The sequence below is a fragment of the Pseudonaja textilis genome, chromosome 11, assembly GCF_049901715.1.
Source record: "Pseudonaja textilis isolate UNSWEBS1 chromosome 11, rPseTex1.2, whole genome shotgun sequence".
Lineage (NCBI taxonomy): Eukaryota > Metazoa > Chordata > Lepidosauria > Squamata > Elapidae > Pseudonaja > Pseudonaja textilis.
In genome coordinates this window covers 17,583,912-17,655,265 of record NC_142000.1, presented here as the reverse complement: position 1 = coordinate 17,655,265, position 71,354 = coordinate 17,583,912, and the positions used below count along the sequence as shown (strand labels likewise).

Below are 71,354 nucleotides of genomic sequence, written 5' to 3'. Positions count from 1 at the left end.
AATGAGAATGCCTTTTTTCCTTTGTTGCCATTACAAAGCAAAAAAAGGGGGGGAGGAGGGGAAGTTTATTATCTTTATGGGGTTACGGTTTCACGGTGCTTTGTTAATAAATAGCCAAAGTTGTTTGGAGTTTCGAATGTCTCCAGATAGAGTAGGAAGCACTATTAATAAACAGCGTTCAGCCAAGGCAATCGATTAACAGTTTTGGATCTGGCAGGCGTATTATTAATGTGGCGAGCAGGTTGCTGAGTTTTGTTTTATTGTTGCTTTTTCTCCCTGCCAGAAATCAAGCTCGTTGAACACAACGTGGCCTGAGAGCAACTTTTGCCTTCTCTCTTCTTCAGGGAACCTGCAATTTAAAACCAAAAAATAATAATACCAAGGAGAGGAGAGCAACCGTCTTAGCCTTTTCTCTGATAAAATGCTTGTAAGTGCTATTGCTATAAGTCGTCAAACTCACTTAACAAATGGCTCGCTTAGCATCGGAAATGTTGGATATCCGTTATGGTCACAAGTTGAGACCTACCCATATAGGAATTGTTAAACCCAGCTGATTCAGAAGTCTCTCATTCGGGGGAAATTGACGTAGTAAATGTAGCAAGAAAGTCGATATTCCATAAAATATTCCAAATCTGAAGCAGATCTCACCTATTTTGGTCCAAAATGTTCCTCCTCTATATTTCTGAAGTGGAAAAACATTACATTGGATAAGGCCGCCCAATGTTCATGATTCTCGTCCATTAATCAGCAGGATCCTAAGTTTTATTAATAATAAATCTCTTTGGGATCCTGATTTATGAGCCAAGTAAATATACTATTTAATATAGGATAAAGCAGAGTTGTAATTTTTTAAAAGTCCCACTGTCTAGATTATTGGACTGTGGTGTGTGTGTGTGTGTGTGTGTGTGTTTAAAAAAAACCTACCTAAAACTGGCAGAGTAGAAAAACAGTTTAATTATATTGTCCCCAGCACCACACACGCTGATTTTATTACATTGTCTTTTCAAGATTTTTAGGAGCCATCTTACTTTTATTTCAATAAATTCAAAACAGAACAGAATAACAGAGTTGGAAGGGACCTTGAAGGCCTTCTAGTCCAACCCCCTGTTTAGGCAGGAAACTCTACTCCACTTCAGACAAATGGTTATCCAATCTCTCCTTAAAAACTTTCAGACAATTATCCATACTCCTGGTCCTCTTTTACTAGCTTCTATCTTGGTTTGTTCTGCCTTCTAGTGTTTTGAAGAATAGCTTGATTCCCTCTTCTTTTGGCATCTCCTGAGATATTGGAACACTGCTATCATGTCACCCCCAGTCCTTCTTTTCATTAAACGAGACATACCCAGTTCCATCTCTCTTTCTCCTTCCCACCTCAGCAAATCAAAATAAAAATGCAGCCCTCATTTAAACTAAAATAACTGCCTTTACAGTGAGAAAGTTGGCAGTTATTTCCATGTTTCTCAGGCCTATTGTTCCTATTCTGGAATGTTTATAGCTTCTATCGCCTACAGCTAACATCTGAGCTTTAGTGAGGTGATATAATAATTTCATTAGGTACTTTCAGTTTGTCTCTGACAAGTACCAATTTCCGAACAGTGTTAAGTATTCAGTAACAATACCAACAATAATAACCTTTCCCCACTGTCGCTTAGTTTCCAAAAAGGATTGATTTCACCTCTCAGAAATGTTGTTGTGTTTTCAATTACCACTCCCTACCTTTTCATCAGAAAAAAAGCTGGCATAGATTATGAAGGACAGTCATAAAAAATTTAGTTTGCTAACACAGAGATCTAGAAGATGCTCAAATATTCCAAAAGAGGAATTTACAGAAGGCAAGTAAAGAAATATGAACTGTTTCTATACGATTTCTCCCAAGAGTTCAAGAGTACCAATAGAAGAGAATATTTGAAGCTCAGGCTTGAATTGTGGAGTTCTGGTAGATTTCTGAGCTTGGCTGTTTTCTTGAAGCCATTTCATTATCCAACTATTTCAGCAGCTGATGATGTTATACAGTTGATAATAATGAAACATCTGCAAGAAAGCCACCAAGCTCAGAGAGCACCAAGGATCCTACAGTTGAACAGTAATTGGTATTAAATGGTTTGGATTTCAAGTGCAGAGTTGGAAAACCCCCAAACCTCCAGAAGTTGATGAATGAAAAATCTGAGTATCCCCCTATAGTGACAATTGAACAGGCAGATGAAATATTAGGTATACTATTATGATCACAACTGTCCATATCTGCTTATTTCAACTTTCCATTCTTTGATTTCATCCGGTGTTGTGGCAAAAATGTTTTCCTTCCTTCCTTCTTTCGTTCCCTCCTTCCTTTTTTCTTTTCTCCTCCTGGTTATGACGATGATGATGATGATGGAGACAAATCAATGTCTTTGTTCGCTTCATAAAGTAGAAAAACAGAGCTCTCTTTTTCGAAAGAAGAAAATGTCCAGGAAAATAGATTCTCCCCCCCCCCCCATTCTTCTTCTCCATTCTTCTCCCTCCATAAACAATGTCTTTCTCAGAATGACATTTCCTTTTGTTTTGAAAAACTTGCAAGAACCCAAAGCCACATTTTTGAAAACTCCTTTCTTTGTCTTTCTTTCTTTTTCTCTTTGTTTTCCTCTGGAACCTGCCCTATGTTTATTGTCTAACCAAATGCGACATTGTGTGCCTGTATAACTGGGGAAGGGGAGGAGGTGTGTGTGTGTGTATGTGTGTGTGTGTGTGAAATGATCAATTGAAAGCCCAATCAAGGTTTAACAGATAGGCCAGCAGTCACCCCCTGTTTGATATCAAAGGTGTTTTATTTCTGGTCCCTTTTTTGTGTCACTGAAAGAATGCTTCCTACGTGTGGATTAATTAAAGTGTAAACATTAAATATTGATTGATGCATTATCAGCCAGCAGCAGTTGCCTCCGCTCGGATTGATTTCCACAGTGATTTATTGTCATATTTGTGAAGTCATTTTACTTGATAACAAAGAGAATTAGGCTACTACCTTTGCCGTTCTCTCGTGTTCATAGATTCCTCTCTGGGGCTCTTTTCTCACCCTTCCATTACTGGACTTGAAAAATGTCTTTATTGAAACGAAGAAGCACTTTCATAATGCTGTTAGGTCTTTTGACTAAGCTCATCTGAAATCAAGGTGGAATAAATTCACTTGCAGTCTTATGAATGAAGGAAAACAAGGAGAGATCATTGCTTGATTATTTCAGCAGATTGTCCAAATATAACATCCTACCAAGGAGGTGCGTGCCAAGAGGACTTAACTTTTAAGAGAATAAATAAGGGAATGAAATGAAAGTCCATTGGAATATGGTATATCTTGGGTCTAAAATCAGTGAATTTCTCCTTTACCATAGTTACATTAAGGCAAATTCCTAATTTCTTGGCATTCTAACTTCTAATAAAAAAGAGAAGGAAGAAAGAAGAAAGAAAATTTCACATTCATCATTTTTCCAAAGGTTTGCATAGTCCAATGCCAGTTGATGGTGCCAACAATAAGTTGAAACATAGGGAAGGGAAGGGAAAAATCCTGAAAGCTCAAGTTCCATTCCAGTCCTTTGAATTCCCAACTATATTTCCAAGCAAGTGTTCAGTACTCATCTTCAACGAGGTGTCTGACATTTTCCTGAACTGGTTTCCCACTGAAATTTACACCTGCACCATTATTTCAAGCAGAACTGCCCTATTGCCTATTTTCATTCAAAGCTTTCCTACAGAGGGGGAAGAAGTAGAATCAATTTTTTCCCACACCATGTGCAAGGAGTTTAATTTTGAGGAAACATCACTCAGAGGCCCAATTCCACAGGTAAAGTCCTAGAGGACATAGTTGTAGGATGTTGCTGTTGAGATCAGATGTTCTGGAAAAATCTTGTAGTAAATTCAAAGCAAATTTAGGAGCAGTTTTGAACTGTGAACCACTGTGGATATTGAATTTATGGTTGAATTAAAGTAAAATCGGCAAGATCCGAAGAGAAACCACAAATTGTGAGGTAGATATTATTCATGCAAAAGCCAATTCTTTTCCCCTGACGTCTCTACTTACAGATTTTTTGTCTCCTCATTCCTGCACCAATAACTTGGCTTGTAAAATGTGAATCTTTTTATCACCAACATCTGGGCTTGCTCTAAAGATTATGGACGCCACACAGCCCCAAAAAGTCAAGTAAGATGTGATCCTTAAGTCATCCAGGGATGGTTACTTGATCACTTATTGATTTTGGAAAAGGCATTGAGAGCCAAGGTAGTGAGTGAGCAGCTGGCCACAATAAAAGCTCAGTGACCTCAATGGTGAGAAATGAAATGTATTCATGAAATGGCCTTGTTACACATTAACAAAATTGTGAGTGTGAGTGTGTGTGTGTGTATCTTGCATTTACAACATTTTTTGCCGTGATTTAACATTGGAAGAAGGAATGCTAGTCAAAAGCCATTGGAATGAATCATGGGCAAAGCTCTCTCTCTCTCTCTCTCTCTCTCTCTCTCTCTCTCTCTCTCTCTCCCTCCCTCTCTCCCCTCCTCCCCCCTTCTCTCTCTCTTTCTCTCTCTCACACACACAAACCCAAAAACAGTAATAGGAAACTGGTGTTCTGACCAAGTAGTAAAACATTAACCTTAAACCAGCACAGCAGTGGCTAAACAACAAGCTTGAAGTTTGGGGGGCAGGGTTGGGAATTGAAAGATCTACTCTGAGTTTTGAGGATCTAATTCCAATTGAAGAGGTCTAAGATGATCCCTGTGGAGTGCCAACTGTCCCTTTCTGGAATAAGTCATTCAGTTGTTTGTGCCTCTTTCAAATATTCCCAAATTGTCCCCAGGATTGTTAAAAGGGAAGGACTGAAATGGGTGATTTCCCACTGAATAGAAGATATGGAACTGTGATTGATTGCCAAAGAAAACCCTGCTGAGACTAGACTTCAACTACGGGTATCTACTTTGTTTTAAATTTAGTTTTAAATTAGATACTAGACCAAGGACCTTCAAACTTGGCGAGTTTAAGACTTGTGGACTTCAACTCCCAGAATTCCTGAGCTAACATGACTGGAGGTGGAATTCTGGGAGTTGAAGTCCACCAGTCTTAAAGCTGTCAAGTTTGAAGACCCCTGTACTAGACTGTCAATCAGGGGTGATGTCATTGAGGGACCGGAGGCGAAAACATATGAAGAAAGGTTGCAGGAATGGGGTATGTCTAGTTTATTGAAAAGAAAGACTAGGGGTGACACAAGAGCAGTGTTCAACCAACCTAGCACTAAGGAGAAATTTCATGACAGAACCATTCATGAGTAGAACAACTTGCCTCCAGAAGTTGTGGATGCGCCAACGCTGGAGGTTTTTAAGAAGAGATTGGACAGCCATTTGTCTGAAATGGTACAGGATTTCCTGACTGAGCAGAGTTGGACTAGGACCTTCAAGGTCCCTTCCAATTCTGTTATTCTGTTATTCAGTCTTCCAGGGCTTGAGGGGCTGTTGATAGAGGAGAGAGGGTTGACCAATTTTCCAAAGCACCTGAAGATAGGGCAAGAAGAAACGGGTGGAAGGTTCTTTTCTCTTCTGTTTTATTCCTTGACTGAATTTCAGCAGAGCCCAAATCTGAATTCTGAATTCCTTGAGCAAATCTCAATCTTCTCTTCAGAGGTTCATTCAAACCGGTCCATCCTCTTCAGCACCTTTATCGCCACCACAGTTCCTTCTATATCTCCATCCAGGTAGTGCTTCCTGAAAGAAAGGGGACCTGCCTTTAAAATGGCAGCAGGGAAATTCCATGCACTGAAGGGAAGGTGACAAGGAACTGCTCTGTCACCAGAATGTTCCTTGTTCTGATCTTGATCCTCTCCAAAAGAACAATGCTCGTACTTTGCATGCTAAATCCAACTTATAGGCATTCAAGAGAACAGCATCCCTTGGGATTTTACAGAGATGAATTAGCTGTCTTTAATCTTAATTCAAAGCAAAGCTGACTGCATTCTTTCAGCTATGAGAACGTAAGGATTGAAGGAAAAGAAAAAGAACATTTACGTTCCCTCAGAATATAAATAAAGAATATATTATTTCTTCTTCTTCCTCCTCCTCTTTGTCCTCTTCTTCCTCTTCTTCTTCCTCCTCCTCCTTGTCCTCTTCTTCCTTTTCTTCCTCTTCCTCCTCCTCCTTTTCTTTCCATCTATCAGTTGGCTGGGAAGATGTCAAGTGAAGAGAAGCTATCAGAAATTGGTACATTCATTCTCCAGCCCTCCTCCTCCTCCTCCTCCTCCTCCTCCTCCTCCTCCTCCTCCTCCTCTTTTTCTTCTTCTTCTTCTTCTTCTTCTTCTTCTTCTTCTTCTTCTTCTTCTTCTTCTTCTTCTTCTTCTTCTTCTTCTTCTTCTTCTTCTTCTTCTTCTTCTTCTTCTTCTTCTTCTTCTTCTTCTTCTTCTTCTTCTTCTTCCTCTTCTTCTTCTTCTTCTTCTTCTTTCTCCTCCTCCCAATTATAAGTTGCCTGACTGCCTTTGGTATATTATTTCCTGAAATTGTATATAATTGGTTTTGAAAAGACTGGAACATAGTTTTGAAGTTGGCTAAAAGCATGCCTTCTTGATCACTGCTTACATCATGTTATTTTGCACTTCCTGAAAATGGATTATCTTTGATAATAAATGCAAATTAGGGGGCAATAAATTACAAGTCAACCCATGTCTGATTATATGGAATATAATTAACTCCAGATTCTTTTACATAGTATTTATCTTAATAATCATCTCCTGTACAGTAAAAGAGCCTAAACTTGCTTCTTCTCATTTTTTTCTTCATTATTATATACCATTTAAAAAAATATAGTACAGAATTTAATTCCAAACTGGAGTGACAACTTTTGAAAGAAAGATTTGAAACAAATGAAAAGTAAACCGTGTTTAATTTTGTTTGAGTTATTGAGTCCTTAAGATTTCTTTTGCTGATCTTTCCCCTAAATTGTTTCTAAAATCATTTATTTGTGTGTATGTGTGGATTCTATATTTATCTTCTTATATATTTATCTCATTTATATTTTGGATTTATTTTATTTTGTTTTGTTTTGAAAGCGAGCAAGAAATTAACGAGCAAGAATTGCCAGGAATTTAGATAAATTTAGATAAAGAGATGGCCATGTAGTGCATTTTATGGTAACTATATATTCTTCACCTATGATACTCTGGTTCGGTTAACAAATACACTTAATATATTATATGAATATATTCTCTGCCCAGTAAGAGCTTTGTGTGTTTGAAACAAATATTTTATGGGCTGAGAGTCATCAACAAGAGAGGCCTGAGGGGGGAAAATGTCCCTTGGGAAAAATATTCTCAGCAAACAGAGAGCAGTTATGGTTTAACTTCATACACAATAAACAATAATGCATTAATATTTATATTAACTTCTCCTGTGCTGCTATTTCAAGAATCTTCCTGGGAAAGAAGATATTCACAGATTTTGGATTCGATCTTCCCAACATGGCAGCTGGCTCTTCTAGACTAGAAAAATAATTAAAGGTTTCTTACTAAGTTTGGCATATTTTGACTTAAGTTGTCCATTTATTTCTTAAGTCCCATTCCTGATTTGCTTTTCTGATTCAGGACCAGATTTCTTCACCCATTCTCACAAGGTCATTCATATTATTATACCTACAGAGGGTGTGATGGCTCAGGTGAGCTTGTCAGCTGGAAAGCTGGGTTTGAGACCTGGGCACCGCATCATAGGATGAGCTCCTCTTCGTGGCTTCAGCTCCTTCCCACCTAGCAGTTCAAAAGCATGCAAGTAGATAAATAAGTACCACTTCGGTGGGAAGGTAACAGTGTGTGCCAAAAGAGAACAGACCAGAAATAATTTGCAACGTAAGAATCTTCAAACACAAACTCAGGATACTGGAATGTCCACGAGGCTGGAGTTTCAAAATGTCTTTGCCTTCTGCAAAGAACGTCCAATTCACAGCTGGCTCTTATCTTCTTGGAGGAGGGGCCATTACCTTGCAGCCTTACTCCCGAGTTGCTCCATGCAGCTGCAGCTGCTCTTTCCTATGAGCAATCCTGCGTGCACGCGCACTTAGCACAGGCTCCTTGGGAACCTCCTCATCACTGCTGCCAGCCCCCACAATCTCTGAAGGCAGCAATCCACTCCCTAATGGTCCCGGCCCCTCATCTGAGTCCTCGCTCCCCTCAGCCGTCCGCACCTGCTGCTGGCTAACCACAACACAGTGCTCCATGACATCATGCTGGCCACATGACCACGGAAATATCTTCAGATGGTGCTGGCTCAATGGCCTTAAACTACAGCGCCCCCTACAGTTGGCAACAACTAGCTTAGTAAAATCTGCAGGGACTCACATTATTATCCTTCTACCCCCCCCAAAATAAAGGAAGTTTTGATAGACTTTCTTAAGAGAGTTTCTGATTGGAATGAGATACCCCTGTGGGTGGCTTTTGATCTTTGCTATTCTTGCTAAGGTTTTGTGGTTTCCCATCATTCTTCCAAAGGGACCGAAGAAAGATAAACAGCATTTTGTTGAATTGCAGCCTTTTCCATGGCTTGTGCTAAAGAGATCCATTAGTACAACACAATAGAAAACGCTGATAAATGATGGGAGATTAAACTTTGGGCAATGCATTACAAGAAAAACCATAAACCACATTATTACTCAGACATAAACCATTTCCTACTTGGATGACAAGCATATTTCTTCTCCATGTGGGGGGGACTACATCTCACCCTGATTTTCATTATTCACCACCAATATCTCTGCAGCAGCCACAGAAAGTCCTCATTTCCTATCTTTTCTTTTAAGTATCGTAAGAGGTCCCTTGGTGTGGTTGGGTTTCTCTGAAATCTATAAAGAATTCTAATTCAAGCTGGACCACGTCCAGGTATAATTCCATCGGTGGAACATTGCAGGTGAAACCAAAGAAGCTACCAATCTTCTTTCCTTTCTAGAATATTTCGCTGTTGTAGAAGGATAACGGAATAACAGAGTTGGAAGGGACCTTGGAGGTCTTCTAGTCCAATCTTTTGCTCAAGAAGGAGACCCTATACCATTCTGGACAATCAGTTGTCCAGTCTCTTCTTAAAAAACCTTCAGGGTTGGAGCATTCTATTGTGGTTGCTCCCACAACTTCCGGAGGCAAGTGGTTCCACTGATTAATTGTTCTGAAGGTCAGGAAATTTCTTTTTAGTTCTAGGTTGGTTCTCTCCTTGATTAGTTTATTATCCTGACTTCAGTTGCTTTGGAGAATAGGTTGACCCCAGGGGTGAGATCTGACTGGTGTAACTACCGGTTTGGTGGCTACGTGTCATGCACGCACGCATGGTTTGTGTGCATGCATGTCTGATGCGTGCTCTGCGCACACGCAATTAACAAACTGCTGAGCTGCCCAGACAGCTGAGCAGCGCTGTGCGCGGATGCGCAGTGTTTGAAAAAGCACTTCTTTCCTGGTTTTTCAAATGCAGCCGTGCCGTGCAAAGCAGCTGAGGTTGAAAAAGCAGAAAATAAAGGACAGGTAAGAGCCCGGGCAGGCAGGTGGGCCAAAACAGAAGCAGACACAGAACCAGTTCAATGTCTGCTGCTCTTCGGAGCCGGACAGAACCGGTAGAATCCCATCCCTGGTTGACCATCCCTTCTTTGTGGCAGCCCCTCAAATATTGGAAAAATTGCTACCATGTCTCCCCTAGTCCTTCTCTTGGTTAGGCTAAACAAACCAACTTCCTGCAACCGTTCTTCATATGTTTTAGCCTCCAGTCCCCTAATCATTGTTGTTGCTCTTCTCTGCCCTCTTTCTAGTATTTTAGGATGCAGAACCTTCCACAATTGATTGGATAAGGGGGAAACAACTGACCATGTTGGATGAAGCTGAACATGAAACCCAAAATGTTGCTTTCCTTCTGTCCGTGACAGAATATCAGAGTCGGAAGGGAACTTGGAATTCTTCTTGTCCATCTCTATGAGTTCCTCCCTTCCGTTCTTTAAGAGAAATATTGAGACTTATATCAGGCAGCTTGTTATACTGTAACGAGTGAAAATATTAAAGGTTGATTGAATATTACCAAGGATGTCACAGTTATAGCTACCATTTTTCAGTTTTGATTGAGCAGGTGGATCATAACTCTTCTTCTCCTTCCACCATTCTGCCTGTACTTTACAGTCCTGCAAAGGTCAAAAATGGGAGGATTGGCCACCGTTCATCACCTTCATACGATGCTAAAGGAGACAGTCACTCAGTGAGGACTATCCTATAGAAATGAATGAAGTCAGGGTGATCTTTTCAGTGTGCAACAACAGGCCGTTAGGTTAAAAAAAACTGTTTCTTTCCCTTGCCCTAAAAGAATCTTCTCTTGACCTCATTCTTCCCAGATTTGTTGAACTACAAATCCCACCATCCCTTGCCCACACAGGAACTGCAGTTCATCAACTTGGAAGGTACTGAGTCAGCAGAGACAACGTTGGACTTGTGCAAAAGTTCGTTGTCACAATCATTCCTGAACAAAACATGAAGATCTTATGAACGGCAAGATCCCATGGTTTAATTAGAGTTAGTCACACGTTGCGTAAATTGCAGCTTTGGTTTATGAGAAGATTCTATAAATCATAACAGTTTGGCAACATTTCCTAAAATATTTACTTAAGTCCTCGTACTTCTCAGTTTTCAACTTGGAAAAGCTGCATAGATTCCGGGTGAGTAATAGCGATGCTCTTTTTAAAAAAAAGCAAAACAAAACTTTTCATTCAAAGGCTACTTTTAAGTTTTCATAAAAAGGGAAATGAACAGTTGAATGGAGTAAGAAGAGTTGCGAAATTAGCATAAGAGACATTAAAACCCTTCCTATAATCCAATTTACATGTCTCGTTAGATGTAACTGCTATTTCTGTACTTCTTGTCATGTGGCTAACGTAGAAGAAAAAGCAAGCAAATTCAAATTTTAGCCAATAATATTTATTCTGCTCCAACCTTGGGTTCATTCAAGCAAACTCAGAGCAGGTTCAAAATTCCATGCCCTTTAAAAAAAAAACTACTCAGATGAATCAGTGTAAGTAACAGAGAGGTGTTAAATCATATAGGTAGTGCTTGACTTATGACCACAATAGAGCCCCACATTTCTGTTGCTAAGTGAAACATTTGTTCAGTGAATTTTTGCCCCATTTTATAACCTTTCTTGCTGCTGTTATTAAAAGAATCACTGCAGTTAGTAACGTGATTGTTAAATGAATCTGGTTTCTCCATTGACTTTAAACAGATAACAGATAATCAGGGATGGAAGGAACCTCGTGGGTCATCTAGTCCAACCCCTCACCCAAGCAGGAGACCCTACATCATTTCTGACAGATGGCAGTCCAATCTCTTCTTGAAAGTCTCAAGTGATGATGCTCCCACAACTTCTGAGGGCAACGTCTGTTCCACTGGTTGATTATTCTCACTGTCAGAAGTTTCTCCTTATTTCCAGGTTAAATCTCTTCTTGTTCAGTTTCCATCCATTATTCCTTGTCTGGCCTACAGGCGCTTTAGAAAATAGCTTGACCCCTTCCTCCTGTCTGTGGCAGCCCCTCAAATATTGGAAGATGTTATCACGTTTCCCCTGGTCCTTCTCTTCCCTAGACTAGCCAGGCCCAATTCCTGTAACCGTTCTTCATATGTTTTAGAATCTCTTCGTATGTAGAATCTGTCATCCAGGTCATGGTTGTCCCAAAAATGCTCTTTCAAGAGGCAACTGGACTTTCTTTTCCCTTGAAGATGTTTCATTTCTGAACTGAAGAAGCTTCTTGGATGAGAAGCAAAATGTCTTTAAGGGAAAAAAAACAATGAACATTCAGTTGCCTCTTGACAAAGGACCTTTGGCACAGCCATGACCTCGTTGACTGAGAATGTCCACAGATGTTCATCAGTGCTAGTTACTGCTTCATCACTAGCACCTATGAAGTTACCTAATTTGGGTAATGAAACATCTGCAACCAACCAACCAAGCTCAACCAAGCTCAGAAAACAACCAAGGTCAGAGACCACCAAGGGCCACCCATATCAACCCTGAGCTACAACTGTTCTCCTTTACTGATACCTACATGCGTTCCTTAGTTCTTTGCCTAGATAAGGATCAAAGCTGAGACCTGCAGATTACTTAAGTGACTTATGACCATTTTTTCACACTTACAACCATTGTAGCATCCCCATGGCCATGCGACCCAAAGGGAACATCTGCAAGAAAACAACCAAGCTCAGAGAACACCAATGTAGCTATCAATAGACATCTCCGGTGATCCATGAAAGACACCCAATATCATTGGACGGAGTCAACCTTCTCCCTAAACTATTGAGGTCAAATCTGCTCTTTCAAGCGCTTTCAAAGATCTTCTCCTCCAGTCGAATCAGAAAGAGGCTTTCCACGGTTTCCCAGCCACTTCTTATGAATTAGTTACATTCTAACAGTAAGCATTTTCTTTTCTTTTGGCTTAAAATGAGGGGGAAAGGACCCTGTAAAAAAACCCCACAATGGATGTCCTTACTACATTTCCAAACATCAAATTCTGAATTATACAAGGGTTAGACAGCCTGGTGGGTAACGACACTGGCCTTTCATGTCTCATTATGTTGTTAATTAGCTAATGTTTGTAAAGCACTTTGAAGATGAAAGACATCCATATACATTCCAAGTATTATTATCTCTGGAGAACTGAGTTCAGCTAAGAGGTGCCTAATTACACATGCAATAAATTAGATTTAATGAATCTCGGAATCCTGGTTTTGTGTGTGTGTGTCTGTGGGGGGGGGGAGAGAGAGGGAGAGGGAGAGGGAGAAGGAGAGGGAGAGGGAGAAGGAGAGGGAGAAGGAGAGGGAGAGGGAGAGGGAGAGGGAGAGAGAAGCTTCAATCAAGCATTGCAATACACGGAAAGAGATTTTGCTGACGATGCAGTTGTACATGAAAATCAACAAGGGGGAAATAAATTGTCCAGCGATTGGGAAAAAGGACAGCTTTGAAAGTTGGGGGCCACCTTTCTTGTAAATTTAAAACTGCTCTGCACCATCTCCAGAAATCAGGTTTTGCATGAATGAATCAGCTACATGCATACAGCCTTCAACTTACAAACAGAACTGGGACCAGGATTACTGTTGCTAAGCAAGAAGTGAAGTTGCCCTCAATTTCACTGCCTTTTGGCCACTGTTGTTAAGTGGATCAAGCAGTTGTTAAATGTATTGCATGATTACTTGGGTAAAGAGCTGGAAAGTAAAGGCAGACAGGCTGATCAAACAGTTCTATGATAAATACCCTCAAAAACCAAAGGGACTTCCAGGGGAGGAGGTTAATTTGAGCATTGATTCACCTCTCTGTGGTTTCTTTTCTTTTCCAGGAGCTTCTCATCAGTTAAGGGGGTCCGACTGTCAACCCTGAAGCAAACCTGGCTGAGACCATCTTCGAGGCTTCAGGGTTGCCTCAAGGAAGAAGAAGGGAGGGGGGAGATAGATAGCTGGGGGTTTCTAGTCAAAACACAAAGTTTTCCTGTGGGAACAAGGTCATTCCAACAGATGGTTGGGAGAGGGCAAGCGAAGTAACCAAGCAACTGGCCAGTCCCTTGACTGGACCATATGACTGATGATTTCGGGGAAGGGGAAAACGTTCACTTTTTAATCTGGTGGAAACCGCGGAAACTTTCAGAGTCAGTTTTTATCAGTCGTGCCAATATGATGGATCCAATAAATCATTCCTTGAGGAATTTACCTGCCTCAGAGCTCTGCTTTCCATGGGTACTTTACTTGGAATGCTGAGAGCAATTTGGTTGTTAAACGAATCTGGCTTCCCCTATTGCCTTTATGTCTCCGACGCCAACTGAAAAGTTTCATATGGCGATCATATTGCAACCGTCATAAATACTTACCGGTGGCCAAGCAGCTGAATTTTGACCTTGTGGCTGCTGGGATGCTCCAGGAACCGTAAGTATGTTCTGGCCCAAACCTTGGTCCAAGGAAACAAACACAAAACAGAGGTAACAGCAAAACCTTTTAATGATTCTTTACGAATTCCATTCCTTCCCGGTTAAAAGGCAGTTTCAAACTAATTGTCTCTGATAAGAAAGAGCCTTGCCAAAGTTGTGCAAGTCTGCCAAGAACACTAAATAAAGTGACTAAAAAATATTTCAAACACAAAGAGTCTCCAAATACCAACCAAGATATTCTGAATGTCCCCAAGGCTTGAATGCAAAAACTTCTTTGCTTCCTGCAAAGAACTCCGGTTTCTCAGCTGGCTTTTATCTCATCAGGAAGGGGCCATTACTTTGCAGCCTTACTCCCGAGTCTCCCGTGCTGCTGCAGCTGCTCTATCCTTCGAGCAACCCTGCACGCACACGCACAGGGCACAGGCTCCTCGGGCCTCTCTTCATCACTGCTTCCAGCCTCCACAATCTCCAAAGGCAGCATTCCACTCCTTGATGGTCCTGGACCCATCCCTGTTTCACACGCAGGCCCCTCATCTATGTCTCTCTGAGACCTCAGCTGTCCGTACTTGCTGCCAGTGAACCACAACAAAGTATGAAGACCGGTTGCAAGCAGGAATTCTACCGGTTCAGCCCGGTTTGAGCAAACGGGTAATTGAGGCAATGATTTGGCCTTGCCCACCTGCCCCTGTTCTTTTCTGTCCTTTATTTCCAGGGTTATCAGCTCCATGGATTACTGCGGCTCAGAAGATTTATCCACAGGGGCTGCAGTACAAGGTAAGTATTGGATCTGAAAATGGGCATTTTAAAATGCTGCCGGTTGTTACACTGGTAGAATCCCACCCTTTGTTGCAAGTGACTTCTTTCCATGCCGTTGTAACTTCAGAAGGTTGTTAAAACAAACAGTTATAATTTGAGGATGGCCTGTCTAGATGCCCTTGAGAAAGGGGGAGAAAAAAAACTAGCCAATATGATGTAACCAAATTAGATTCTTGCCTATAAGAATGAGTTATTTTGGGAACTCCTTGGAATGAGCCAGTTTCGCTCTTTGCTGTCTGGATCAAACGTCTGCAGGAAACCAAATGCAGAAGCGCAAATTTCCACATCTGAATCAGAGGCCATGAACTTGTAGCATGAAAGACCTGTCCCATTCTGATTTCACTTTTAAAGAAGAAAGTCGGCACTGTTTTCTAATGGCTTGAAGATTAGATAGCCATTTGCCCAGAATAGGGTCTCCTGTTTGTGTAGAGGGTTCGGCTAGAAGACCTCCGAGATCCCTGCCGACTCTGTTATTGTGTTTTAAAAAAACTCAGTTAGGCTAAATTATGAAATACTAAACAAAGTTAAAATTAACCAACCTTTGCACATCATGTGAATGCAGCTGCTAGGGCATTAGTTGACCTGGTGACACTGGAGATCCGATCCAATACCAGCATTTAAAAGTTGCCAGAGCCGACGTTTAAAGTAGAATTTGGTTTCTTCCAAGTTCAATGAACATCCTGGAAATTTCAAGGGTTACTTTCAGCCAACTCACCACACACACACACACACACACACACACACACACCCAGAAACACACACACAGACACACACAGAAACACAGACAGACAGACAGACACACACACAAAGTCTACTTCTCCTTCTAGCTATTTATAAACCTATAAACTGGCCTTCCAATTTTTAGACCGTAAGCATGAATTGCTTCCAAAATTAGAGAGAATGTGTATTACTCTCCATTTTCATTTAGGTTTTGAAGGAGATATAAAATTATTAGGATCTTAGCTTCAGGTATTCAGACCAACATAGGAAGTTCAGAGACAGCTTCTCCTCTCTTCTAACTGTCCAATAGATATGAATAAGGAGATGGTCATTTCACACATCTTCCAAGCAAGGCAAAAGATCTTCCAAGGAAGACAAAATTTGCCTTCAGCAAACCAAGAGAGACTGTGATCCCATCAACAGTTCTTTGGAGAGGTACCTGATCAAGCTATCTGACCACAGTTTTCCAATAATACTAATACTACTATTACTACTACTACTACTACTACTACTACTACTACTACTAATAATAATAATAATAATAATAATAATAATAATGATGATGATGATGATGTAGAATAGAGTACAGTACAGTATAGTACAGTACAATAGAGTAGTGTAGTATAAAATAGAACAGAATAGAATAGAATAGAATAGAATAGAATAGAATAGAATAGAATAGAATAGAATAGAATGTAGTATGCAGTATTCCAAGTGTGGTTTTCTAATTTAGGTATAGCTTGGCTCCCCAATTTGCTATCCAACATAGATATTTCTTTCATCATAAAACTTTGCTTCTCTCTGTCTTCCTATCTTTGGTAACAGCATACCTCTCCTTTTGCGGCTTCATTTCTGAAAAATAAACTGTTAGCTTGGTATCTCATCTTCCAAAACAAAACCAAAATCCAAACTAATTGCAGTTTGAAAATTTATATTTTTCTTCCAGACAGGCAATCCAATAAAAAGTAACTTTAGATATAACGTCTGCTGTACCCTCGGGCTACGATTAAACATTTTTAAAGTGCTGCAAACTTCTCAACTATTTTTTATTTAGTTACTTGTTTACCATGAAGCAAGATTTGATCCTCAGGGTTTGTGATTTCAGGCTTTTTACAAGAAAACTCAGAGAATTATCAACCCATCTGAAGGGCCACCCTGCCCATTTTGTTCCATCATTAATTATAGTAAAGCTTGTTTTTGAAAGTCATTTCATATCGTGTCTGCAGTTGTGGAACATGAGAGAAATGGAGTCACAGCCTTTTGTCTGAAGATTTGTTTGTGGGTAAGTTCTTCGTTTCTGCAATCAAAAGAGATAAGATCAGAAGCAGTCAGGGAAACCATTGTGTTGGCTAGATTTTGCACAGACTATTTTGGGGCATCTACATGAGCTTTCAACTCATCTGAAAGAGTGATGATCACCAGCGGAGCTGGTTGACAAAAGCTCTCCTGAACTTTGGTTGCCCCAAAGGTGTTTTTTCAAGAGGCAACTGGACTTTCTGGTTTTTCTTTGACGACATTTCGCTTCTCATTCAAGAAGCTTATTCAGCTCTGACTGAATGGAGGAGAATGGAAGGATTTATACTCCTTGCAAACAGTTGGTCATTTGGAGACAGCTGGTCATCTCTAAAACAATGTGAACCTGAGGACACAGGTAAACCTCCAAGTGGCCTCAATGGCTCTCTAAAAGGTTGCAAATGACCAGCTGTCTGCAAGGAATATAAATCCTCCCATTCCCCATCTATCCAGTCAGAGCTGGTAACATGCTTTAGTTTGGCAAGATTCTGTCTATACATGAGGAACAGTAAAGAAATTTGCCTAGAGTAATCTTAATGTGTTTTTCCTGATTTGTTTAGAGCCTGGTATCATGAAAGGAGTTCCTTTTTGAAGAGCCGTAGTGGCATAGTGGTTAGAATCAGTATTGCTGGCTAATTCTGTCAACAGCCAGCAGTTCGATCATGACTGGCTCAAGGTTGACTCAGCCTTCTATCCTTCCGATGTCGGTAAAATGAGGACCCAGATTGTTGGGGACAATAGGCTGAAATTTCCTGACAGTGAGAACTATTAATCAGTGGAACAACTTGCTTCCAGAAGTTGTGGGTACTTCAACATTGGAGACTTTTAAGAAGTGACTGGCCAACCATTTGTCTGAAATGATATAGGATTAGCTGGCTGAGCAGTGGGTTGGACTAGAAGATCTCCGAGATCCCTTCCAACTCTGTTATTCTGTCAGATCATTACGGCATTTGGTACCACACCGGCCATCTAGCTTAGTACTGTATGAATATTTACCTCAGGCATTTTACCACAGTTAATTTGGACCCGTCTCGATTCGAAGCATTCCATGCTTGAATCCTGCACTCAGAAACTTCCCTTTATGGAGAAAGCGCTATGCTTTGGCTGAAATTATATCTATGAAAAAAAATATATTCTCCAGCATCTTTATAAAATCCCCCGTGCTCAAATACTCCTGATCACAGAATATGTTTCAAAGCTGCCTATTTAGGAGCCGACAAATGTAATGGTAAACACACTTAAAAGGTGAGGCAGAGTTTTGACAAGAGACTGTTTCCTCATGGATACGGTAGGTTTTTAAGGAAGGGAAAAAGAGGCGTAGCCCGGCTTCAATTTGGCAAATGAGACCTTTGCTTTCTCTCGCAAGTCATCGAGGCCCACCGGGATTTGCATAGATATGATATCTGTTATACCAATTATATCTATTTGCGCAGGTAAAAGCGGGCGTACCCCTGAGCCACAGCACCTATTAACCGATCAGGAGAGGCTCTGTGCAGCTGTGTTTTGATCGCTGGGAAAGGCTCCCTGGCATCCGAGCACTGAAATCACCTCCCTCAAGTTGACAAATGCATCCCAGCTCCTCGCAAGCAAAAATCAACAGTTTTTTTAGGTGGGGAAGGAAGAGGCAGAGCACAGCCACGAAGGATGAAATAGGGAAATAAGCTTCCATCCTCACAGCCCTGCACGGTTATGCCCAATTTTTCTTCCAAGTGTTGGTTTATCCTCTTCCCCACTTCTGTGCATTCCTGGCTTGTAAACTCAAAGGTCATGTTGTTTTGGGGTGGCTGGAAACATCTCTCTCTCTCTCCCTTAGTATTTTTAATTTTGTGGCTAGCTTTCACAGACCCGAAAATCTCTGTGTGGTGGCCTGGCTTGGTGGGCTGATGGGGGTGAGGGGGGGTACTTCCTTGTGAGTGGCAGGTGGGCTTGGGCATGCGTGCATGAGTGGCAGGCGGATGCTTCACATGCATGCATTTGCCCACCATTTGTGCCCAGTTCTGAACAGGCCACGGCCCAGAGTTGGGAGCCCCTGATCTATGGTGACCGTATTTTCTCAGAAAAAATAAAATAAAATAAAGGAGCAGCTTCCATTAGAGGCAAAGCTGAAAGTGGTTCCAAGGGACGGAAAGATAGATAGATAGATAGATAGATAGATAGATAGATAGATAGATAGATAGATAGATAGATAGATAGATAGATAGATATAGATATAGATATAGATATAGATAGATAGATAGATAGATAGATAGATAGATAGATAGATAGATAGATAGATAGATAGATATAGATATAGATATAGATATAGATATAGATAGATAGATAGATAGATAGATAGATAGATATAGATATAGATATAGATATAGATATAGATAGATAGATAGATAGATAGATAGATAGATAGATAGATAGATAATCATTGTTTATGTTTATAACTTTTCTCTGTCAAAGAAAATTCAGCAGCCTGTCTGAGGGACATAGGCGGTGACAGCTTAGAAATAGAAAATAATAAATATAATAAATAAATAAGAGAAAAAGCAAGAAAAGCTCAAATAGGGCAGAGGCTAGTAAGAAATGATGGGTTTATTTAATTTATTCAAGGGCCGTCTATTGCTAAACATATTTAAAATCTAACCTAAGATGTACCTATCATCATACTGAGGCATTCATTTGTACAGATAGTCTTCGACTTACAGCAGTTCATTTAGTGACCAAAGTTACAAAGGGACTTTGGGTGGTTTTTCACACTTGTGACCATAGCAGCATCCTTACTGTCACGTGATCAAAATTCAGACGCTTGGCAATGGGCTCATAGTTACGACGGCTGCAGTGACCTGGCCCTCCTTTTGTGAAAAGAAAAGCCAGTCCAAAAGCCACATAACAACCGTGTTTCTCACTTAACTACGGTGATTTGCTTAATAACTCTGACAAGATAGGTGGTAAAATGAGGCAAAATTCACTTAACCACCATCTCATTTAGCAACGGAAATTTAATTATACTCTGAAGTCGAGGTTTGCCTGTATTATATTTAACCATCACACAAGCCTGCATTGCTGTCCGGTTCCTTATCGCATTTTATCTTTAGCCTGACTAAGCATCCTATCACATTCCCGCCCCCACCCCATGAATTTTCCCTTCTTTCCACACCCGTCACCCCCTCCCCCCTTCTTCCTTCCTTTCACCAGGCGATTCCGCCCCGCTATCAGTAATCTTCCCGATTTCAGGAAAGACGTTGTTGAAGTTATTCGCCTTCTAAACTTGGTTTCCTGAGTTCACTAGCATTAGTCATCGCACTTGGCTGTAAGGTTTCTTTGTGGTGATGAGACATTCCAGGCCCTTCTTTCCATTTTCCGTTTTTTTCCAAGCCTGTCTCTACCAGCTGTGGCTGGAATAAATTTCCAAAACTCCGGGCAGTTGTATAATGAATTTAAAGAGGATGGATTCTGGCCTGTTGGTTCGAGCTGTGAGCTCAGCCATTTGGTTCATTCATCCCCATTCGAGGAGACGTTGGGAGTGAGTTTCAAAAACGCTCTGATGACAATATCTGAACCATAAATCATGGTTTTGTATCATGTGTAAGCCAGGCCATTGTGGCTTGCTCAGTAAACCACGCTTGAGCAAACCCTCCTTGGTTTTAATTAAACGATGATTAATTAAAGCATTGTTAATTAAACAATGAACCAGTGGAATGGCTGGCCTCCGGAAGTTGAGGGCGCTCCAACACTGGGGGTTGTTAAGAAGAGATTGGACAGCCATTTTGTCTGGAACGGGATAAGGTTTCCTGCTTAAGTAGGGGGTTGGACTAGAAGGCCTCCAAGGGCCCTTCGGACCTTGTTATTCTCTTCCGTTCTGTTTGATACATTTTATTGCATCCGTCAACCATCAGGCCATCTCCAAGCTCTTTCATCTGGCATGCTCCTGCCATCTCCACCTGCTTTTTGGAAGAAGTTTCACTCGATGACTTAAGGAAATACCTGGCATATGGGGAGGCGTCAAAAGATTCTCTCTCCACAATGAACTGGCAGCCCCTCTAGAACTTTTCCATTTGCTGTTTGTCTTCTTGACACGCAGGCATTTATGTATCCCCTCAAGCTCTCTCTACACAGCTGAGAATATTTGTTTCTCTGAATATGATTGATTAGATGGGTTGTTTCTTTGAGGGAGTGTCAGCCTCTCTCCAGGTGAATTTCTTCAGCATTCAAACTGCTCTCCTCAATGTCAGGATTTCTTTCCCTTCCTTCCTTCCTTCCTCCCTCCTCCCTTCATCTCTCTTTCTCCTTCCCCCTCCCTCTTTTATTTTCTTTGTTTTCTTTCTATTCCTCCTTCCTTCCTCTTTCTTTCTTTCTCTCTCTCTCTCTTTCTTTCTTCCTTCCTTCCTTCCTTCCTTCCTTCCTTCCTTCCTTCCTCCTTTCCTTCCTCATATCCATCTATATCTAATGGCTAATCTATATATCCATATATCTAAATATATATAATCATCTATATCTATATCTATATCTATATGGCTAATATCTATATCCATATATCTAAATATCTATATCTATATCTATATCTATCTAGCTATCTAGCTATCTAGCTATCTAGCTATCTAATATATTGGTATCTATTTATATCTATAATCTATCTATCATGTCTATAGATGTATTTAAGTGTCAATCATCCATCTATCTGTCTGTCTGTCTGTCTGTCTGTCTGTCTGTCTTTCTATCTATCTTCTGTATGTCTATCTATACATCCACTTTATCTATCCATTCATCCATCCATCTATCCATCTATCTAATCTATGTCATCTATCTATCTATCTATCTATCTATCTATCTATCTATCTATCTATCTATCTATCTATCTATCTATCTATCTATCTATCTATCTATCTATCTATCTATCTATCTAATATATCGGTATCTATTTATATCTATAATCTATCTATCATGTCTATAGATGTATTTAACTGTCAATCATCTATCTATCTATCTATCTATCTATCTATCTATCTATCTATCTATCTGTCTGTCTGTCTGTCTGTCTGTCTGTCTGTCTATCTATCTATTTCTACATCTATATTTATATCTTTATCTCTACATGCTTACATACATATATACAATACATGTTGTTATTTTAAAATTTACATGTTCTTATTATAATACATATTTTAAAAATGTGTACCTTCTGTTTTTATAGACAGGTTAAATGGTAGAACGTAGGTACAAAACAATCCCATTTTCATCTCTCTTCTTACATGTTATTTTACATGTTGCTTCGCCCGGCTTGGCTGTTCTTTCTCTGATAGGCTTTCAAGATGCCTTCACTGATATCCAGCGTAATGTGTAATCTTTTGAACCTCTAATTAAACTAAAGAGAGAAACTGGGGGATAAAAAAACATAGGAAAGTATTCTAGAAATAGCAAATCTGATGACACTCAGTGTGGTTATTATCGTCCATTTCTTGTTTTACATAAGGGACACCCCCTGTGCTTTGCAAACAAGAAATAATCGGATCTGACATTTACAATTTATATATATATATATATACACACACACACACACACACACACACACACACACACATTCCATATTCCCAAGCCAAGGGTAATCATGAGGCGATGGCCACTTTTTTTAAAGGAATATGGACATGGTACTGCTATTCTCTACTTTATCTTATTCTTTTTTTTTTTCTAGTGGACAATTTTTTTACAACAGGCTCCATCAATATCCTTAGGGTTGAAAGATAACTTAGTTGAACCCAATCCCCGTTGATATGAAATCCACCAATGTCCATTTATTACAGAAGGAGCAAAGACTTAATTGAGATCCAAACCCAAAGGCTGGTTCACCCATTTTTCTAAACCTTAATATATTTGGTTTTGGCTTAGAAAGCTGTGTGAACCCAGACATCTTAGTTTATAAATTATGGTTTGTGGCATAAATGTAATATGGGAGGCCAACCAGTTTTGGCTCATTCAAACAATGGTTTAGGAACTTGGCTTAGTATATGAATCAGATCAGGATTCAAAGGATTATCAGTAACAAGTGAGATTAAGATAGCTTGAAGACTAACACATCATTTTGAAATAATTTATCTGTACTCAACAATATTTTTATATTAATGCTAGGTCTCATTTATTTTTCATGCTTTTTTTAAAGCTACCAGGGCATTTTTAGATCATGGAAAGGACATTTTTTTCATTTCATGTCCAATTTTTGAAGGAAAAAAAAAGAAAGAAAGAAAAATGATATTTTTAAAAAAATCATTTCGCAGGAAGAAAATTACAAATAGAGCACAAAGCAGCTGAAAAGACCTCCAATGTTGTTAATGAGTCCCTTCCGAAGCCTAATTCTTTCCAGATACAAATTTTGCAATTATTTAGCAGGTTTTAATCAGTTGCCCCCTTCATAAATGATGCCCCGTTTTTAACATTAACAGAAAATGATTTATATGTGGCCAGGAATGATTGCAACTGCCAAGACCCACATTGGTTCCATGCAGGCAAAGGATGATTTGCAAACCAGCTTATCAATGAAAAGAAACTGTTTCCTAATTCAACTTTTCAAAATGACCCATTAGTTGATTAACAGCTCCAATCCCCCCATTAAATCTCATTTGTGGTGATTGACCATTGATAGCAACGAGGTTCGCCTTTTTTAAAAAAATACTTCTTAGGGTCACCCGGAGATCCAAAGAACAAAACGTGGAGACCACTTCTGAACTTTCTGCTTGAGGTGGAAAAGAATGAAACTTAGATTTTGGGTTTAACCGATTCGCTTGATGGATCCTTATAGAAATGGCTAGTTTATATTACTATGATAAAGCAAAAAGTTGAGATTTCAGGTTAATGCTTTATTTTTCTGCAACAGAGGGAGTTGGAAATTAACATTTTTCCCCCCATCCTTTCCTCACTTCTCTTTCCCCCCTTCCCTCTGCTGCTTTCCTATTTACTTTTGTTGTTTTGTATCTTATCTTATGACTTAATAAAATGTAAAAACATGGAAAGAACAAAATGGACATCTTCTAAGTAGGAAGAGCTACTTTTTTTCCAACTTTCCCTTTTTCTGTTTCTTTTTTGGGGGGTTGTTTATTTTGTTTTGGTTCACCTGGCCATTTCTGTTATTTTTTTTCTTTTTAGAATAGAATACCAGAGTTGGAAGGGACCTTGGAGGTCTTCTAGTCCAACCCCCTGCCTAGGCAAGAAAACCTACACCTCTTCAGACAAATGGTTACGCAACATCTTTTTTTAAAAAAAAAAAAACTTCCAGTGCTGGAGCATCCACAACTTTTGGAGGCAAGTTGTTCCATTGATTAATTGTTCTTACTGTCAGGAAGCTTCCTAATAAATGATAGCCGTCCATTTACTTGGAGCCAAGCCGCACTAAAAGCCTCCAATACAGGAACACAATGTTGCCAGCCAACCAAGACAAAAAAAGTCACAAAACAGACAGAAGATATTAGAAACACCAATCAAGCAGAACACAGCAAACTTCAAGACCAATAAACACAGACTAAGACTCCCAACCAATCAGGATGAAGAAAAAAACCATTCTGGCACAGCAGTAGGCTAGCACCAAATTTAAAATTGAAACGGCTGTGAAAGTCTGACTCACAGACAAACACAATACAGAAGCCTGATGATGGCAGACGAGATTCTGCCGAAACGTTGCTACAATTTTAAAAGCACAGCAAAAATGACGTAGAAAAATACCTGAACAAAGCTGAATATCATAGATAGATAGATAGATAGATAGATAGATAGATAGATAGATAGATAGATAGATACATACATACATACATATACATATATACATTTTACAGCATATATTGAGCAATGGTTAAAAAAAAATTTCTTTATCTTTATTATTGACGTGATCTGCCTTGTTACAATAACTCCTTCGTTCTTTTAATGTTTTAATTTCTCTACATAGTTTATGATTAAATGCACGTATTCTGTCATTTCCATAACTTATCCAAATATCAAATATTACCTTTTCTTTAACCACTCTTACCAAATGATCCATATTTCATAATAGTCACTATCTTGTTTATTTTTTAACAATTCGGTTAGGCTATCCATCTCAGCACATCGTTCTTCATATGTTTTTATCTCCCGGCCTTTAATCATCTTAGTTGCTCTTTTCTGCGCTTCTTCTAAAGTCTCAACATCTTTTTTTAATGTTGTGACCAAAACTGGCTGCAGTTATTCCAAGTGCGGAAAATAGCTTGACTCCCTCTTCTTTTGGGCAGCCCCTCAAATATTGGAAAACTGCTATCATGTCATCCTCCCCCCTAGTCTTTCTGTTCATTAAACTAGACACAATCAATTCCAGCAACCGTTCTTTATATGTTTCAACCCACAGTCCCCTAATCATCTTTGTTGCTCTTCTCTGCACTCTTTTGACTGTATTATCTCTAGCTCATCTTATGCAATTGGTCTTGAAATACGACCCGCTCCACTACCTATAACTATTTTCCCTGTGATTTTTCTCTCTCTTTCTCTCCCAGAAACAAAACCACTGCGCCAGATACACATCTGACATGCCTATGGGCAGCGTTTATTTCATTTTCATTCCTATCTGCCATGGGAAAACTCCAGCTTGGTGTTCTTCTGAGTTTTTTCCTTTTGTTTCCAAGGGGCAGAAGAGCCATCGCCCCTCTGAGAAATATTTGAAAAATGCAGGTTTATAGTTATGGTAGGGTCAGTGCTACCACTAGTTAAAAGGAGATGATAGTGAGTGACTTTGACAGCCATGGGTCCCCTTGTTTGTCTCTGCATGAAGGTTTATGTGACTCCATTTTGATTCTGGGTATGTTATTACTCTAGGTAATGAAATCTGGAAAATAGCCTTTCTGTCTAATAATGAGTTGTAGCTCTGGGGTCTTGAACTGCAAGCTGTCTCAAATTCCCATTAATCGTTCAATTCTAGTCTAAGGCAGAGGCTTTGCAGCTTGGTTCCTCCAGCCCCAATGAAGAATGGAGACATTTTTTTACTACCAATTCTGTGGGCATGGATTGGCTTGGTGGACGTGGCTTGGTGGGTGTGGTAGGGGAAGGAGACTGCAAAATCCCCATTCCCTTCCCACCCCACTAACCTGCTTTCCAGCTCCGTTCTCCTGTGCAAGGCAACAAAAGAAGACCTAGCCAATCAGCTGGGACTCGGGAGGTGGAGAATAGATGGGGGCGGGGCCAATCAGAGGTGGTATTTGCCAGTTCTCTCAACTACTCAAAATGTCAGCTACCGGTTCTCCAGAACTGGTCAGAACCTGCTGAGTACCACCTCTGGGGGACAGGGGTGAGCTTCAAAAATGTTAGCAATGGGTTCTTTGTTTGGTTGCTGGATGGGCGTGGCCTAGTCAGCCTCCTGCACCCTGGCTGTGTGTGTGGGGGGGTGCCTTTTTGCCCTCTTCAGACACCGGAGGTTTTCCTCAAGCTTCTGGGAGGGCAAAAACGGCCTCCTCGGGCTCCAGAGGCTCTCTGAAAGCTGGAAAGGGGACCATTTTTGGCTTTTGCAAACTTCCCAAAGGCCTGTTTCTTGGCCTCCCCGAGCCTCCGTGAGCGCCCTGCATTTACCTGCATCCAAAATGGGCCCTGTAGGGACTCCTGGGAGGGGTGGGGCAGAGTGGGCGGGGCCACCAGGAGTGGGATTTGGGGGTTCTCCGAACTGCCCAGAATCTTAGCTAGAGGGTGTCCTGAACACCTGCGAACCCCCAGCAGCCCAGGGGTGGGATTCTACCAGTTTGCACCTATTCGCTAGAACCGGTTGTTAACATTCTAAGCAGTTCGGAGAACCGGTTGTTAGAAGAAATTACTGGCCTAATCCTGTAAGGAAGGCAGGAAGGAAACATTCTGGTGTTGCTTACAGAACCTGCCTCTCCGTTAACCCTTATAACATTCTTGGCAGGACTGGACTTCCTGTCTCTGGACCTTCTCTGGAGTTTTTTTCCCCTCCTTTTCTGGTACTTTGCTTGTGTGGAGTGACCATTCAAAGTTACAGTGGCTCTGAGAAAAGTGACTTATGACCATTTTTCACACTCACGACTGTTGCAGCATCCCCACAGTCATGAGAGGACAGGCAAGGAGATGCGTGCCTCGATGTGAGTGATATTGAGTTGGCCACACCCAGCCAGTCACATGACCACTAAGCCATGTCCACCCGGTCACATGACCACCAAGCCATGCCCACCACCTAAGCTACACCCACAGAACCAGTTGTTAAAAAAATTGAATCCCACCACTGCAGCAGCCCTTCCCTAAATGGGGGGCATCTAGAGTGGTTGGGATTTGTTTAACGCAGGGGCGTCCAACCATGTCAACTTTAAGACTTGCGGGCTTCAACTCCCAGAATTCCCCGGCCAGCACAGTTTGGGAATTCTGGGAGTTGAAGTCCACAAGTCTTAAAGTTGACATGGTTGGACGCCCCTGCTTTAAAGCAAGCCCTTCCATCTGCTCAGCTGTCTATTATTTCCTTCCATTGCCTTGACCAGAAGGACAATGGCAGCTAAGGAAAGGTTCAGCTTTCCTCTTCTGCTTTTCCCTCCTCCCAGCTTGGAATCCGATCTGTTATCCAATCCCCCATAAGGAGAAGATGTAGTGGGAGATGTCACCCTATCACTGGTGGGGCTGCCATGGATTAGATATCTTCTCCACCTCGCCAACAAAGCACAGATCGAGGGAAAAGATTGTGAACAAAACCCTCAAGGAATTAAAACATGGACCAATTACACTGAGAGGAACACCTTGAAACAGAATGCAGATGATGTCCTCTCAGCTGTGGCCTGACTGGTTCCAAGACTGGGGTGATTTTAGACCTTCGCTCATTCTTTCTTACATTGTCTACTTGATCCTACTTCCTTCTCAATCTGTTTTGGCATGAGAGACGGGGAGGGAGGGAGAGGGGGAGAAGGGGAAAGAGGGAGGGAGAGATTGAGAGGGAGAGGGAAGGAAAGGAAGATGAGGGAGATGATGAGGATGGGGACAGAGAATGAGAGGGATTGAGAGAAAGAGGGGAAGGAAGGAAAAATGAGGAGTGGGAGAGAAAGATTGAGAAGGAGAGGGGGTGAGAGAGGAAGAGGGAAGGAGAGGAAAATGAGGGAGTTGGGGAGAGAGAGAGGAAGACAGAAGGAGAGGGAGGGAGGGAGACAGAGTGAGGAGAGGGAGGGAGAGAGGGAGAGGAAAGGAGGGGAAATGGAGAGGGAGATGAAAGAGAGGGAGATTGAGAGGGTAATAGAGGGAGATGAGGGAGGGAAAGGGAGAGAGGGGAAAAAGAAAGAGGGAGAGAGGGGAGAGGGAGAGGGAAGGAGAGAGAGGGAGATGAAGAAGAGGCAGAAAGGACAAGGGAGAGGGGAGAAGGAGAAAGAAAGCAAACTGTGTCCCAGCTGCTTGCTGGATTCTTCTGGAGAAGGTTCACATGACTAAATCCACCTCTCAGATCTAATCCTAGATCTTTATTTGGAAGCAAAGAGGATAGGAAACGGGTGTGTGACATTTAACTTTGGAGGAAACATGCATAGGCTGACTTGGTAATACATCTCATTAGTGGAAATCAATACACCTCATTTGGATGAATTTGCAGCTGATTTCCCCTCCCCTCCCTCCCAGCTTGAAGGTCTACTCCTGAGTAAAATGAAAAGCCCTACCACCTTGCACTCCTCCTACTTCAGTTGAGACCTCACCGTTGCAATCCGGGGACCCTGATTGTTGCTAATTACAGATAGGACAGGAGTGACCACGGGGGTTTTTTCCTTTCATTTGGCGAGCTCCGCTAGAGGAAAGTCATCAACCTCAGAACAATGTCATAAGTTGCTCTGGAAGCTGGTTCTCAGCGCTGACTTCTGGCTCTCCAAGAGAGTTGTCTAAAACTTTGATGTGTTTCTTTCCTCCAAATTTCATTTGGGGTGAAAGATACAGCCCAGGAAAGCCAAGATGTAGAGCCCGAGTTTGGTCCGGGGGTCAAGGTACCAAGCTGGAAACCGGGAGACTGACCCACTTTAGTTAGCCGTGAAAGTCAGTTGGGTGACTTTGGGCTAATCACCAGGAGTCTGGGAGTTCTAGTCCTGCTTTATGCATGAAAGGCGATTGAGTGAACTTTGGGCTAATCACCAGGAGTCTGGGAGTTCTAGTCCTGCTTGATGAATGAAAGGCGGTTGAGTGACTTTGGGCTAATCACCAGGAGTCTGGGAGTTCTAGTCCTGCTATATGAATAAAAGGCGGTTGAGTGACTTTGGGCTAATCACCAGGAGACTGAGAATTCTAGTCCTGGTTTATGCATGAAAGGCGGTTGAGTGACTTCAAGCTAATCACTAGGAGACTGGGAGTTCTAGTCCCACCTTTGCATTGAAAGCCAACTGGGAGACCTTGGGCCGATCACTCTTTCTCAGACCAACCAAACCTCACAGAATTGTTGTGAGAAAAATAGGAGGAGGAGGAAGAAGTTATGTTCCATATGTTCACTGCCTTATTTGCAAATAATAATAATGGTGGAATATAAATAAATAAACAAAACAAAATAGAGATATGACTTCCAACTGGAGTTTCATCTCTAGCTCTGGGAATGCAGAACAGAAAGCCCAAAGGTTGCTGTCGCATCAAACATTACATCTATTGTGTTCTGGATGAAACTTCCCAGAGTTCTTTTATTTTTATTTATTTACTGCACTGAATTTATTTGCCACCCGTCTCATAGTCAACAGATCCTGAAACAATACTGGAAGAGCCAGACAAAGAATAAAAATTGCAACATAATGAGCCAACTGTTGTAGAATCAGATCGGAAAGGGCAAATAGTCAGGAAACGTTAAATGCATTGATTTTATTCCTTTACAAGGTTTGTTTTTATAAAGTTTCAATATTGCATGTTCTTAATTCCAATGGGGTTTCTCCTTATTGAATCGTGGCCTTTGATTAAAGGCACGGATTTCAATTCGTGTACTTACAACTTCAGTCTGAATCGTAAAGGCCCCATGACTTTTACGATGCTAAAGATGTTTTCTTGTCCAGATTATTCAACACACGGTCAATATGTTCTACTTCTATTATCTTTTTCCTAAAATCTATTTTTTATTTCAAATACTTGAGCACGAGTGGGCAAATAGATAAATTAAGGGCAAACTTTTAATCCTACTTACTTGAGGGATTAAAAAAAACCCCAAACAATCCAGAAAGTATAATTTCCTTCAAAGTAACTGTTTGTTATCCTTTTGTAAAATTACAATTGTACAGATAAAAGCTAATGCACACTACCCACAAAAAAATCAAGGGATAGGAAGCAAATAAATAAATAAAAGATTTTTTTTTGTTTTTATCGAGTAAAACTTGTTCTTCTTCTCTAATATAATTCTCATCTATGATGGCAGACATTCTTAAAATTAATTCATGAGTCCATTGTGCCTATATTTCCTTCAATCTATGTTAATAAGTCAAATAGATGTTATCTTTGGTTCTTATACTGTGTTTCATTCATCACAGATTTTTAAACACATTTTTTTTTTAAAAAAAATAACATATTAACCTGGAGATACCTATAAACCAATTTCATTCCGATACTGAAAGTCTCGGAGTAAATAATGAATGCCATATTTGGAGGATGTGTTTTAAATTCTCCTTTTTTTTCCTCTCGCCCGTCCATTAGCAAATAAGTTTTGTCCTTTGTGTGGTTAGGAGAAATCCACCTTTATTAAATATCCTGGGTTAACTCTCCTAGCTGGCAAAAAGAAAAGGATAGAATTTCATAGATGAATGGATTGATCCATTGGTTAAAAGCTGGGGACAATCAATGGACAATAAAACTTTTTAATCAGCGGATGGGCCTGTTGAGTCAGAATATCAGTTTCCACCTGATCAATATTACAAAGTAATAATCTTGCTGCTCAAATTAATAAACAGGGGTGATGGGGAGAGAGATAAGAAAACAAGATCTGTAACAAGCACATGCATTTCGGCCATTGATAGAAAAGTAGGCTGCATTGAATGTAGGCATGGGGAATATTTGATGATCCAGATGTTGTTGAATTGCAGTTCCCAGCAGCTGGCAATAGTGAGGAATGCTGGGTTCAGCTACATCTAAAGGGAGGCTGTGAGTTCTAGTTTGGATGGATCCTTGGTGCCCTCTGAGCTTGGTTGTTTTCTTGCAGATGTTTCATTACGCAACTAGGTAACATCATCAGTGCTAAAAGGGAGTGAGTTTTGCAGAGGAGGAGGAGGAGGAGGAGGAGGAGGAGAGGGGGAGGAAGATTGTTGTGTCCTTGGTGGTCTCAAGGTTGGTGGTTTTCTTGCAGACGTTTCATTACCCAACTAGGTAACATCATCAGTGCTAAATGGGAGTGAGTTTTGCAGAGGAGGAAGAGGAGGAGGAGGAGGAGGAGGAGGAGGAGGAGGAGGATTGTTGTGTCCTTGGTGGTCTCAAGATTGGTGGTTTTCTTGCAGACATTTCATGACCCAGCTAGGTAACAGCATCAGCGCTAGAAGGAACTCCTTTCTGACACCGAAGTTGGGTCATGAAATATCTGCAAGCTCGGAGAGCACAAAGGGACCCCTCTTTTCAACCTTGCCCTATAAATATTCCTCCTTTATTAGTTCTAGTTTTCACCCTAGGCACAAAGCCAGCTGGGTGGCCTTGGGCCAGTCCTCCCCGCTCAGCCCTGAAAAGAAGACAATGGCCAACCTCTTCTGAAGCACCTTGCCAAGAAAACTGCAGTTGCCAGGACTGTCTCCAAGGCATTAATCATTCTCATCTTCAGCAACAACAGTTTCCATTCTGTGCATAGAAGTATTAAGGGGCTGGATGTCCTTTTCTGCTCTCCCGAATTATGCCCAAATATCTCTAGTAGCTAGAGATGTAAGGTGGTATATATCCCAAATCACTTGTATCCTTATGGTTTTTATTGGCTGTTTCCTGGTATGATTTGATTGCTTAAGTGTTGTACCATATGATTCTTAATTCTTAACTAATGTAACTTTTCTTTTTTGTATACTGAGAGTATTTGCACCAAGACAAATTCCTTGTGTGTCCAGTCACACTTGGCCAATAAAAGAATTCTATTCTGTTCTGTTCTATTCTATATCCTTCTCTTCTCTTCTCTTCTCTTCTCTTCTCTTCTCTTCTCTTCTCTTCTCTTCTCTCTAAATGTGAACTTGAATCTCAACATTGAGCAGGTGGCACATGTGCAGAATAGAGAAACCTTGGCAGCAGAATCAAAAGAGGGTGAGAAAAAGGAGGACAAAATGACTCCTGCAAACTGACATTTCCCACCTCTCCTTTAAGTTGCAGCCTTCCCAAATTAAGATGCAGTTTTTCCTCTCTGGTTCTGTTTCCAGCAGCAGCTGGCCAGATGCCACCAGAGCAGCGAAAGCCACAATTCTGGCACTCTCGAGAAATGGAAGCCCACAAGCAGAGACATCAAATCAGGCTTCCAACGCCAGTTGGCCCACCTTGCGCCAATCAAGTCCATCAAGAGATGTGACCAAACTCCTTCCCATTAGAAGAGAATATTTGGAGCTCAGGGTTGGGCCCTTGCTACTCTCTGAGCTTAGGGGTGGGTGGGCGTTTGCATGCAGAAGTTTCGTGACCCAACTGGAGAACCTCACCAGAACTTTGCAACCAAGCAGAGAGAGAGAGCGAAGCACCAAGGACTCCACAGAAATACCTTCTGTCACAGGGAAGACTTCGGAGCAAACAGCCCATCAAAATGATGACAATGTATTGCTCTTGGGAATTATTTATTGATAATGGGCTGCTAGACGAGTCAACAATCAAAAAGGTGACAGGAGTTGGGAAGGAAGGAAGGAAAGAAGGAAGGAAGGAAGGAAGGAAGGAAGGAAGGAAGGAAGGAAGGAAGGGTTTTCAAAGATACATATCAACATTTGTGATTGAAGGAGGGGAGAAATGGGTTTTTGCAAATAGAAAGGGGGGGCTGGTAATTGCAAAATAGTATCTATCTATCTATCTATCTATCTATCTATCTATCTATCTATCTATCTATCTATCTATCTATCATCAGCTCTATCTACCTCCCTCCCTCTCTCTATCTCTATCTGTCTATCTATGCTCCCATCCTCCCTCCCATCCTCCCTCTGCTCCCATCCTCCCTCCCATCAAAGAGACATACCCAAATGGACTTTTTTATTATTATGAAACACGCTGTGATCAAGGGCTGGCTGATCCAAACATTTGCTTAAAGCATGCAGAACTATAGCACCCTTTGGCTGAGTCCCAAAGCCATCATTCAACCCATCCTTGGACACACACTCTCTCTCTCTCTCTCTCTCTCTCTCTCACACACACACACACACACACACACACCCTCCACTGATAAAAGTGCTAGAAGTGACCTCCAAACTAGCTCTTCAGTGATCTAAACCAGGCAGGATGTGTGCACTGGATTGCAAGGTGAAACCACCTTGGAAAAGCAGAGAATGGATTGAGTAGTGGTGGCTGGAAAGATGTGACTCATATTTAAGGCAACTTAAATCCGACGAATGGATGCAGCCAAGATGCCACCTTAAGGTCCCAACCTTACAGGTTTCACAGCCCCCAGGGACTTTTAACTCATTCCTTTGTAAGGGATCCTTCCTCCCTCCCTCCCTTCCTCTCTTTCCTTCTTTCATTTGTTCCTTCCTTCCTTTTCCTTCTCATTCCCTTTCTTCCTTCTTCTTGCTTCATCTCTCTCTCTTTTTCTTCGTTCCTTCCTTCCTTTCTCACGTGCTTCCTCTGTCCTTCCTTCTTTCATTCTTTCCACCCCTCCTTCTCTTTTCCTTCCTTCCTCTCTCTCACATGCTTCATCTCTCTTTCTCCTTCCTTCATTTGTTCCTTCTTTCATTCCTTCCTCCTCACCCCATCCCATTTGTTTTTTTTTTGTTTTTTTACTATCTCTCATTCCTTCTGGCTCAGTTGTCATACAGTTCTTAAGCTAAAAACGAAATATGGTTGTCACGAATAACAGTTAGCCAAGGCAGCAGCATCTTCAGAAATAAAAAAGAAGGGAGGGGCGATATGGGGCCCTCGGGGCAAAAGGGGAATGACCCGTTTGAAATGGTGCAGAAGTGGCTTCCGGCCTTCCCATCCCCCCCCCTTCTTTAAAAAAAAGAAAGAAAGAAACCGGAGGGATTGAAATGAACTGAATCGCTTGATCGCAGATCCTTGGAACGGGAGGAAGGGAGAACATTTAAGTGATGAGGGAAGGGCGGAAAGGGCGGCCCAAGGTAATTTAGAAATGGGAATTGGTTCTTTGGAAGCAACAGAAGATCAACCCTGTTTCTGGGGCTTCGTTGGGGAGTTTTTGAATTTAACATCTACGACCCCAGAGGGTGGAAGAAGTCCGTTTAATGTCGGGATTTTTGTTGGAGGAATTCAAAATCGGCGACGGACGCTTTCGAAAAAGATAAGGGGTTGAGAAAAATAATAATAATTAAAAAAAAAAAACTCTAGGAAAAATGGATTTGGAGACTTGGAAACTTAATTCGGAGATAATCAGGCCAAGCCAGGGAGCAGGCATTTTTAATTGAATAAAAAGCGGGCTATTAAAATAAAAAGATTAAAATTGTTGTTTTTTTTAAGATTATTAAAATTGGTAAATTAGATATTCTGCCTCATTCCCTCTTTCGACCTTCTCGGAGGACAATGCAATATATATATATATATATATATATATATATTATATAATAAATATATATATTATATATATTAACTATATTAGCTATATTTATATTTATATATGCAATATATATATTAACTATATTTTATATATATATATATATATATCTTTTAAAAAAAAGGCTCCAACTGACAGTTTCCGACCCCAAATCTCTCTTTTACGAATTACTTCCGAATTTGGGAATTGCAGGGAAGAGACGTTGTGTTCCTCGATTTTTAATAATTTCTGTGCTGCGACGGCCTGACTACCGATTGTTTTACGCAGACGGTTTCAAAGGGTTTGCTGCCAATTGGCTGCTGCGTGGGGAGGAAACTTACACGCGCGGGAGTGTGTGTGTGTGTGTGTATATATATAACAAGCATGGGAAAGTTTAGCCAACCCCTCCAGGCAGGAAATGCGTGTATACATTTAGCTGCGTATAATCCACGAGCATTTATAGAAACGTGTGCGGGTGTGTTGGTGCGCAAGATGTGAAGCTACCCTTCCTCTCCCCCACCCCATTCCCCCCAAATCCAGAGAAATCGGAAGACATTAACTGTGGGACCCCACAGTTTCCTCCCCCCAAAGTTGCCTTTTTTGGGGGGGTGGGGGGTGGGGAACCACATTTGGGACAACTATGCCCTGAATGACTGAGAATCTCCATAGGGATTTATCTATGAAATGTTTGCTTGGCGCTCGGTTAGAGTGTGTGCAATTTTCTCCGGAGTGGGTGAGTGAATAAAATGCACCGCCCCGCGAATGTCGTATTCTCCTTTCCCCGATCCATCCAGCCACCCTGCCCAAGTTTGGTATTACATAAATGTGGCCAGTTTTGACCAGAGGAGGGGTGGGGTGGGGGGTGTAATTTGATTTTTCAAGGTAAGGGGAAATGAAATAAATGGATGAAGAAGGGAAGGGAAAGATAGGAAAGGAAAAGAAAGGGAAGAGGAAAGGACAGGACAGGAAAGGAAAGAAAGGAAAAGAAAGGAAGGAGAAAGGAAGGAGGGAAAGGAAAGGAAAGGAAAGGAAAGGAAAGGAAAAGAAAGGAAGGAGAAAGGAAAGAGGGGAAAGGAAAAGAAAGGCAGAAGAAAAAAGGAAAGGAAAGGAAAGGAAAGGAAAGGAAAGGAAAGGAACAGCTGTGGCACTCGCGAGCGCCGAGGCTGGATCTTCCCGCCTTTCCTTCCCCCCCCCCCTCTGGAAGTGCGAAGTTGCCCCCCCGCCGCCCCCCGCCAGCTTCCCAAGTCTTCCCCTTCTCCTTCCCGTACGATCCACTCCCACTTCAAGCCTCCCCCCGCCGAGCGCTTGTCTCCTCCGAGGTTTGATTCGCATGGCAGAGCGTCACCCACCCCTCCAGAGACCCTGTGTGTGTGTGTGTGTGTGTGTTTTAAAGGGGGAGCCAAACGTACCCCAAGCGAGGCAGGGAATCTACAGTGGGAAAAGCGAATGCCTCTTGCATGTTGCTCTCCTCCCCCCCTCCCCCTCTCGGGGAAGGGGCGTTGAGAGACCTGCAAGGCGGGCGGGGGTAGTGGGGGGGAGAGTTGGGGTGGACAGGGTGCCAGGATCTTCTCCTCGCGGAAAAAAACAAAAAAAACCAGCTCCGAAGTTCCCTTCCAGGCTGTGACGTTGAGTGGAAGGGCCGCTAGGAACCGGGGATGAGCGAAAGTGTGTGTGTGTGTGTGTGTCGGTTCGTAGGAAAGCGGCACCCCCCCCTCCCCCCCGCAAATCCCCTCCATCTGGGTGGGCCGAACAGCAGGAAAGAAACCAACCCACCCGAGCCAAACCCGCCCACGCTTGGCGGAGGCTACTCGGAAGTAAACCGCGCGGAACTTTTAAAACAAGGGGCTTTTCTCCCAAGGAGGAGGGAGGGTGGAAATACTGGGCGCCACGCTTTAGTGGCAAGCGCCCCACACCGCCGTTGCCTTCGTCCCTCCTTCCCCCACAAATCGAGGAGCTAAGAGGCGCCGCTTGACTTTACCCCTCCCCACCTCTTCTCCCCCCCTCGCACCGGGCGGCGGCCGAGCGACCTCCGAGGATTCCATCCCGGGTCGTTGTCGGTTCCTTTTTTTTTTAGTCGCTTTTAGGGAGCGATCCCTAAGCAACGGCGATCCTACGGAAGGTTTTTAAACGCGCAGCAGGTGGGGAGGGGGCGTGAGGAAGAGGCTGGAGAGAGGAGAAACAAGTGGGGGGGGGGGGAAGAGAGCCAAAGCCTGCCCCTTTCCCCCATACATGCACACACACACACACACACACACACACACACACACACACAAACGCACCAGCCCCGGGGGCGACAAGCGCTTGGAAAGCCAAAGGCGCAGGGGACGCCTTTCCAGCGGAGGTGGCCGCGTTATAAAGTGGATCGCGCGCAAGATCCCAACTAAAAAGAGGAGGAAACGGATCGGGGGATGTAGGAGCGAGTTCTGCGCCCTTTGGCGCACCGATCGCCCACGGTGGTCATTCAAAAAAAAAATAATAATAACCCGCGTAAAGTTCCCGAGCAAGAGGAACCATAAGGCGGGGGAAAAGGTTGGCGGCCAACAGCCCCTTCCCACGATCCATCTCTGCCGAAGGGCGTCTTTAAATATTCAGAGCGCAAATAATAGCATCGGGAATTCGGGGTTATTGTCGTCATTTTTCAAACCTCTGCCCGAAAAGCGGGCTCCGTTTCGCCTTTGGGTCGAAACTCGCTCCCTTATCCAAAGACGCAACGGGGGCGGGCGGGCGAGGGTGAGAGGCGGGGAAGCGCGTAGGGACCGCGGGCGCGCTTGCGTGTCTGTCCTCCAGTGTGAATGCTTAACCGGGGCACCCGCTACCCACCTCTGTCCGAAGAGTTTAATGGGTTTGCCCCGCTTTTCGCTGCCTTTGCAAAAGCACGCAAAATGTAGACGCGTGTTGGGTCAATGTGCGCCCGTGCGGACACTTGTGACCTCCGTTGGAAGAAGCTACAGCAAAGCAACTACACAAAACTTGGGAGAGTGGGTTTCGCCTGTTTCGCAAGCGTTAGAGGTGGCGCAGATATTCTGAGACGAAGTTTCGCCTTTGGCCCGTTCCGGTTCAGTACCGCTGGCTTTAGTTTGTGTGTGTGTACAAACCCGTGTACGTTTATCCATCTATTTTGTGTTTAGGGCAACACGGAAACCTCACAAAAAGACCTTTCAGTGCGAGGTTCGCTTTTCCCCCCATTTCGCAGATTTTTCCCATTTCGCGCCAGGGTGAAATCACACCCGTGTGGCTCTCTAGGTTTCTTCCCTGAGTTATAGGGGAAAAAAAAAACCCCACAATCTTGCGTAAATATTTTTTTTTTAACATGAGGGTTCAGCCTCTAACCCACCTTGGCAGAATTTCGCAAATTCGCGACTTGTAACGAACAACAACAACACACACACAAAAAAAGGTGGAGAAAACGGGCTAGAATTTCGCAGCTGGCTGTTTGTTGTGTCTCTTTTGTGCCGGATCATTTGAAATGGAAATGAATCGGTCCCTATACTTGTAACAGAAACAATGTACAAACGGACACCCGGGGGAAACCAGCCGCTAAGCTCAGAAAGAGAAGGACGGTTGGGCAAGGCTCCGCCGACTTTGTTTAAACCTGGTTTCCCCTCGGTCGCGACGCACGTGTGAACGCCGCGTCGGGCGCCTGTATTGTCAATCCGTTTGTTTGTTTGACTGGTCGGCGCAATATCTCTCGGGGTGGTTGGTTATGGAACCGACCCCAGTTTTGGACTTCGGCCTAACCCCCTGAATCAAAGAACTAAGCAAAACGGCCCCTGTTCCCACAACCTAATCAAGGCCACACCAAAAACACTGTTTTCCTAAAGCGGATTATAAAACTCAAGTTTAAACCCGCGCGTTTTGCTAACGCGGCGCTGCCTTTTGGACCGACCTGCTAAAGCAACTCGGGCCGACGACTTCACAAGGGCGAATACACGCGTGAATAACATAGACCCGCACATTTCGGGTGTGGGGGGTTTGGAGAGCTAGGCCCTCTTACAAAGCCAGGAGTTGTGGAAAATGTTCCTCCGATTTGCGCGTCTGCGCTCCTTTTGTCCTCTAGCCAGTTTTTAACAGTTCCCACGTTAAAAAAATAGGAGTTTTATGTGCGTGCGTGCGTGCGTGTGTGTGTGTGTGTGTGTATGCAAACCCACCAGCTCTTATTATCCGGACGGAGGTTTCTCTCAAATCCACCCCCGAGGCGAGCATAAAAGTTTGGCCCTTTTGCAGTGACGGTTGGGAAGGCTAATAAGGGCCACCGTTCTCCGCCCCAATGCGCCAAGTCGGCTCCTTGGGGCGGGCAGGCGCCTATCCTTGCGAACCCACCCCTCAAAAAAAAAAAAATTCCTTCCGTCTCCATTTCTCTAGAAAAAGGTCCCCGCTGCGCTTCCCACTAGGCGTCCAGGCCCGCAGGTTCTGAAGACGCTGGGCTTGGCTTTTGGCGGATCCGGAGGCTCTGAGTTTGGGAAACCACGCGCTCCCTCCCCGCCAGAATAGAAGCACCCCAAAATATCATGGAGACCCCCCGTTCTTCCGCGGGCCATTCTGTCAAACAGGGGAAGGAAGGAAGGAAGGAAGGAAGGAAGGAAGGAAGGAAAGGAAGGAAGGAAGGAAGGAAGGAAGGTGTTTCGGATTAAGCCCTCGGCGGATCGCCAAGCAGCGGTCCTGGCTGTAACTCATAATCACAGGGGCCCTTTCCCGGGGATGGGCTCCCTTCCAGAAGTGCCACCCGAATTTTAGGGGGAAAGAGGTGGAGGGGGACAGAAATGACAAATCAGCTTTCAGCAGAGTGGGTCGCGGTCGCCGGAGGGGGCGGGGGGAGGGATGGGGAACAGAGGTGCAAAGAATGGGCGGGGCTCTGGGCTTCTCCAGACGGGACACCATCTGACCCTCCCCCACCCCAACGGCAGAGGGGACGAAGGCGGCAAACGCACGTCCCGTCCCCCGTCCCCCCCGCCTCGCGTTCATTGGGACCTGGAGATAAAAGGCCAAGCCCGGAGGACAAAATGAAAACGAGCCTGGAGAGAGGAAGAAGGAAAGATGCGGAGGAAAAGTTAGAAGGGAGGAGGAAAACGAGGCTTGGTGCATGGGCTGGAGCGGGAAACTTTCTCGGTTGGGGAGAAATGAAGAGGAAATTCGGGGAGAAAGGGAGGGAGGGAAAGAAAGGAAGGAAGGAAGGAAGGAAGGAAGGAAGGAAGGAAGGAAGGAAGGAAGAAGGAAGGAAGGAAGGAAAGAAAGAGATGGGAGGGAAGGAAAGAGGAAAGAAGGAAGGAAAGAAGAAAGGAAGGAAGGAAAAAAGGGAGGAAAGAGGAAAGAAGGAAGGGAAGAAGGGACAGTGGAAGGAAGAAGGAAGGCAGGGAAGAGATAGGAGGGAAGGAAAGAGGAAGGAAAGAAAGAAGGGAGAGGGGAAGGATGGAAGGAAGAGAAAAGGAGAGAGGTAGAAAGGAAGAAGACAAGGACGATAGAAAAAAGGCTGGAAGGAAGGAAGGAGAAAGAAAAAAAAGAAACGCATAGCCAAAGAAAGCGCGTGAAAGTAAAAAGTGAAAGGAAGAGTGGAAAAGAGCCAAAGGAAGGACCACGCAGGGACCACAAGGCCCTGAATGAAAAGTGTCGCCTTAAGGCGGCTGTCGCCTCTCCCTCCAAACCCCGCCCACAGGCCCCAGGCCCCGCCTCCCCTGTCCCCAGGATTCGGCCCAGGAGACCAGCTCGCTCGCTTCCGCCACCCCACCCACCCACCCCCCTCCTCCCGCCGCCTTCTCCCAGAGACTGATTCCCCCACAGCCAACCGGAGCGGCCTCTGTCTGGGAGAAAGCCCGCCCACTCCCCGGCTCGCTCAGGGGCTAGGAAGGTGGTGAACAAGAAAAAAAAAAGGAAAGACAGAAGGAAAGAAAGAGAAAGAAAGACAGAAGGGAAGAAAGAAAGAAAGAAAGAAAGAAAGAAAAGAAAGAAAAGAAAAGAAAGAAAGAAAGAAAGAAAGAAAGAAAGAAAGAAAGAAAGGCAAAGAAAAGTTTTTAAGAATTGTCCCGGGTAGAGGGACCCTGGGGGAGGGGGAGAGAAAGGGAGAAGGGAGGGGCTTCCTATTTTCAGCCCCCTCCACTCCGGGGTTCCATAATGGATGGATGGAGGCAGGGAGGAGGGGGAAGGGAGAATGATGGGGGGGGGTATTTCGAAAGTCTGCTTTGCCTGACCCTGGAAATGGGGAGAGGGCCCCGGTTGAGGGAGCCCGTCCCCTCCCCTCCCCAGGGACTGCTCCCCCCCCCCCCAGCTCTGGGCAGCTCCAAATGGGCGCGCAGCTGCTTTGCCCGGCCAGCCCCGCGAGCCAGGCGGTTGGTGCGCGGGGAGGCTGCCGTGGCAGCCGCGGCTGGTCGCGAAAAGTGAGAGGGGGGGCGGCGGCGGCGGTGGGGGGGGGGACGGGGTGGAGGAAGAGAAAGTTTGCGAGTGACAGCCGCGGATCTTTCCCCCAGCGTCCTGCGTGGGGGTCTCTGGCTAGCAAGGAAGGCGAGGCAGGCCGGTAAGGAAGACGAGTTTTCCCTCCTTCCTTCCAGTGGACGGTTCACACCCCCACACACCCCCAAAAAGTCCAGTCCCAGCCCAAGTTTGGAGGTTCGGAAACTGCCCCCCACTTCTTCTCTCACCTCCCCTTCTTGCAGCTGGAGAAGGACCCCTCCCTCTGTCTCCCCACCTGCCCTTGTTTCTTCCTTCCCACCCCCACCCCCAAAAAGTCCAGTCCCAGCCCAAGTTTGGAGGGTCAGAAACTGCCCCCCCACTTCTCCTTCTCTCACCCCCCTTTGCAGACCCCTCCCTCCCGAGCAGGCCTCCCCCCCGTTCCCCAGCTGTGTGGGGCTGGGGTGCAAAGCATCCTTCTCCGTCCCAGCGGGAGCACCTCCCGGCCAGATCCCGGGATCCCAGCTTGGGACCCAGCCCGGCTTTCTAGGAACTCCACACACACCTCGAGTCTCCGGGGTGCCTTTGGCAAGCAAAGGGGGAGATGAAAGAGGAACCGGGCTCTGCCCCCTCCCTCTCCTTCCCTTTCTCCCCCTCCCCTCCCTTCCCCAGGCCCGGCAATCCTGGCCGGGGTTGGAAAACAGGGCTCGCCCCCCATCTCACACCCTACCCCGCAAAAAAGGGCTTCGGATTCGCCATTCGCTCCTGAACAAAACCCAAAGTCCCGGGTCCCGGACTTTTCAAAACAAAACAAAACTCCGACTTGCCAAGAAAAAAGGAGGAAGAGAAGAAGAAAGCAATTTTTTTTCCCCATCTTTTCCCTTCCCTTCTCCAAAAAAAAAGGACCCCCAAAAGTTGGGAACGGGGAGGGAGGGAGGGTCTCTTGCAGCTCATTCCTATAGTAACAGCCCCGGCGAGTTGCTCAGAAAAAAAAAACCCCAAAAGCAAAACAACAACAACAAAAAAAAGCAAAACAAAACGCACAACTGTATCCAAACAGCTTTTCTGGCAGGGGAGGGGTGGGAAGGAGAGAGAGTGAGAGAGGGAGGGGCGGGCGATGGTCCTGCGTCCTGGGTCTCCTGATTGGGCGGCCGCCTGGGAGCGACAAGGGTCTCCGCCCAATCAGCGGCTAATTGATTAAGGCGAGCGGGTTTGAATAGAGCTGGCCCCGTGCCAATCGCCTTTTTCAAAGCGTCCCCCTGTATGATTAATCGCGGTGCATTATTGATAATCACAATTATCGCAGGACACATGCGCGGTGCGCGGAGGATCGGGCAAGCCGGAGGAGGAGGAGGAGGAGGAGGAGGGGGAAGAGCTAAGAGGAGGAGGAGGAGGAGGAGGAGGAGGAGAGGGTGAGGGGGGGCAGGCTGGATTTCCGTAATTTTGAGAAGATTTTTTTTCGTAATTTTTTATTCGGCCCCAGCTGATGTTTGAGCCAGCATGTCGCGGAGGAAACAGGCGAAGCCGCAGCATTTCCAATCCGACCCCGAGCTGGCCTCGCAAGCTCCACGCAACGGTGAGGGGGCTTGGATCGGGAGGAGGAGGGGTGACCTGGCTGTGGGGGGTCTCTTTTCGGGGAGGAGGCCAGAGAGAGAGAGAGAGAGAGAGAGAGAGAGAAGAGAGAGAGAAAGAGAAAAAAGAAAGAAAGAAAGAAAGAAAGAAAGAAAGAAAGAAAGAAAGACCTGCCTGGTTGCCTGGGGAGGGTATTTTTTTTGTGGGTGGTGGGGGTCCTGCCCAAGGCATTGATGCCCCCCCGTCCCCCGAGGATCTCCGGTGAGAGATCTGCCTTACTTCCCAGAAGCCTGCGTCAGCTCCCCCCCTCTCTCTTCGACCGCCCCCCCCTCCCCCTCAAAAAAAAAAATCGCTCTCAATTTGCCCAAAGAAACGCAAAGAAACTTACCTACCTTGAGGGGCTTAGAAGAGAAGGATGGAAAGGCGGCCCCGGGAAGAGGCGGGGGGGGGCAGGGAAGAAAATAAAAAGGGGGGAGGGGGAGACAGCAAAACGAGGAGGAAAAATAAAACGAGGCTGGTTTTGTTTTCCCCGGGGGTGGGAAAGTGCAAGGACGCGTAAAAAGTTGTTGGGTGCCTTCTCCTCTCGCGCGGTGGGATCCCGGCTAGGTTGGACCGTTTCTGGGCTCTCTCTCTCTTTCTCTGTGTCTCTTTCTTTCTCTCCCCCCCCCCAAGACTCCAGCCCTCCCCCACCCCATCGGTCTTGCTCGGACTGGATCCTTTTGCCGATCTGCCCAGCCGAGAACCGGGATCTCTCACGATTTGGGCTCCCCTCTTTAAACACGCGGACCTACCACCGCGCGTACTCAAGGAACTCGAAAGCCGAGCTTGGAAAGTGGAAGAGGCGTCGGGGGGGGAGAGAAAGAAGGTCCTTAGGGAAAAGGCGCTGCAGGACCCAGGTGGGGAGGGCTGATTCTCTGAATACCCCCCATCAAAAGAAGATCGCTCCCAGGATTTTCCCTCCTTTCTTTGCAGGGATGGCAGAAGCGACCCGGGCCTGACCCTCTGGCATAAAAAAAACCCCAAGATCTTTCTTCCCAAATTTACCGCCCCCTCCCCTCCTTTCCCTCGCCATCCTCACCCCCTCACCCCCACCCCCGCAAGGAAAAAAAAAAACCCGGTTGCAAAGGCTGCGCCGGAGCGATCCCAAGTCCTCCCCCCTCTCCCCATCGGCCCCTTCCCTTAAATTTTAGCCAGGAGAGGGGGGAAGAAAAAACGCACGCACACTCCCAGCGAAACACCCACGGGTTTTGGGTTTTTGGTGTTTCTTTTTTTTCCGGCTGCGGCGCGTAAAATTATTTCGTTAAAAGAGAGAGAGAGAGGAGCGCGGCTTTTCTGCTCCCTCCCGGCGCAGATGGGTGAGTGCGATCCGTTCGCCGGCTTGTTCGGGCTTTGCGCGGCATCCACCGGCGCCGGAAAGTTTCCCAGCCGGCCAGCTCTCCTCCTTCCCACTGCCACCACCCCTCTCTCTCTTTATTCCTCTCCCTTTCTTTCTCTCTTTTTCTTGCTCTCCTTCCCTCCTTCTCTCTTTCTCCCTCCCTCTCTCTCTCTCTCTCTCTGTCTCTCTCTCACTCAAACTTGCGCTCAATCCTCGCTTGTCCGTCTCTTTGGAATCTGCTCTGAAAGGCACCGCGCGGAAAAGAAAAGAAAAAGGGGGGTAGGGGGGACTCAGCCGCGTTTCGCGGGCACTCGGCAACCGTGGGAATCTGAGCGCCGGAGAAAGTTGCGCGGGGAAAATCGGGGGGCGGGGAGGGCAGGGAAAAGATGACTTGGTTTGCTGGCAACCTGCCCTTGCTCCGGGAGAGTGGGCGTCGGGCGAGGTGGATCCCCCCCCCTCCCGTTGCGGATCGCCTTTACTTTTCTCGGGTGCCGATAAGCGCGTCGGCGTCGGATCGCGCGCGGATGGAAAGCGGGGCAGGAGGCTAAGCGAGCGAAGGGGCTTATTTCTGAGTGATGGGGCGGAGGAGAGGATGGAGGGAGGGGGATACAGCAGAACAACAACTTCTTCTTCTTCTTCTTCTTCTTCTTCTTCTTCTTCTTCTTCTTCTTCTTCTTCTTCTTCTTCTTCTTCTTCTTCTTCTTCTTCTTCTTCTTCTTCTTCTTCTTCTCCTTCTCCTTCTCCTCCTCCTCCTTCTCCTTCTTCTCCTTCTCTTTCTTCTCCTCCTTCCTTCTTCTCCTCCTCCTTCTCCTTCTTTCCCTCTTCATCTCTTCTATCCAAGCCAATTTCACGGCCGGCTCCGAGAATCTGATCAGATTATTATTATTTTTCCCCCCCTGAAGAAGGAAAAGCGGAGGTGGGGAGATGATCTCGTTAGCTTCCAAGGTTGACGCTCTGTTTGTTTGTTTGTTCCTTTCTCCGTTTGTTGGCTATTCGGCTAATCCACACCCGCCGTTGGCGAAGCTTGCGAATAAACTTGGGTGGGTTAATATTGAAGAAGATTCGGCGGTGGGTTGGGGGCGAACCGAGCCTCCCAACTTGTTTCGGCTCCTTGGCAAGACGCAAGGTAGAAGAAAAGAGGTGTAGAAAACAAAACCCGGCTTTTCAGAAACACTTTATTTTGTGTGTGTGTGTGTGTGTGTGTGTGCGCGGAGGAGAAGCGGATCGGGTGGATCTCCGGGCCACGCTTGGAAGTACCGGCGTGGGATCCTCTCTTTTTCCCTTTCTCTCCCTTTAAATCTTTCTTTTTTGGGGGGGGGAGGATTTTCTTCCACGGGCGTTCTCGCGTATCTGGGAATGCCTGCAAGTTTCTAAGGTGCAGGGGGAGAGTTGTATCTGCTTAGGCACACATACAAAGATTAAATTGTGTTTAAACTGGGATTAGCAGTTGGGGGTGGGAGGTGAAAAGAGAGAGGGGGGGGAGAAGAGAGAGGCCCGGGTGGAAATGATAATTTCTCTTGTTTGGGATGTCTGCTCCCAGGCCTTACTGGACCCACCAAGAAAGAAATGTGGCTTTAAAACTTCCTAGCATTTGTGCTAATATATTTGGAGGGATGCTGTTTTTCCTCTTCATCTATCTATCTATCTATCTATCTATCTATCTATCTATCTATCTATCTATCTATCTATCTATCTATCTATCTATCTATCTATCTCACATATCCATACAAACATACATGCACAGGCATAACTGTGATCATTTTCCTTTTGGGTCTCTTTTGTAAGGAGGGAAAAATGTTCCTTCCACTATCTGAATATATATATATATATATTGTGCCCCAAATTCTGCTTCTGTCCTCCACAGTACATGATAGGAAAAACACACACACACACACTGTTGGTAAACAAGCTCTCCCAGCACCCAAACTTTTCAGCATCCTAGCCGGCCAGAAGTAGAAGAGGTGTGTGTGTGTGTGTGTGTGTGTGTGTGTGTGTGTGTGTGTGTCTATCACTCCCCCATCTCACACACTGCCCCTCCACTGTATCCCTCCTTCCCTCCCCCCTTATTCTTTTCATGAGGTTCAAGAGGTTTGAAAAAGGTTTTGAGAACTAACTCAGCCACTCAAAGATGCAAGCAAGCAAGTCAACTTTTTCTTCAACAAGAATTTTTTTTTTAATTATCGACTTGTTTCAATTTTTCTTTTTTTTCCCCTTTTTCTTTCTTTCTTTCTTTTTTTTTAAAAAAAGAGTTCTTTTCTATAACTTCTCAAATCCTTGGCAGACATTGTGTGAGGGTTTGGAGACATTTTTGAGCACTTTCTTTAAAAGAGGGGGATACCCCTTTAAGCTGGGCTAGAGGAAGTCTTCTCTGTGTTCACTGCTATGTTTGTCTCTAAGCCCAGGTGTAAATTTCAACAGAATACTTGAAGTCCTGTTCCTTTGTTGAGGGAAGGTTTTCCAAAAGAACTTGTAACAAAAGAATTCTGTGATTTTCAAACTGAGTCAAACCTCTTCTTTTGAGGAAAATCTCGGTTCCATCCCTTTTCCATCCTGAATTTCTAAAGACTTCTTTCTTTCTTTCTTTCTTTCTTTCTTTCTTTCTTTCTTTCTTTCTTTCTTTCTTTCTTTCTTTCTTTCTTTCTCTCTCTCTCTCTCTCTCTCTCTCTCTCTTTCTCTCTCTCTCTCTCTCCCTCTTGTTCTATGTCTTTCTATGTCTTTTTCTTTCTCTTTCTTTCTTTCTTTTCTTTCTTTCTTTCTTTCTTTCTTTCTTTCTCTTCTTTCTTTTTTCCCTGCTTCTGTTTAGGCCTTGGCAGGATCTTCAGTTTGTTAGCCATATCCCTCCCCCTTATAGTTTAATGTCTGGATCCAGGTTTGCTATGAACAAAAAGTAATTTTATCTCTCCAGGCTTTTCCTGTTCAGTAATGTGCTAGAGGGGAGAAAAATCAGTTTTAGTCAAAACATATTGCTATGGAGGAAAATGACAATTCAGTTTTCTTAGTTGCTGGCTTGCTTCGATTAAATAATCCTTCCTTCCTTCCTTCCTTCCTTCCTTCCTTCCTTCCTTCCTTCCTTCCTTCCTTCTCAAAAGAGCGGGGAGTTGCTCCTTTTCTTTTCCTCCTCCCAATAACTCTATTGCCAGCAGTACATCTAGCTTACTACTGCCTTACATAGTTCGACTAAGTTGCCTGCAGGCGATGCTTTGTAATAGTGTTAACAGGATTGTAATAATAGTATACAGTGGACGAACTTTAGTGAACGCCATCTGTCAAGGCAATTTGCCTTTGCCTTTCAACTATTTTTCAGGAACATGCATTTTTGGAAACTGTGTGTAGCCTACAGTCAGAGTATCAAAGTGAGATTAGGTGGGGGTAATTAAAAGCTGATCTTCATGGCTGTTAAAAAAAACCCCACCAATATATTATTTATTACAAACAGAATGTCTCTTCATGTGATGATTTGGGGTTGTTGTTGTTGGTTTTTTTAGCAATCTCCGTTATGAATCAGGTGTTTGAAAGTTTTGGCCTTCATTGTCTTGTTCTTTTGTTTTTCTGCTAGTTTGAATTAAATGCTATTGCTGAACTATAATAACAGTTTGATCTGATCTTTTTCTCCCTATTTTTTTTTTCTACCCCTTCATTTAGTAGTATCACCTCTGGGGGGGTAGAGGAGAATCAAACAGTTGAAATTTTAAAGCATATTCAACAAGTTAAATCTTGCTAATGGGAATATACACAGCATTCTGCTGTGTTACTTTTTTAAAAAAAGAAATTAAGGTTATTATTTCATCATTACTTTCCCGCAAGGTTCAATGGAATAGAACTTACTACTGACTCAAATATGCGAAATCATAGAGTAATTCTGTAACTTATTGGGATTTCAGCTTCTTTTTGAGCAGTGCTTTTTCTTTTTTCCTGCAGTTTCTTAAAAGTGTGTGCTACAAAAATATGTTTTCTTGCAGAATTATTCTACAAGGTTGGGAGAAAGCACGCCTATCTGGCGTGTGCTTTCTTTACACAATTCCATCTTGTTCTAGGCAAAATATTAGAAATGGTTATGATTTAATATTTTAATCTCCTTTCTTTTATCTGTGCAAGTCCTGCCCAAGTTATAACTGCTTTTAGTGTGAGCTTTGTAATCATAACTTTTTTAAAGGCTTAAAAAAAAAGGCCTTTTATGATTAGATATTTATGATTAGATGTTCTTCCAAAGATGGTTGCTGCAATTAGTTGACATTTTCCATTCTTCAGTCAGAAACTTCTAAAGCAACTTGGTCTGATATGTCAGGATTAACTTGTTTAATGGCCCTTTGTGTTTCTGCTTAGAGGTAAATAATTTTTAAATGGCTGGGCTTTTTTTTTTAAAAAAAAGTTTTTTCAATGGGGAAAACTTGTCTCCATTTCAGTTAAAAAGTTCTATGTGGAAAAAAAAATGTGCTTGACATTTTCAAAACATCCAAACATCCCTTACTGTTAGGCGGTTTGTCCTCTGCAAACTTTATTTAATTTTCGGCCGATTATCTCTAAGGGGCTATTTCACAAACAGATCCTCTTTCTGTAGCTTCCCTCCCTGGTTCCTCCCACCAGCCCCAATCTTCCACCATATTTACACTTCTGGCTGTTTTGTTTGATAAGTTCTTCTTCAAAAAAAGAAAATGTGTCCCGGTACATGTAGAAAAAATGTTGGTTTTTTTTTTTATCAGAGCAGCAAATCCGGCCGACCAAAGGTGGAGAAAAGGAAGAAGCAAATGGGAATGGGGGGATGGGGGGGTTGAAAAAAAGGGGGGGGAGAGAAGAGAGAAGGAGAGGGAGACAGAGAGAGAGAGAAGGAGAGAGAGAGAGAGAGAGGGAGAGAAAAGGAGAGGGAGACACAGAGAGAGAGAGAGGGCAAAAAGTGTGCGTCAAGAAAACCAGTCTAGGGATTGGACAACCTGGCTTTTTCCAAGTCTTGTAAGTTTTTTTGGTAAAAACCACCGCTTGGATTCTGGAACTGGGCTGGGTTGAGGAAAAGGGGGGAAAACTTGCCAAGGAAAACCCGACCAACTGGAGCTAGAGAGAAGTGAAGAGTTCAGATGTTTTAACCTTTGCCAGCTTCCTTCCCAGCCAAAGGTGACAAAGTTCAGATCACAATGCGGCCAGTTCAATCTCTCAGCTGGTGACCTCCAAAGAGACTTTTGCCAGTCACTTAGCAGGAAGTAGGTAGTTGATTTTAGCTTCGCCTTATCAGCTCCGGCTTCTTTGACTAACTCTCATTCCCTTGTTACGCCTCTGGATATCGGAACCCCCAAAGAGAAGATTGACAGGCGATTGTAGCGGCTCCGTTTTTTTTTTTTTTTTTGCACCTTTCTACCACCAGATGAGTAGGATCTGGTTTCTTGTTCCTTTGCCAATGTTTACGGAGCTGAAGTTGAGATATATTAGGTCGATCAACCGGCCCTCCATCCACTCCGATTTATTTTGGGCCTGCCACGATTAAACTCTTCCCAAGTTTGATGGGGGGGTGGGGGGGGAGAGAAAAACTGTTGCAAGTGAACCCCACCACCTAGTATTCGTTTTTCTCCCCTTCATTCTGAAGAATGAATCCATTCTTTCTAGTTTTATTTTTTAAAGAAAAATAATCGCTAGTCTGGTCTGTTACTTCATTTTGCAACTGAAATGCATATGTGGTTATTTTTGTTAATGGGCCATAGTCTTTTGCGTATTCAATCTCCAGTGGAACCAACTTTTTCTGAGAGGGTTTAAAAAAAGAATACATATATAATGATATATGTATAAAACAGGAGTTGGGGCATGAATTTGTATTATATATATATGTATGTACGAACATATGTATGTATGTTTGTATGTGTATAAAATCCATGCCCCCAACTCCTGTCCCTAGTTTTAATGCAAACAATTGACAGGAGCATATCAAAACTCAGGAAAAGTCCCTTTTTTAATCATGTCTTTTGGAAGTGTTATAAACCATGTTGAAATCTGATTTCATTTCAAGCAGAAGTGCAAGTGGGAATTGTAAAGATTGAGTTGGAAGAGGCGGGGTGTTGTGTGTGTTTGTGTACATTAGAGAAGAGGGGTGCCTGCCCTAAAACCTTAACCTCATTTTCTCTTGGTGAATATAAAAATCTATTCTCGGTAATGTGGAGGAATGAACTTCAAAGGCTGTTATTCAGGAAGCTTGGAAACTTTTAAAGAGCTGCCTGAAGACACCTTGATGGGGGCGTTTATTATTCCTTTTCCAAAATGGTGCAAGATAATTTTATATTTGCGTTTCTGTGGTCGGGCCTATGTCTCCAAAAGTCATGCAGAACCCCTCGTTTCCATGAGGCCAATACCGAAATAGTTTTTTGAGTTGGCAGCAGAGTCCTCACCATTTTTTAAGAGAGACCAACAGATTGGAAATCCTGCAGCTGATTTGGGAATAGGGGCCCTTGCCAGCATAAAGTTTCTTGGATAATTTGCAGGGTTTGTTTGTTTTTTAAAGAGAACAAGATTATAGTCTTACCTTTCTTATTATTTTGTTTGGCTTGGATGGATTGCTGCATTTTCTGTTTCAAACGTGTGGATTGAAAATTCATTTAAACTTTTCTATCATAAGAGACACAAGAACATGGAAATCTCACTGTCAGGTGACGAGGCTCCATTGTTTGGGATAACTATGTCTCCAGTTGCTACGATTTAAAAAAAAAAAAAATCTTCCCCCCACCCTTAGAATGGCTTTTTTTAAAAAGGCAGGAGGAGGAGGAGAGAGAGAGAGAGAGAGAGAGTTACTTTATGCATCACACCATTCCCAAGGCCCTAAACCACCTTCTATGCAAATTGCACCCAAGAAGCATCTCTAAACTTTAAAAATTGATTTTGAACAAGGGTTGAAGCTAGTGAGAATTTTCTGGTTTCTATCAAAACTAGAAGTGTGGCTAGATGTTATTGAAAATGTATCTTCATATTTTTTAAAAAAATATATTTTTATTTTGAACATTGGGAAATGTAAAGTTTGCCAGATTTAATTTGTGGGGGGAAAGTCCTTTCAGGTATTCTTTTGGGGAAAATTTTTGCAGGAATTAAAAAAAAAGAAAAGAAAACTTGGTTGTTGTTGTTTTTTTTAATACAAAATATATACACCATATTTTCCTAAAAACAATAGCATTCCCTTTTCCAAAATAAATGAAATGTCTAATGTTAGCATGTGGGTCATAGTTCCTGACTATTAGAAAGTATGGACAATTCTAGAAAAACTGCACACATTCTCTGTTTGATATTTGAGCCTTTTTACTTGTTTTCTAGCAAAAGAGAGAAAAATGTTGGTAGGGTAAAATATAGAACAGTGTCTTTTTGCAAATTAGGCAGATAAGGCAGCCTTATAAAGGTGAAGAGGAGGATTTAAGACACGTTTTGATTATTTTTTTTTTAGCACAGGCGTGCTATAGATTGGAAGCAAATCCATTGTTCTGCATATAATTCATCAGTTGCTTTTTCTGATTTTCCTCACTAGTTAGTTAGTTTCTGAATCTGTCATTATTTGTCTAAGCACAGCTGACCAAGCAAAACCATGTTTTAAAGTGGGCTTTATGTTTTGATAAATGTGATCTGGTTGAAAAAGTATTTTTCGACTGAATGCCGAGCTTAATAGAACATGCTGACATAATAGTTTTAATGCATTTTGTTCAAAATGTGTGAATAAACAGAATGGCTTTTGTTGCTTTATAATTGGCTGGAAACGTAGAGGGAAGCCTCACCATTAGATATGGAAATGGGAGAAGAGAAGAGAAAAATGTTTTTCACCTGACAGTATTCAGAATGGATTCCTCTTGGTTTTTGAAATGAGCGTCTGAAAGGGATAGAAGCATTTAAGATTAGTTGTCAAAAAATACAGTGCTTTTAAAGTGAGTTGTGTGTTGTGTTGTGTGTGTGCACACAGGCATATGCGCAAAAGTATATGTTGTGTTAGGCAATAAAATAAGCACGACAGTATATACAAATTGTTGTATTTAATATTTGACGTCTTCTTGCCAAAAGTCCTAAAATTCTAATCACGTACGTCTGCTAAGAGACGAGATGGTCAAATGTTCCTAGGTTAAATTGATTCCTAGTTACTAACTTCAACACACAACTTTTTTTCCCCACCCCCTCTGTTTTCAAAACTCTGGAGACGGGGTATAAACTTAAAACAAAAGTATCCATCTGGCACCAATGTCACAAACTCTACGGCCTTTAAAAGAAAACAGAATCGAACGCAATTTTTCTTTTTTTCTTTCTTTTTCTTTCTTTCTTTTTTGATAAGCCCAACACGGCTTGTTTTGAACTTGGATTGGTTTTAACTTATCAAAGAAAAGGGGGGGGGGGCGGATTTTATATTATCTCCCTTTTTTGTCTTCTCCATCCTCAGAACTTTTTAATGTTTCTCTCCCGGCCCCGCCCTTCGAAGATTTAATTTGGAAGTCATGGAAACTACCTATTATCTGATTTTAGTGTCGCAGGAGAAGTGGGGAGGGAGGTAATCCTTGAATTAAATGGGCTTTCCCCCCCCTCCCCTGTCTTTCTAAGTTGACCACACACAATCTGTACAAGAGAATTTTTTGTCCTCATGCTGAGAGAACAATAGGGAACCATCCTTCTTTTCAATAAGATCAGGGAGTTTGAAGGCAGAGGGAGAATTTTTCTTTCTTTTTCTTTTTTTTGGAGGAGGGGGATAACGTTTAATTTACAAATGGATCTTCTTGGCGATAAGAAGAAAGCAGCAACTGGTTGATAACAAACCTCAAATGAAAGGGACTTCCCCCCACCCACCCCCTCTTCCTAATGAAAGGTTTCAGAGCTATCGCTTAAACCATCGGGAGAAGAGTTAAAAAAGCAAAGAGTTTTGATAGCGTTGCACAGACAAGGAAAAAGATCGCGTGGCATTATCAACCTGAGCCATCCAAATTGATTTCTTCTTGCATGGCAACATTTTCTCTCAGCTGCTCATCTTCTCCCTTTCCTTTTTTTAACCCATTGGCTGCCCTTCGCTCTCCCCTCCCTTCTCTTGTCCAGAAATGTCATATTTTTAATGCTGCTTTTTAAAAAAATAGATAGGAGGCGATAATCTAATCTAATCTAATCTGCGTGGTAGTAAAATTGCAAGGGCTTCACTGGTGCTGTCTGTGCTCAGTGGGGCTACCCTACATTGTACCATGGTGCATGTGAGGTTAGGAGGGGCGTGAATTTTTTTTTTATAAAAAAAATGGCATTGGAAGCGAATCTTATGGATGAAGAAGGACCTGGTTTGCAAGCGACGCAGTGATTCAGTAGGCCGTCCGTAGTTCTCAGAGGTTCAGGAGGGCTTGTTTGGAGAAAGGCCTTTTTGTAAGCTAAAGCTAACCATATGTTTAGGCACCTGTGGAGCCAGGCCAAATGTGTTTATCAGAAAAGAAATTGCATTACATAGGAAGTCTGTTTTGGGGCTTTGCTGAGCAACAATAAAGCTCAAAGAACACTGCGATCTTCAGCTAAGTATCATGAGAAAGATTAAGCAACAAACGCTTGATTGTGAAAACACGGATATTATTCTTTGACAGGCCATCTCTCTCTCTCTCTCTCTCTCTCTCATTTCTCTTGCTCGGTTCCTATTCCATAAAGCTCCTAGAAATAGCAGAATGAACAAATGGAAAACAAGAAGTTTTATGGGAAAAGAAACAGTTAGTTTGTGTGTTCCTGAAGAGCTCAAAAGATTGTTTTGTTTGTGAGCTTGTGTGTTCCTGAAGAGCTCAAAAGATTGTTTGTGTGTGTGTGTGTGTGTGTGGACAACCTGAAGCTCTGGTGACATGTGCTTTTTTTTCCTCCTCTTTGAGTTCCCCATCCCAACCCGTTCACTTTTGTCAATAACTGATGGATGACAGATTAATTTCAGGGATTAGGGTGACTGCCCAAGAGATTTTTGAAGCAGCCACAGAGGAACAAAGTTGAAGGAAACTTAAAGGAGTCAACAGATGGTTGGTTTTCCATTGGATGGATCACTAGGTGATAAACAGAACAAAATGGACAGAACAATTAATTTCTTGTTGTGGAGTGTGCCCCATGTGTTCAATTCATGCTATTTTATATTACCATAGATTATTTGAAGGACCCATAATCTTGAACACGAATGTCAATTTAAAGATCTAACTTGTACAATCTTAAAACTTAGCCATGGAGGACGTTTGTGACGTTATGTTTGTTCTCACCTTGTGTGCATCTTGGTGGTCCAGTCTTGATTTTATTCTGGGCCACTAAAATGTCTTTAAAAAAAGAAATGGAAACTGTAAGGTCTACGGGTTTTCTTGCCAACTTTTAGCAAGTCGTGTCATCCAAAGGCAAGCTGTGGCTTAAGGGAAGAAGATCCTTCCTAGATTAAAATGTGAGCATGGTACATAAATACCTTAATCTGATTGTATCAGATTCCTGAAATGTCCCCTTTTTCTGTCTATCATTTCATGGAGAGTAACTTAAGGAGTTTATATTGTGTTTGTCACAAAGAAAACTGATTTCTGATGTTCAACTTAAGCTTTGGAATGTTATCCTTCAGATTTCATATTTCTCCAAATTGTGATACAGTACATTTTCCACCCAGGAAGTGCCCAAAAGATTTAAACTCTCTATTCCTGCAGAACTGGGATGGTTTGTGCAAATACATATGGGATTGTATTCTATTCCTAGTTGTATTACAATTGTATCTCAATTCCTAGTTAAAAGAGCCTAAAAGTTCCATGTTCTATTTTTCTGTGCTTATGTTTCTGAAATTGTGGCAAGAAGATAGGCGTTTCTTTCTAGAAAAATTATAATAATTATCATATGTTGTTGTGCTGAATAAAGCTGGTGGAACACCTTTATCACATGTTATATGGTCATCATGTTTGCACCAGCCATGGGCACAGATCTAGGAATACCACCATTTTTGTTGTGAACTCCTTTCCCATTACGAAATTGAACATTTAAGGATCATTTTAGAAAGCTAAAACCCATCCTATCCTACAGATCAGCGGTCTCCAACCATGGCAATTTTAAGCCTAGTGGACTTCAACTCCCAGAATTCTGGGAGTTGAAGTCCACTAGGCTTAAAGTCGCCAAGGTTGAAGATCCCTGCTACAGATTCACCCTAGCAACTTTTTTAAAAAAGGCAATGGCAGACTGGGGTGCCCTTAAGTGACGTGGAAAGAAAATGCTATAACTCGGTAGCTGTCCCTTGTTAAAAAGGAAAATCTTGGCAAAAATGGAGGGCATGACACTTCAAATAACAACACATTAATTCAGTGGTAGGCTGACCGGCCAAGAGATATTTGAACAGCCAAAGATGAACCAGCTTGAAGGGAACTTTAGATTCAAATGGGTTGGTTGAGTTGAGAAGGTTGAGTTTTCCAACATTTTTTTTTCCCAAAAAGGAGTTTTCCAAAGGGAGAACTTTCTAGGAACGAGATGAGCTCCATGTCTCCTCTGGTTGACTTATTTTATCCTTGTAACCTATTTATGTTTCTGTACAATTGTTAATTTTGTTTCTTCTTCTTCTTCTTCTTCTTCTTCTTCTTCTTCTTCTTCTTCTTCTTCTTCTTCTTCTTCTTCTTCTTCTTCTTCTTCTTCTTCTTCTTCTTCTTCTTCTTCTTCTTCTTCTTCTCCTCCTCCTCCTCCTCCTCTTCCTCCTCCTCCTCCTCCTCCTTCTCCATCTATCTATCTATCTATCTATCTATCTATCTATCTATCTATCTATCTATCTATCAATCTTCCCCTCCCTTACCTTGGATCTGTAGGAGACACACAGAAGAGTCAACCCAATCGGACCCCCAAGACAAAGGATGCCCACGTCTGTGGCAGATGTTGCGCTGAGTTCTTTGAACTACCGGACCTGCTACAGCACAAGAAGACCTGTACTAAAAATCAACTGGTTTTAATTGTGAATGAAAGCTCTGTATCTCCTTCGGAAGCCTTCCCTCCGAGCCCTCCTAAAGATAATCCCGATGAACGGAAGAACAAGACAGATCACAACGTGGATCAAGTTGAAGGCAGCAACATTCCCGAGCGAGACGACAAACTTGACAAGGAAGAAACCATGGATACAGAATCTTCTTCCAGTGTTAGCAAAAGCACTAGCAGTACTTCCCAGACCGTCGACAGTACTATTGCAAGCAGTAACTGCTCCACCAAGGGTACCTCAGCTCTTACAACCTCTCTACCTCAACTGGGAGATCTGACCATGCTGGGCAATTTCTCCATGATCAATAGCAACGTCATCATTGAGAACCTTCAGAGCACGAAAGTAGCGGTGGCCCAGTTCTCTCAGGAAGCGCGCTGCAATGGCACCTCAACTCACAAGTTGGCCGTCCCTGCCCTCATGGAGCAACTATTGGCTTTGCAACAGCAGCAGATCCATCAGCTGCAACTGATTGAACAAATCCGCCACCAAATATTACTGCTGGCTTCCCAGAACACAGACTTGCCAACGACGTCTCCAAACCCATCACAGAGTACAGTACGAGCATCAGCCAACCCCTTGTCAACATTAAGTTCCCATTTATCCCAACAGCTGGCTGCAGCAGCTGGATTGGCACAAAGCCTCGCTAGTCAATCTGCCAGCATTGGTGGTATGAAACTTCTGTCTCCTCTACAGCTACCTCAGAGCAATTCTGGCAACACTATGATTCCATCCAGTAGCGGCTTATCTCCGAGTATTAGCCTAGCTACCGCAGCGATTACTACGTTATCTTCTGACAAAGTGACTACGAACACTGGTGTTCCACCGCTTGGCAACCCGGCAGGGACCGTGTCGTCATCGCCAGCTTTTGCAATAAGCAGTTTATTAAGCCCTGTATCAAATCCTCTTCTACCTCAACCCACTCTTAGTAACTCTGTGTTCCCCAATCCTTTATCCAATCTCGGAACAACCACAGAGGACTTAAACCCATTGTCTGCTTTGGCCCAGCAGAGGAAAAACAAGCCGCCCAATCTAGCCGCTTTTGAAACAAAAACTAATTCGGACGAAGCCTTCTTCAAGCATAAGTGCAGGTTCTGTGCGAAGGTTTTTGGGAGCGACAGTGCCTTGCAGATCCATTTACGTTCTCATACTGGGGAGAGGCCCTTCAAATGCAACATCTGTGGGAACCGGTTTTCCACCAAGGGGAATTTAAAAGTCCACTTCCAACGGCATAAAGAAAAATACCCTCACATTCAAATGAACCCATACCCGGTGCCAGAGCATTTAGACAACATTCCCACAAGTACGGGGATCCCATATGGGATGTCCATACCACCAGAGAAACCGGTCAGCAGTTGGTTGGACAACAAGCCAGTGTTATCCACTTTGACCCCATCTGTTGGCCTGCCACTTCCACCCACAATTCCAAGCTTGACACCTTTTATCAAAATGGAGGAGCCTCAACCCATTCCTATCAGTCACCCTTCATCTAGTCCTCCATCTTCTGTTAAAAGCGACTCTGGCTCCATTGATCCTGCGGGGAAGAACTCTAATGGGCCTCTGGCAGAAGGGGAAATGGGTGCTTTGCTGTCCTCCAGCGACAAACCAGAAGAAAGCATGCCCAGTGTTTCTTCTAGTGTGAACCACTCTACAACCTCCCCGGCAGCCGAATCAGATTCCAGCAACGTGGTTGCTTTTACCAGTCCTCTGATGCCTCTCATGTCCGACCAGTTTAAGGCCAAGTTTCCATTTGGAGGGCTGCTGGATGGAACACCAGCCTCGGAGACCTCAAAGCTACAGCAACTTGTAGAAAACATTGACAAAAAGGCCAGCGATCCCAACGAGTGTCTCATATGCCATCGAGTGCTCAGTTGCCAGAGTGCTCTGAAAATGCACTACCGCACGCATACTGGTGAAAGGCCCTTCAAGTGCAAGATCTGTGGCCGGGCCTTCACTACGAAAGGCAATCTAAAGACCCATTATAGTGTCCATCGTGCCATGCCACCCTTAAGAGTGCAACATTCCTGCCCCATCTGCCAGAAAAAGTTCACTAATGCAGTTGTGTTGCAGCAGCACATCAGGATGCATATGGGGGGCCAGATTCCTAACACACCAGTGGCGGAAAACTATCCCGAGTCCATGGAATCTGACACGGGCTCGTTTGATGAGAAGACCTTTGATGATCTGGATACATTCTCTGATGAGAACATGGAAGACTGTCCTGATAGTAGCGTACCAGACACCCCTAAATCTGCTGATGCATCTCAAGATAGTTTATCATCCTCCCCATTGCCACCAGAAATATCAAGTATTGCTGCTTTAGAAAACCAGATGAAGATGATCAATGCAGGGCTGGCTGAACAGCTTCAAGCGAGCTTAAAATCTGTGGAAAATGGGTCGGTCGAAGGGGACATTATGACAAACGATTCTTCATCGGTGGGTGGTGATATGGAAAGTCAAAGTGCTGGAAGTCCTGCCATTTCAGAGTCTACCTCTTCCATGCAGGCCTTATCCCCATCCAACAGCACAATGGATTTCTACAAATCACCGGGCATCGAAGACAAACCGCTACGGACTTTACCGAATGACTTTGCCAATGGTTGGCCTGTCGCCTTTGCCAACGGCGGTGCTTTGGACTTGACCTCGGGCCACCCAGAAAAAATGGTGAAGGAAGAACCGCTGGGCATGTTGTTTCCTTTCCGCGACAGAGGCAAACTTAAGAACACGGCGTGCGACATTTGTGGCAAAACATTTGCTTGTCAGAGTGCCTTGGACATTCATTACAGAAGTCATACCAAAGAGAGACCGTTTATTTGCACAGTCTGCAATCGTGGCTTTTCCACAAAGGGTAATTTGAAGCAGCACATGTTGACACATCAGATGCGAGATCTACCATCACAGCTCTTTGAACCCAACTCAAACCTTGGCCCAGCTCAGAACTCTTCCTCCTCCATCGTACCTGCAAACTCTCTCTCGTCCCTGATAAAGGCCGAGGTCAACGGTTTTGTACATGGCTCTCCTCAGGACCACAAAGAGACACTGCCCAGCTTGCTTCCTTCAGGACCTTTGCTGCCTTCGGCGACATCACCGGTCTTACTTCCAACTCTGCCTCGGAGGACGCCCAAGCAGCACTTCTGCAACGCGTGTGGAAAGACCTTCTCATCTTCCAGTGCTTTGCAGATCCACGAAAGGACCCACACAGGGGAGAAGCCTTTCGCCTGCACAATTTGTGGAAGAGCTTTCACCACCAAGGGCAACCTTAAGGTACTCTCCTTCCCTCCATCTTACAACGCTCTGGTTTTCTTTTTTCTTTAGCTGCCCACTTGTGTCACATCCCCCCAACAGGATTCATATTTTGCACTAAGCCATAATGGGGTTGATTTGGTATTCGGCGTCCCTTCTTGGGTGGATCTAGCCCCACTGTCTTTTGAAAACCATGGTGTTATGGCTCAGTGTGTGTGTGTGGTGTGGACCTAAGGCAGGGGTTCCCAAATCGGAGTTGGCTGGAGAATTCTGGGAGTTGAAGTCCACAAGACTTAAAGTTCTCAAGTTTGGAGACCTCTGACCTAAAGGACTCCTGGGTGAACAAACCATGTCTTAACATGATGCGTTCACTGGGTCAGCCTGAGTGGTATGTGGGATCTGGGCTGTTGATTTAGCTCAGTGCTTTTTGCATGATAAATAGGACTTCTGTACAGGTAGTAGTTGACTTACAATATTTCATTTAGTGACCATTCAAAGTTACAACAGCACTGAAAAAGTGACTTAAGACCATTTTTCACACTTACAACCATTGCTGCTTACCCCATGGTTTATGTGATCAAAATTCAGACGCTGGACAACTGACTCACATTTATGACTGTTGCAGTGTCCCGGGTTCATGTGATCTCCTTTCACGACCTTTGGACAAGCAAAAGCAATGGGGAAGCCAGATTCACTCAACAACCATATTACTAACTTAACAACTACAGCGCTTCATTTAACAGCTGTGGCAAGAAAGGTCTTAAAATGAAGCAAAACTAACTTTGTAAATGTCTCACTTAGCAACATAAATTTTGGGCTCAATTGTGGTCATAAGTCGAGCACTGCCTATATAACCGGTAGGGTTTTCAAGTGATTTGTGAATGGCTGCATCCATGCGTTCTGAAACCATGGTCCAAACGGGAGCAGTGATAGCACGTTCTGGTGGGTGTATAACTTTCATGCTTTTGTTTTTTATGCAGTCATAAAATTGAAGCCAGAAATCATATTTAGCACATAACCTTTAGATTGCCAATCCTGGAATAAGAGTATAATGTTTTAAAAATAGAGGAACAGGTTCTTTTCTTAGGTGTAAATAGATTAAAGCATTTAACAGGGTAGGGTTTGAGTTATGATCATTTTGCCCATCACGGTCAAAACGCATGAGTTTGGAATAATAATTCAAAATAATTCAGTAATAATCTTGAAACCTTTTTTGTAGCAGTTGTTAAATGAATCCACAGTGGTTAAGTGAACCTCTAGTTCAGTACGGGTGGGGTTTTGCTGCAAACTGGAAGTACGGTAAATACCAGTGTTTGGCAAAACCATCCAAAAATATCGTCACGAGACTGAAGGACACTGCAAACAGCCATAAATACACCCCAGATGATGAACCTTTGAAGCGGGCGGGGGGCACATGGGTGGGGGAAGGGGACTTTGGCCCATTGAAACATCAAACCTGGGGTCATAAATACCCCCTTGTCCACCCCATAGGTCCATAAGAACTTCGAACAGTCATTAAGCGGCCAGACATAAATAAAAACTACTTTTATGTCAGTGGTGAAATGCTACCGGTTTGGCCTGGTTTGACCGAACCGGTAGTAAAAAAAAAAAAGCTCCAACGATCAGCTGAGAGGAAAAAGAAGAGAAAAATGTAGGATTTGTCCCTCACAAGTGCGCACTCACCGAAGTGGTAGGGAAACTGGTAGAATCCCACCACTGCTTTACATGTGTTTGTATGTCTGTGTATGTGTGAAGAGGTCATGTGTTTACTATCCTTGTGACTTCATAGTACAGAAATGACATGGTTTTTTTTTTATTTTTGGAAAAGCCATGGCAGGAGAAGGATTAACATATTTGTAAGTGTTGATGGACCAGGGATTGATTGGTTTTTTTCTAAATCCTTTTTTTAAATCCTTCTGCATACCTTTCCTGGTGGTGACTTCTTTTGTAACTCCTTCGTTACACTTTTCGTCTGTATTTTAAACACTGTTTTTCGCAATTCTGAACTTGCACAAGTGTTAAACAGAGAGAGGCACGTCCATTCTCTGGCAGAGCCAAATTCTGCTACAGAAGATAGAAATTCAAAATGTAGAGGTACCTGTGAGGTGCAGCTTAAGATTCCAGATTTTATCACTGATAATTTGAAAGGCTGGGAAAGCAATTTTTAAATGGAGTTTTGTTCACCTGTCCACCCCATTGCTTGGCTGAGCGTTCCTCCAGAAGTGGTTGCAAAAAAAAATATGAAATTAAAACATACCAGTGTCCAGGATCATTTTAATGTCAAATGGTCATATTAAAACTGGATAGAATTTTAAACACTGTTACGACTCCACTTTGAATTTTATGTGAGATGAGCAGCAAACAAAGAAATACAGTTAGTCCTTGACTTACAACAGTTTTTAGCGACCATTCAAAAATTTGAACGCTGGACAACTGATTCGTATTTATGGCCATTGCTGTGTCCCAAGGTCATGTGGTCACCTTTTCGTGTCCTTCTGACAAGCAAATTTAATGGGGAAACAAGGTCATAAAATGGGGCAGAACTCACTTAACAAATGTCTCACTTGGGCTCCATTGTGGTCGTAAGTCAGGGACTACCTGTTTTTCAATCTGTGAAGCCTTGACCTTCTTCTAAATTGGATTCTGGCCTCATTCATTTATACAGCATGGTACTTCAAGGTCATCTCAGATCATTTTTTTCTCCAACATGAAACTAACTCAAGGCAGTAATACCTTGTGAAATTTACTCGGGTCCTTCTCAATCATGGACCAAATCCCAAACTTTTTTCTTTTTCCAGCAAAGTCATTCTGTGGTGTGGATCTTCAGATCCACTTAGATCTACCTAGGATAGAAAAATAAGACATGATGATAAGAGACTCACCCAGTCAAAGCCAGAGATAAAAATTCTGCTGTTCTGTTGATTTGAGCTACAGTTTCCTCAAACTCTAGTTGTTGAGTAGAGTAGAATAAGAATAGAATAAGAATGGGACAGGACAGGACAAAATAGCAGAGTTGGAATGGACCTTTGAGGTCTTCTAGTCCAACCCCCTGTTCAGGCAGGAAACCCTATACCATTTCAGACAAGTGGTTGTCCAATCTCTTCTTTAAAACCTCCAGTGTTGGAGCACTCACAACTTCTAGTGGCAAGTTGTTCTACTGATTAATTATTTTAACTGTCAAGTGATGTTGATAGATAATGTTCTTTATTCCCACCTTAGACCAAAGTTGATTATCCAGATGTTGCTCAGTTGTCCCTCCCAGCTGCTGAAGGACAACCAATAGTGAAGAACATTTTGAGTTGTAAATCATCAACATCTGGAGGAATAACATCCTCATGTTGGAGGCCAAACCATTTAGTGAATGGTTGAGGGTGTTAGATACATCTAGTTCATCGAGGAGAAGACTTGAGGATGACAGGATAGTGATTTTCCAGTTCTTGAGAGACTTGTCAAAGAGAAAAGATGATTGACTTAGTCTCTAAAGCACCTCAAGGAAGGACAAGGAATAATGGGTGGGAGCTTGTTAAAGAGACACCATACCTGGAACTAACTCCTGACAGTGAGAACAATCAATCAGTGGAATAGGCTGCCTCCTGGGAGTCATGGTTCTCCATCACTGGAGGTTTTCAAAAATAGACTGGACAACCATTTGGCCAGGATGGTATGAGTCTCCCTGCAATGAGCAGGAGATTAGACTGAGGTCCCTTCCAACTCTGTGATCCTATGTTATATGTTCTATGCTTAGCTTAAGGCCATGGATCTCCACACTTGACCACTTTAAGATTTGTGGATTTCAATTCCCAGAATTCCTCATCCCATGGGTTTCAGTTCCCCAGAATTCCATGCCGGCTGAAGAATTCTGGGAGTTGAAGTTCTCAAATCGCCAAGTTTGGAGACCCTTAGGCTTAGGCAATAAGACTCAAGAGAGAGGCTACTGCACTCAAGACTACCTTGACCTACCTCACTGCCGCTGCTAACCCATGTCTCTTTCAGGTGCACATGGGAACGCACATGTGGAACAGCACACCCGCCAGGCGAGGCAGACGGCTCTCCGTGGATGGGCCCATGACTTTCCTCGGAAGCAACCCCGTCAAATTTCCAGACATGTTTCCAAAAGATTTGGCCGCGAGGTCGGGAAACGGTGACACTTCCAGCTTCTGGAATCAATACGCTGCGGCCCTCTCCAATGGTTTGGCCATGAAGACCAACGAGATCTCAGTCATCCAGAATGGGGGGATCGCCCCCGTTCCCGGGAGCCTGGGCAATGGCAGCAGCTCCCCCATTAGTGGTTTGACCGGCAGCCTGGAGAAATTCCAGGATTCGGAACCTAACGCGCCTCTAGCTGGCCTGGAGAAGATGGCTGGCAGCGAAAACGGGACCAGCTTCCGGCTCACCCGCTTTGTGGAGGACAGCAAAGAGATTGTAACGAGTTAGGACGAAAGGTGGCGGATACTTTTGTGCAGTTTGTTGCAATTGAAAGTGGGTTGGGGAGGGGGTTGTGTTGCAGGTTTTCCCCCCTCCCCTCCGTTTGTTCGTTTTTGTTTGTTTTGGCAAATCCACGACACAGAAACATTAAAGACACATCCTTTTTGTACCCGTTGGACATCTAGAGTTCTAAAAACAGCTTATTTATTAGTGATAATAACTTTTTTTTGTTTGTTTGTTTGTTTGTTCATGGCTTTGCAGGGATATGCAAGCGTTAAAAGTTCTGTAAGTTGAAGTAAATACTAATTAACTAGAGTGCTGTAACATTTATGGCAACCCAAGTCTGTTTTGGCCAGACGATCTCCGGTCTGGCTTTTTAATTTATCTCCCTCCTTCCAGTTTTAACCTAAACGTTTTGGTGGTTGTGCGGTGCCTCCAGCCCTTTCCGCCACACTTCATCCCTCTCCCGCGCGTGTAAACACAAAACAAACGTACGCACCTGTGTGCCCTTCCATCCTGATTGAAACTTTTCTTGGCAAAGAGGTTGCTTTAATTGCACAACCAGCTCTGCGCCCAGGATTAAAAACGGACCACGCTAAAAAAAAAAAAAAAAAAAAGTCGAAGGATACCCATTCCTTCGTCGTGGGCTCGATTTGATTTTCGTTGGTTTGGTTGGCAATTTATTTTACTCGACGCATTAAATTGGCTACGATTACGATTATGATTAGGTAGATTTCTTTTGTCCCCTTTTAGAAATGGTCCTCTTTTTTTGTATTGTGCTTTTTTACTGGAGTCGTCTTAGATGTCCGTTTGTTTCTGTACAGTAAACAAGCACGAGATGATTAGCGAAAACCCCACAGTGTTGTTTTGCTAGTTCGAAACCCTCTGCCTTGTAGGTATATTATTAAAAAAAAAAAGTACTGGACTTTTGTGCTGCTAAGATTATCTTAAACCACACCTTCCATGGACAACTTAAGATGCTCTTGTACATACAGTGAGAAATATCAAGATCATTAAAAAAAATGTACATATCTTCTCAGCGAAATCAACGTCTTGACTAAGGGAATAACTTCAGTGTTGTTTATTTTATATTGGGTATGACAGGAAAACAAAACAAAACAGAACAGAACAGAACAAAAATATCTTTGGACTGTTATATGCACTTTCTTGGAAAGCCTGAAAAGAAATAAGTCCAGTTACTTTATCCTTTAATACTTACTAACAGCAGAGAGAGACTGTAATTTTCTGCCAGTAATCAAATACATTTTTTTTCTCTCCAACAGATGAAAACTGGATTGTGTGTGTCTGTTTTAACGAAGATGATTTCTTCCAGAATATTTGGGGCCTTTTAGGGGAATGGGACAGTTAAAAAGATGGGAAGGGGGACATGGAAAAGTGCTGAACAGGAGGGGGATAAAGAGTGGAACTACAGCTCCTATCAGCCCCGGCAAGCAGGGCACGATGGGAAGAACAAGCATGGATTTTCAAGTCATGAATCTAGTCTGTTGGTGCCAAACCCATGCCACCGTAGTCCTTCGTTAGGTCTGTTACGTTAAAAAATGGCGGCTTTTCACACTCACTCCTATTTTATCGTTATCATTTTGTTCAATGGAGGGTCTTCCGTTGATGGTGAGGAGACATTTAAGTGGCCAGGGTCGGGATATTCTGTGGGAGGACAATGCCATGCCCAGGGGAAGTTTGAAAAAGGCAACATGGCGCTTGCATGTTGAGTCACATTTGTGAAATATGGCAGGGTTTTGCTAGCCTTCTCTGCTGTTCGGACATTTTCTGTGGGTATAGGATAGTCCTCGATGTACGAGCACAATTGAGCCCAGGCTTTATGTTGCCAAGTGAGACATTTGCTATGTGAGCTCCGTCCCATTTTACGAACTTTCTTGCCACATTGGTTAAGTGAATCACTGCAGGTTGTTAAATGAGTCACACAATTGTTAAGTGAATCCAGCTTCCCCATGGGCTTAACACGTCAGAAGATCTCAAGAGACGATCTCATGATCCCAGGACACTGCAACCATCATATATGTGAACCAGTTGTCCATCATCCGAATTTTGATCACACAATCACAGGTATGCTGCAATGGTCATAAGTGTGGAAAGCGGTCTGTCAGCTTTGGAAGTCATACTAAGACCACCCTGCTCCCACCCTGCCCCATTCTTGAGCCTGGGAAAGTGGGAGGGGGGAAATTTCTTGGAGTGTATGTAGTTAGACATAATAACATTCTTTTTGTAATTCAAGGTCATGTTATTTCTGCACCTGGGTGAGGGGAAGTCTCAAGTTGGGAGGAATGGTGATTGGGACATGTGATGTGATGATGATGGGTGCAGGGGATGGATTTGTAGTTTTTACTTATTGCAAGGAAGCCCAGAACTTTCAGATTTGGGATTCCCCAGTTTGTGCCAGTTTACTATCCAATTAAAAGAGAACTTTTGCGAAGATGCCTGTCTCGGAGTTATTGGGTGGAGTGGAGGTTTTCTGGAATGCTGACACGGTCCTAAGTTACATTTTTCAGTGCTGTTGTAACTTTGAATGGTCACTAAATCAACTCTTGTAAGTCGAAGACAGCCTGTACTGAAGAGGTATTTTGCTTTTGTTTTAAATATATATATATAAACTCTTGGCATGAAATCAACCTCAGGGCTTCAATGACTACAAGGAGTCTTTGACTTACAACCATTTCTTTAATGACAGTTCAAAGTTATGACAGAATTGCAAAAAGTAGCTTAGACTGTTTTTCATACTTATGACCATTGCAGCATCCCTGTGGTCACATTATCAAAATCCAGATGTTTGGTAGCTGACTCATATTTATGACAGTTGCAGTGTTCCGGAGTCATGTAGATCAGGGATCACTAACCCTTTGGACCTCAGGGACCACCAAACTCATAATTTTAAATCCCGCGGACCAGACACCCTGGGAAAATCCCCCCCAAAAGTCTGCAGGATAATTCCCCACCCTATTTTCCTACCAATCGATCATTTTTTTATTTGGGATTGCAGGATACCGTCCTCCATCTCTGTTCTCAGGAGGAGAGAGAGAGAGAGACTTTTGGCTTCATGCAAGGAAAGCAGCAGAAGCAGCAGAAGTCTTTCTTTCTCTCCCCCAAAGTCCGCCAGAAATGAGTCTTTGTGAGACTTGTGCAGGCGCAGCCTCTTGGAGCAGGATGCCTTGCAGGATCCCAAAGACTCATTTTTGGCAGAGTTTGGGAGAGAAAGAAAGATATTTGCTACTTTCCTTGCGTGCAGCCAAAAGCAGAAAAAGAAAGAAGCAGCCTGGTGGCCAGGCCAGGCAAGTGGGGCAATTCCCCCCCTCTGCCCTTTCCCCCCTCCCCTCACTACTTCAAGTTGTTCCCAATGGAAGGGACGCAAGCCTTGTGTTCCCGCGGGCCATGTGGGCATTGCAGCCTTGTGTTCCCGCACAGCCTGGATTAATTGCTTTGGGGGTGACATTTCTCTGCGGACCACTAGAATTTTCTCATGGACCACCAGTGGTCTCCGGCCCACTAGATGCTGACCACTGATGTAGATCCCCTTTTGTGACCTTCTGATGATCAAAGTCAACAGGAAAGCCAGATTCACATGATAACTAACTTTACAATTTCATGCTAACTTAACAACTGTGGTGATTGGCTTAACAGCTAGCAGGAAAGGTCATAAAATGGGGGCAAAACAGCCGCCTAGAAATTTGGTGTTCGATTCTGGTCATAAGAGGAGAACTATCTGTATTTTTAGTCTTGTTCCCACCTGGCGATGAGATGTTGCGATTTCCGGGTTGTGATAGAAAAGCATTTTAAAGTCAGGAGAAAAAAACAAAATTGAGTCGGAAGCCAAATATCTCTGAGTCGTTCGTCCTGCTTTAGAAAAAACGTAGACAGAAATCAGTTGTGCTTCTTCAGTAATTTGTTAGACTTATGTTCCACTTTGCATTCAGGAGAAAAAGATGCGGTAGACTAAGTGCTTCCTCTTCCCCTTCTGGCTTCCAAACCACACACATAGAAGGTGGGTTGGGATAAATTATGGTCTGTAAAAATTTGAAATTTTCAGGGAAGGATATGTAGTTTTTCATTCCTCCCCTTTTTTTTTTCCCACCCAAAGGGAAAAAAAGGGAGAACATCTATGGAATACTTCCTTTGGAATGCTTGTTATAGCATAATATACAGTATGAAGATTATAATCCTCAGTATTAAACTAGGATTATTCTGGGTTCCTTCATAAAGCTCTTGGAAGCCCAGATTTTCCGCAGGAAATTTCCATATGTGGATGTCTTTTATTTTCCTAATCTTGGATAGCAACATGTTCCTTTGAAATATTTAAAGTTTACATAAATGAGACCATCAATTAGACTAATATGTTTTTAGGTTTTAGCTTTGCTGAACTACCTTGTTTATAACCAAGTAATCTGAGAAATTTTGATAGTTCCGTCCTGTGCATGCAGGTTTATAGAAAACAGTTTTGCATTTGTGCATGGAGACTCTCAGTCATGCAGGTCATGGTTGTCCAAAAGGTGCTTTTCCAAGAGTCAACTGGACTTTCTTATTTTTTCTTTGAAGACCAAGAAGCTTCTGCAGCTCTGTTGGACAACTCATTCTCCCAAATAAAGATTGGGCTAGATACACAAAATCGCCAATGGATTTCATACCAGGTTGTCACAGGAAAAGAACGCAAACTTAATTGTGACAGTCAACACTGTTGCCCATAGATCAAAGCCACTGTGTAGGGGTGATAATGGCTGTATGAGAACATCAAGAACATTACGGTTGTGCATTTCTATCATCACTTGATCCAGAAGAGGAAGAAGAAAATTCCGAGAAGCAGAGATGTTATCCAACTCGTTTGGTTTCATTTGGGAGAACGAGTTGTCTATCAGAGCTGAAGAAGCTTCTTAAATGAGATGCGAAATATCTTCAAAGAAAACTAAGGAAGTCCAGTTGCCTCTTGAAAAAGCACCTTTAGGACTGTTGCATTTGGTTAGCTGATCCCATAAAACTAAGCAGTAACAAGCTGTGAGATGTTCTAGGTACAAATAATGCATACCACAGCTGGTTTTGGAGATTTCATACTCGAATCCATCAGGCCTAATCCAAGCAGAGAATGAAAGAGAACCATTTTGCTTGGCGCATGGACTAAAACAGAGAAAAGGCGAGTTTATCATTATTTTGAAATTATTACTGTTGCTCCTGCATATTTCTTTTTAGCTAAGGGTGGTGCTCAGCTTGGTAGCAGGACCTAACCAACCTTGGCTGATCTCCAAAAGCTATGAAGGACGAGGCCTACTGAGGAGAGGCTGTAAAGCTAGAGGCTAAAACAGGAAATTGAAAATAATCCCACGAGAAGGTAATGACAAATGACTAATGCTCTCCTGCCAAGAAAACTGCAGGAACGCTCAACTTGAAGCATATTTCACCTTTTTAGTTAAGTCTACACAGAAAGGAATGGAGTCTATCAACAGATATTTATACTCAAATAAATCTAATTGAATTGATTTGAGCTTACTCTCAAGTAAGTGGTTGTTCCAGGCTATTGCATGGAGTTTTTTGCCCCCTGAAACACTTTACGGATGAATGCCTGATTTAAGAGATTTTCAAAGTTTGAGGGAAAAGAGTCTCAAGTAAACCGAAGGGCAGATAAAATTGCCCCTTATGTTTTTCTTCATGTTCTTTGTTCACATCAGATCACTTGTGTGGAAGTATTGCCACCATCATTGATTGCATCTCCTCAAAGGAAAAAAAATCGCTGCTTCATTATTGCAACTGAATTTTGGAAATTCTTTCTGCTCATTGGAGCTTTTGACGGGTTGAGTTTGAGGGTTTTGATATTTGTTGTTGTCTTCTTGTTGTTTTTCTTCAAGTAATGCTTCCTAATTTTGAAGCTCCTCTGGATGGGCTTCCTTTGGAAGTCGGGCTTTGCATCATCCTGGAAGGATGCTGAGATTTTGTACACACTCTTGCAAATTGTGGAGTTTTTCTTCAGCAAACTCGAAAAGCAACGTTTCATTATTTTTGTTTTTAAAGAAGGCGGGGATATTGGATGAAAAAAAAACAGCAAAGTCTTGCAGCATTAATCCAGGTTTTAATTTGATCGCTTAGAGTTGCAAGGAGATCTTCACAGGCAGTTGTAATCGTCTTTCGTGACTTATGTAACTCTCCTGCATTTTTTATTTATTTATTTATTTTCGGGCTACCCATTTCAGTTGACGTGATGGAAAAGATTCTCTTCCAACAGACAAGCAGGATTCTGCTGAAATTTTAATGGGGGTGGGGGGTGGGGGGGCGAGATCTTGAGCTTTCTAAAGAGTGGAGTAAGGGTGGCTGAGAGAGATGTTGCAAGAATGTCGTCTCTTTGGTAGTCTAGCTGTCTCTCAGGCTGTCTGCAAACGGTCTGCAAAGGAGCTTAGAAAAAAGATAAATTTTCCCCACTGGGATTTCTTCCGATAGGTAGTCCTTGAGTTACGTCCGCAATCGGGAACGATGCGGTTGTGAAATGAATCGGGCCCGATTTTATCACCTTGTTTTGGCCATGATTATTAATGCCTATCCGTATGGCAGCTGAGGATGCCTGAGGTGGAAGAGGAGAGGAGGCTGTGAGTTCGATCCTAGATATAGGCTAACAATGGGAATAGACCGGGGTGGGATTCTACCAATTCGCACCTATTCGCTAAAACTGGTTGTTAATATTCTAACATCAGTTGTTAGAAGAAATTACAGGCCTAATCCTGTAAGGAAGGCAGGAAGGAAACATTCTGGTATTGCTTACAGAAACTGCCTCTCTGTTAATCCTTATTACATTCTTGGCAGGACTAGACTTCCTGTCTCTGGAACTTCTTTGGAGTTTTTTCCCCTCCTTTGCTGGTACTTTGCTTTTGTGGAGTGACCATTCAAAGCTACAAGGGCACTGAAAAACGTGACTTATGACCATTTTTCACACTTACGACTGTTGCAGCATCCCCACAGTCATGAGAGGCCAGGCAAGGAGATGCGTGCCTCGATGTGAGTGATATTAAGTTGGCCACACCCAGCCAGTCACATGACCACCAAGCCACACCCACCAACTTAACCATGTCCACAGAACCGGTTGTTAAAAAATTTGAATCCCATCCCTGGAATAGATTCTCCTGCTTCAGCAGGGGGGTTGCCCCCCAAAATAAGCAAACAAATATATAGGGGCTCTCGTTTCCTTGACAATTGTTATGCAATTCGGGTGCTTTGTAATGCAGAATCCCTGTGGGTGGGGTGGGGGGGAGGACAACAATGAGGTGAACCAGATATTTTCCTCACATCTATTCAGCCTGCCCCAACCCTTTCTTTTTAAAGTGTCTTTCAATGGAATCGCAATATCAGAAATTGTAACTTCTGAAACATTTTGCTTTTCCTTTCCAGATTTTCGAACTTGGATCCTGGGCTATTTATGCATTTTTAAAAAATTGAATATATGGCTTGAAACGTTCCTTCTCTTTTTACGATGTAGTTGTAAGACGGTAACGTTTGCCTTTGCAGCCTGTTCTCTATTAACAATTTTACTATAACACCCCTCTTGATATTCACTAAAAAGGCTTAGAAGCAAAGCAATTCCTGCCCTGTATAAAATACAGTGTTTTGCCCTTCTTAACGGAGGTTCTGAGGCCGTAATTTTTTTTAGCCTTGATTTGTAAGTGTGGCTGTGGATGAAGTTTTAGTGACTCACTAAGGTTGCCACAGATATGATTACTTTTTTTAAAAAAAGAGAGAGATAACTCCTTCAGTTTTGCAATAGTGTGGTTTGGCAACTGCATGAGGCTTTAAACTTGTGTTCAGTACTTTGTTTTATATGTGTGTGTGTTTGTGTGTGTGTGTTTGTGTATGTTTAGTTTTAGCCTTTGGTATGGAAACAATTGTCAAGTGCTAACAAAGGTATGGAAGACAGAAATTATGGGCGTGCAGGTGTGTGTGAGTAAACAGGCAGGTTGCACTTTTGCATGCTGTGACAATGTGTTAACAACGGCTTAACCAAATAAACTGCTGATAGATTTACAGGACGAAAACAAATTTGCCTTAAATCAGAATATTGTGCAAAAATCAACCGCTTAAGTTTGTTGTGTCATCT

The 71,354-nt window shown here is 43.2% G+C and overlaps 1 protein-coding gene and 1 long non-coding RNA gene across 6 annotated transcripts in view; one reads left to right on the top strand and one right to left on the bottom strand.

Moving 5' to 3' along the window:
* Positions 1 to 4,287, bottom strand: part of LOC148124849 (uncharacterized) — a 29,951-nt gene extending 25,664 nt beyond the window's left edge. For all 4 annotated transcript variants that reach the window (XR_015744977.1, XR_015744980.1, XR_015744979.1 and 1 more), the window contains exons 1-2: positions 4,049 to 4,287; positions 1 to 349 (exon numbers count right to left, since the gene is read on the bottom strand). The exon at positions 1 to 349 is cut by the window's left edge. This is a non-coding gene — a long non-coding RNA (uncharacterized LOC148124849). The remainder of the gene's footprint in view (positions 350 to 4,048) is intronic.
* Positions 4,288 to 40,817: 36,530 nt separating this feature from the next.
* Positions 40,818 to 64,350, top strand: SALL1 (spalt like transcription factor 1). 2 transcript variants are annotated; one of them, XM_087940684.1, is made up of 4 exons: positions 40,818 to 40,860; positions 42,217 to 42,309; positions 55,431 to 58,855; positions 62,828 to 64,350. In XM_087940684.1, the coding sequence occupies exons 2-4, from the start codon at positions 42,234 to 42,236 to the stop codon at positions 63,266 to 63,268; spliced, it is 3,942 nt and encodes a 1,313-aa protein (XP_087796810.1). In that variant the 5' UTR covers positions 40,818 to 40,860; positions 42,217 to 42,233; the 3' UTR covers positions 63,269 to 64,350. The 2 variants fall into 2 exon arrangements, with proteins under 2 accessions (XP_087796810.1, XP_087796811.1); XM_087940685.1 differs by lacking the exons at positions 40,818 to 40,860; positions 42,217 to 42,309 and adding an exon at positions 42,887 to 43,660.
* Positions 64,351 to 71,354: the final 7,004 nt, after the last annotated feature.

Coding starts and splice junctions, on each gene's coding strand:
- SALL1 (XM_087940684.1), top strand. CDS start 42,234: ATGTCGCGGAGGAAACAGGCGAAGCCGCAGCATTTCCAATCCGACCCC. Junction 42,310..55,430: donor CTCGCAAGCTCCACGCAACG/GTGAGGGGGCTT, acceptor TTGGATCTGTAG/GAGACACACAGAAGAGTCAA. Junction 58,856..62,827: donor CCACCAAGGGCAACCTTAAG/GTACTCTCCTTC, acceptor TGTCTCTTTCAG/GTGCACATGGGAACGCACAT.